The following is a 72,089-nucleotide window of genomic DNA, read 5'->3' as shown; positions in this document are numbered from 1 at the left end:
GTATGTCGAAAGGCATCCCACATTCAATTCCACCCCTCCTACCAACCCCCCCCCCCCCCCCCCCCCCCCCCCACCCACCCAACCAGTACTGTAATTGCAAATCTGGTATGTCAAAAAATGTAGATGTAGCAGTACTGTCTATCTGTATGTCATGTATGTCATACGACTGTTATGTAATGTTATGTTATGTTATGTAATTCAAGGTCTGTCTAAGAAGCTTGACAAAATTGCACAGGCGAAAGACTGCAAGGTCATAAAAAAGTGGCGCCTGCACATTTCAAACCACCTCTACTGGACAGCTGCCACGTCGAAGTCTGCCGATGAGAGGGTTGCTAGGTGGAAGTCATGTCTCAATCACATGATGAATGTACATGAACACGACGAAGAACCACTCTATCCGCGTTGTCTTCATGCTGACCGTGTATCAAGAGATAGTAGCAAGTGGGTTAAACCTGGTATGTCTGTCTGTCTTTCATCATGAATATATACTCAAAATATTTATTTATGTCCTCATTCTAGATTGGTGTGATTTTCAAATGTATACTTGCTTGAATAATTCTAATCTACTGTAATATACTCTAATGAAATATCTGAATGCAATTTCTTTTTTACTTTAGACTCAAAACCGGCCCACCAGCTCGAGAAGGTTTTGCTAAACACAAGGATCATCAAAGATGTCGCCAAATTGAGTCCACACCATCAAACGTCTTCATTGGAGTCCTATCACAGTGTGATTTTACGTTTTGCCCCAAAAAACGTGGTTTTTTCGTACATAGGAATGCTTTGCAGGTATTTTATATTGTGTACAAATGACTAATTATGGACTCCTGATTTGTCAAATAACTCATTATGTTGCATTAGATAACCTCAGATCAACTACAAATATATTGCTTGTGCTTATTGAAATTTTCCTTTCAGACTATACCTAGCTGCCATGCATTTCAATGAAAACTCAAATCGCCAGCAAGCCATAAACGCTTCTGGAGAGCCGGCGTACAAGATGAGTTTTCCAAAGGCCAAAAAAGGTGGACACACAATAAAACCAAGGAAAATCCCAGCGACATTCAGTAAGTAAAAATATCAACATTTATTATTGCACACACATGACCTATATAAATAGAAAAATATTTCCACTTACAGTGGAATACAATAAATTGAATAAATAATAACCTTTTTAACATGACAAAACAAATAACAATTTCTCATTTACAGACTATGTCAACCAGCTGATGGCGCTCCTGTTTGACTCCGTCGTTCGTGACCCCCAACAATATATCCAGGTGGTAGAGGCGATTGCCATCCCAGAACCTTTGTGCGCACAGTTCGACAGGCCTTCCATGGAAGAAGCGGTAGCCGGCTATGTGTCACGATTCAATCCTGTACCGGTCTGAAGCCAGTATAGACACCATCAACATCCGGAAATTCTGTGCGGATTCGAACCACGACACAGGATGGGATTACTACCCTCACTCTGTGGCCTAAGTAGCCGAAGCACCACGCGACAAAGCATCTGTACGCGATATATCTGAAACGGCTGAAGAAAATCAAGTATTATATTTATGCACAAATAAAATTAAAAAAAAAGCTGGGAAATAACCATTTGTCATGTCATGTCATTGGACAGTAGCAAGCATTGATTATATGTGATGTGCAATAAGGATTAGATTGTGTTTGCAAGAAAGATTAGTATAGTCTGAGAGATGCAAGATGGAGAAACACCTGTAAAAAAATATATAAATCTGTAATAAATATTATTTACTTATTGATTCCGCTTTCTGGTATCCGGCCAAAATCTGCCTTGTAGATATTAGTTGCCATTTGGATGGTATAGGGGTTGAAGCACACTGGATCCAATCCCGGATGATCAACCATGCACAGTAGTCCAGTTGGTTCCTGGTTAATTCGACGTCTGACCTATATATATAGAAAATTAAATCGTTAGCCATATGCATGGTTTTCAGTGCTACCAAGATGCAAGTTTGTGTTACTACTTTACCTGTGGAACTTCCATGCAGCATACATTCTCAGTCTCTGTTGGCATCCGTTCACAATTTCCGCACGTGCACCTAGTAGATTTGAGGGTGAATGAAATTATCAATCAATGGAGGCCAGAGAAAGACTTTCGTCTTGTTTACATCAGGGTCCCCCAATTTCAATCGTCAAGTACAGTTAGTGTCAGTCAGTACAATCAGTCACACTGTTCACAGAAGCAACAGTCAATCATCTTTATCTTTCAGTCACACTGTTCACAGAAGCAACAGTCAGTCATCTTTATCTTTCAGTCACACTGTTCACAGAAGCAACAGTCAATCATCTTTATCTTTCAGTCACACTGTTCACAGAAGCAACAGTCAATCATCTTTATCTTTCAGTCACACTGTTCACAGAAGCAACAGTCAGTCATCTTTATCTTTCAGTCACACTGTTCACAGAAGCAACAGTCAATCATCTTTATCTTTCAGTCACACTGTTCACAGAAGCAACAGTCTCCGAGCAGAGACTCTCATCGGGACAGAGTGTGTGTTTTCGACGGGCCGCGCGCGACAGAAGTACACAACTATTATATAACAGTAAGTAACTAATAGTGCAATTAATCAACTTACCAATCGGAAACGATGTAACGTAAGCCTCGATCGCTGTTGTTTGGGGGTTAGTGTCAGTACAATCTAACGTTAGTGAGTGTGTGTTTTCGACGGGCCGCGCGCGACAGAAGTACACAACTATTATATAACAGTAAGTAACTAATAGTGCAATTAATCAACTTACCAATCGGAAACGATGTAACGTAAGCCTCGATCGCTGTTGTTTGGGGGTTAGTGTCAGTACAATCTAACGTTAGTGAGTGTGTGTTTTCGACGGGCCGCGCGCGACAGAAGTACACAACTATTATATAACAGTAAGTAACTAATAGTGCAATTAATCAACTTACCAATCGGAAACGATGTAATGTAAGCCTCGCTGTAGCAAATCGCCTTCTTCTTCTTCTTCGGGATCAAACTGTGGGTCGCTCTCTGGATCCCAAACATAATGTACAGCCATGTTGTATTAGTTAGTAAAATCGGTATATGTTTTTGCGTGTCGAAATAAAAACCTGAAACCTAAGACCTCAGACCTCTACCTGGATGGAATGACGGGGAGATGGGCGGAGCTATTTGGTGGGTGGCTGTCACTCAAAGTGTGGGTGGAGCCAAGCCAAATAATAGCCTGATTTCATGAGGCTGAAAAATGCTGGTTTTGAGTACAAGATTAGAAATATAAAACAATGATTATTTTTGGAATAAAAATTACACATGTGTTACATAGACTCACAGGAAGTGTGTAAAGTTGCCCAAATAGTGCTAGGAATAGCACTGCATGACACCTTTAAGGTTGAATAAAAGTCTAGCCGCCGAAGCCGTACAGAGTGCGTCCCTGTCTCTTCAGAGCATAGACCACATCCATGGCGGTGACGGTCTTTCTCTTGGCGTGCTCGGTGTAGGTGACGGCATCACGGATCACATTCTCCAGGAAGACCTTGAGAACACCGCGAGTCTCCTCGTAGATTAGACCGGAGATACGCTTCACTCCGCCACGACGAGCCAGACGACGGATAGCGGGTTTGGTGATTCCCTGGATGTTATCACGAAGCACTTTGCGGTGACGCTTAGCGCCTCCTTTACCAAGTCCCTTACCTCCCTTTCCTCTTCCACTCATTGTAACGTATGTAAGAAAACAAACGAATGCAGCAACTGGCCAACCGCCTGCTTCTTTGAACCCTCTCTGAGGACGTGGTTGAGACCAAGAAGCGCGCATGGACAAATGTGGAGGGAGGGTTTGATTGATTGATTGAAAACTTTATTAACAGATTGCAGAATGGGTACAGTACAGCTCAATACATACAATTGTTAAGGGGATGCAGACCAGAGAAAGACTTTCGTCTTGTTTACATCAGGGTCCCCCATTTTCAATTAATCATAACATATGACATACAGATAGACAGTACTGTTACATCTATACATTTATGACATACCAGATTTGCAAATACAGTACTGTTTGTGATACAAAAATAGTCCAGAAAAGAGAGTATATACATTTGACGTAGAAACTGTACATTGGAGGAGGTTGGGTAGGTGGGGTTGGGTGGGTGGGGGACACAATGTTTTACTGTTTTTAGATTATCATTGTTAATTGTGATTGTCATATGTATCTCATGTTGTTATGTTTTGTGTTTTCTGTTGTCTTTCTATGTGGACCCGCATTGATGTGGCATAATTGCGAAACGTGTTTAGTCCCTTGTTTGAGCCGAATCTGATGATTTGTGGAGCTCCCTCTGGTGTTGTGAATGTGATCGTGGTATTCACTGACCTTTGGGAAGTATTTTGACATGTACATGGGTACCTTGGTCGTGTAGTGTATCTTGTAGGTTTACATCTGAAAATGTTTTGAGGAAGTGTTGTTTTTCCAATACAATACATCATCCTGAGACCCAGGGGAAATTTAACTATATATATTTATATATATACATTTTTTTTTTTTTTTTAAACTTAACTCTATTCATATTTTACAAAATGTGCATTGATCGTAAAACAATAAGAATCATACGAATATTTTGGAATTTTGAAAATTGCATCCACATTCACATTGTCTTTTCACTGGCCAAAAGTGTGTGTGACAACGAAGAAAAGAAAACTTCTAATTTGATTCTTCTGAATTGATCCTGTAGCAGGCAGGCCCCTTTTCTGAAGTATACCAGTGTTCCTCTGGGAACCGTGTCAGTCAAGTACATGACTGAATTACCAACTATTCCTATCTGTTCATCTGTGTCATTCTTCCATGTTTGCTCTGATTAAAAACCTCAGATCCCTACATTTGGTTTTGGCCCATGAAGCCGTCTTTATCAACTTCATGTGGCTCAGTGCATTGCTATACTGAGATATATTGTTTGTATGTGATATAAATGGATGCTTGTGCCTTGCTAGTGAAATATATTGTTTTTATGTGATATAAATGCATGCTTGTGCGTTGCTACACTGAGATAGTCTCATGTATCTGCCATGACCGACTACCTTGTTGTTGTTGTTGTTGTTGTTGTTGTAGTTGTTGTTGTTGTTGTTGTCCTTACAGTATGCTATGCTGTAATTTGCCAAGAACAACGCTTCTTTGTGGGAAGTGTACTAATATTTCATAACTGTCCTTTCAGAAAGCACTGAGCACACTACAGGTATAGTTCAGACCTCCTTCTTGAGTGTTATAGGGAGAAAATATATAAATAAGATGAAGAGGGTGGGGTATGCTATTGACCTAAATAATACATCTGTATTTTAGATTTGTTCACTGGAAGAAGACGTATCATCCCCCGTCATCTGCAGCTGGCTGTGCGTAATGAAGAGGAACTAAACTAACTCCGGCGTGTTGCCCAAGAAGACTAATGACTAATTACATGCGCAACATTGACAAGACAAATTAACCAAACCGGTCTGAATACATGCAATTGTACTTATGTACCGTTTCCATAAATGGGAAGAATGAATACTTAAGTATTTATGTTGACAAGGAAATGTGTTGTTTTGTAATCCATTGTAACTAATGCATCGTTCTGCCGTGGTTTGATTTGATAAGTCAGCTAGACTGAAAGTTTAGCAATATATTGTAACTATAACTATTATAATTATATACAATAATTGTGATTCAAATCATCCCGCCCTCCGGCTCATTGAAACAGTACCATAGCAGTCATTACGCGGTAACAAATGCACCATGATGGCAGCAATGTATGCATTTCCACATGTATGGATGTGATATGCAGTCTGATCTATATTTTAATTAATCATTAATTAGCTTATGCTTATATACAAATTGGCTTGGAAGGAGTGAGACTCGTTCCCCGTCTGGTTCAAATAACTACAGATCGAAACAATTAAATACATGTTTTGTATAATTAGAAGACCCCTTCCCCTCAATGTAGACTATTACATCGAATGCATTGTTCCTTCATGGGAAATGGTGGTTGGCTCTTAAAAGAGCCTTTTGATGTGAACAATGTTCTGCTTTGGACGCTTACTTCTTCTTGGGAGCTGCTTTCTTCGCTGCTTTGGGCTTGGCAGCCTTCTTCGCTGGAGCCTTCTTGGGAGTAACAGACTTTTTCGCCTTCTTTGGGCTCTTGGCTACTACCTTCTTGGGACTCTTGGCTGCGACATTCTTGGGACTCTTGGCTGCGACCTGCTTGGGACTCTTGGCTGCGACCTTCTTGGGACTCTTGGCTGCGACCTTCTTGACTTTCTTGGGAGACTTCTTGGCTGCAACAGCCTTCTTAGCTGCAACAGGCTTCTTGGGCTTTTTAGCGGTGACTGGTTTCTTTGCCGCTGGCTTCTTGGCTTTAACCTCAGCCTTCTTGTTGATCTTGAAAGAGCCGGAGGCTCCGGTACCTTTGACCTGGACCAGGGTTCCCTTCGTCAGCAAGACCGACGGCTTCTCAGTTACAGTGGGTGACAATATTGTCACAAGGAAAGATGAAATTACCTACCTGGGGTCCATCCTAGAGGCTAATCTCTCCTGTGACAAAATGGCATCCAATGTAATAAAAAAAGTCAACCAACGAACTCGATTCTTGTACCGGATCTCCTCTCTGGTAAACAAGAACACCCTGAAGACTCTGGCAGGAGCACTCATTCAGGGGTACTACGACTATGCTTGCACCTCATGGTACCAAAGCACCTCAAAGGCGCTAAAAACAAAATTACAAACATCTCAAAACAAACTGGTCAGACTACTGCTTGACCTTACTCCTAGAACCCACCTCACCCCTGCCCACTTCGACAACCTAGGATGGCTTAGAGTAGACGACAGAGTACAACAACTTGCAATGGGCCTGGTCTACAAGATACACTACACGACCAAGGTACCCATGTACATGTCAAAATACTTCCCAAAGGTCAGTGAATACCACGATCACAACACCAGAGGGAGCTCCACAAATCATGTCAAACCCAGATTCGGCTCAAATAAGGGACTAAACACGTTTCGCAATTATGCCACATCAATGTGGAACGCCCTACCCAAAGCTGTAAAGGAATGTGGATCACTACCCACTTTCAAAACCTCTCTCAAGGGACACCTACGGGAGACTGCAATTCAACACTGGCCCCTGTAAATATCCTAACCCAATCATTCCAACCCCCTCCAATGTACAGTCATTTACCTAGTATGGTTTTGTCAATAGTTCAATGTACAATTGTGTTTGTTTTGTACAGTGTCTCCTCCCCCCCCCCCCTCAATGTACAGTGTTACTTGTTTATACAGTGTGCCCCCCCCCCCCCCCCAACCACCTCCAATGTAAATTACCCAGTATGGTTGTCAATATCCCAATGTACCCAACCCCCCCCCACCCAACCTCCAATGTACAGTTTCTACGTCAAATGTATATACTCCCTTTTCTTGACTCCTTCTGTATCACAAACAGTACTGTATTTGCAAATCTGGTATGTCATAAATGTATAGATGTAGCAGTACTGACTATCTGTATGTCATGTATGTCATATATGTCTATATGAATTGAAAATGGGGGACCCTGATGGAAACAAGACAAACGTCTTTCTCAGGTCTGCATCCCCTTAACAATTGTATGTATTGAGCCGTACTGTATTGTACCCATTCTGCAATCTGTTAAATAAAGTTTTCATTCATTCATTCATTCATTCACCAGACTCTTGATGGCAGTCTTCACACGAGCCTTGTTCTTATCCACGTCGTAGCCACCGGCAGCCAGAGCCTTCTTTACGGCAGCAAGAGACACACCGCTCCTCTCTTTAGAAGCAGACACTGCCTCGACGACCAAGTCACTGACGCTGGGACCTGCTTTCTTGGGTCTGGGAGCTGCCTTCTTCTTGGCAGCCTTAGCCGGAGCGGCGGGAGCTGGAGCTGGGGCGACTTCTGCCATTATTCTCTCGTTCTCTGCTGCGAAACAAAAGCTGAAGTAACTAGGAGTGTCAATAGACTGATAGTGTGGCCGAGGCAGGGGGCTGGTCTTAAACACTCTGTGAGAGCCATGTAGACTCAACCAGCCCGGTCCTCCTCTGTACTGTCAAAATGCTCTGTCGCTTGTGTTTTCTCTTCGCATAAAATTGTTAAAATACACAACTATGAATATTGCAGAAATCTAACGCCAAGTGGCCCAGCTAGTAGACACATGTCCCGTCAGAATCAAACTATTTGGAGAAACGTGGTTAATTTGTGGACGCTCCAAAACAATAATGTGTGCCGTCACCACTGTTGTGCAGCTACTTTTTTCTTGTATTTATCTCTTACAATTATTTAGAGTAAATTAGAATCCGACAAAATCTCGTTTTCCAGCGAGCCGAGCTACCTGACAAGGGACTGAAAGAAAGATGAGTCATCTGGGGTGACGCGTTTTGTTTTAAATGGGTGACTTTTCGGGGTTGGTAAACACAGTCTTTTGTTGGTGGTGGCCTGTAGTGTGGGTGACCTCGACTTCGTTTGAGTAAGTGGAAGGTTTAATGTGGCCTATATATGGATTAAAAAAAACTGAAATTAGTCCTACCTTTATGAGTATGTACCGCATACAAGTAAAACATAACTACATTTAGCTTTTTGTTTACAATACAGGCTTTAAAAGACAACTGAAACAACATCTAACAGCCCTACGCCTACACATTATGTACATGTAGACTATAGACACACACACATAGTTACTTTTATTTTTACTTTATTGTATTTTTTGTGACAGGAATATTAGTAGCCTATACAAATAGGTGGTAAGAGTATATGGTTTCTCACAGCTTGTGAATTGAGTGCATATTAATATATACTGTTATGTAATTGTACTATATGATTCCATATGATTAGGAATGCGGTATGTATAGTAATATGTTTGATAGAAAGTATATAGTCACTTTCTGATTTTTAATACCACTTGGTTGCTTGTCTGAAAATGTCTTATCTGTAACATGTTTATGTGGACCCCATAGAGTATAGCTGATGTTTTGCATCAGCTAATGGGGATCCTAATAAAATCATACTGGAAGAAAGAGAAGTACACAAACATTCCATCCAAGGCCTCTATTGTTAGTGTCTATTGGTGTACATGTTGATATTCTGAAGAAATGGTTCAAGGAATGAAACATACTATGTTGTCAGAGTCATACATGTATTATTATCCTGTACCATAGTGAGGCATTGGTTTATACACATGGCCCATGGTGAGACCCAGTCCTGTGTAAATGTCATCTGTTTATGATCAGTAGTAACCCAAACAAGAGGAAACCATCTGCTCAACTCAGCGTCATCAGAAAACATCTCTACAAAAATGTATCCTGGCATTATATGATTAAAATTGGTTTTAAAATGGACTATACCATGTTATAACCATGTTATTAATGGTGCCATTACATTTACTATGGTTGTACCATGGTAAAACAGAAAAAAAAATTGTAAGGGCAGATTCAGAGCACCTCATGAAACATAAAAGCAACTATTGAGCTGATGATCAGTTTGATCAAAAGTGTCCGTTTTGGTAAATACTGCTCAGAGAAGTTATGCCCCAATCTGTGATTTTATGTTGTATGACAGAAACACATCTAGAGAAATTGTGACTAGATTTGAAGCATTAACATTACGAGTGGAAAGAGAGGAGAGAGCATGGTGTGGTGTATCAGTGCGTTTGTTGAAGTCCAAACCATAGGGGATGCCTGATGAGCAGAGTAACATTTCAGCTAGATGTGGAGGCTGCGTATCCTGCTAAACATGGAGGGAGAGGGGACCGGCGATGATCAGTAATGCTGAAGTCATATTTTAGACTTCCGATTGCTGGAGTTTGATGTCAACAATAATGTTATAAAAGCTTATTGTTGTTGTAATAATGTATTTAACATACAACGCAAGGTTGTAAATTGTACAGAAATATACAGAGCTCATATGATCAAATAATGAATACATCCTATAGGACGTGTGTTTGGCTATGGGGTAGTTCATCTTTTTCATTATAATTATATATGAGCCTGGAATGTATTATTTTTGGAATGGCATTTCCACTTTGAAAATGCTAAAATAAAGATTATCCATGTGTATTATAAAGACCAATAATGTATTATTGATCAGGGTTCTAATACGGCAGGTGATATATTAATTTACTGTATAAATGTGATGTACAAGCTAGAAGTCTATCCAATCTAGCTACTTGTCAACAAAATCTAAAATCACAGGTTGTTGACTAGTAAATATAATTTGCAACTTGTACCAATGACTCAACCTGCGAATACTTAATAACTATATGTTCTGATTCCCCATGGATGAAGTTGGTGATGTGTCATGTTCGCTTGACCATGCACCATCGTAGCTCATCACCAAGTAACCAGAATTATAAAAAAAAAATTCAATATATCTTTATTTGCATTATTCAATTTTACAAAGTTTATAATGCATAGCATTTTCCCCCATTTTCCCCCCTCCCTTGAGACAAGTCTATTCAAATATATGGCTTATAAACATTTGGCCTCTCCGAATTATTAAAGTTTCAATCATCCATAACTTTGCAAAACGTAATATTGAAGTCATATTATTCAGATTCAGATTCTCTCACATAGACAGCGAGAAGGGGGGCTATGTGACTGTTGTTCATTGACTATAGCTCAGCGTTCAACACCATAGTCCCCACCAGACTTGTGGACAAGCTGATCGAGCTGGGTCTGAGCTCCGCTCTGAGCGCCTGGATAATAGACTTTCTGAGTTTAAGGCCTCAGGCAGTCAGACCTCGAACACCATCACCCTGAGTATCGGGTTCCCGAGTTCAGCTCCAACTCCATAGTGAAGTTTGCTGACGACACAGTGGTGGTGGGGCTGATCTCTGACAACGACGAGAAGGCCTACCGGGAGGCCTGATTACTTTTACCAACAGATTTCCAGTTGCGCGTTCGCGTTCTCCGATCTGATTGGCCACTGACGTTTCTGGTCACGCCAATCGTGTGACGCCTGTTTCTATCACCGGTTAAGCTTAGGCACTCTTTCGAAGTTGGTTAAGGTTAGAGTTTGTCTTAGAGCAGGGCGATAGAACACCAGCCCTGATTCCAAACTCTACCCTTAACCAACTTCGAAAGAGTCGCCTAAGCTTAAGCAGTGATAAACTAGGCATTAGGTAGTTTGCAGGCTGTTAAGAGGCGGAAATGGGCGCGTCACGCGATTGGGCGCACATGTCACATGACCAGAAACGTCAGTGGCCAATCAGATCGCAACAGAAACGTCAGTGGCCAATCAGATCGCAGAACACGAACGCGGAACTGGAAATCCGTTGGTAAAAAACTAGACGCTACCGGGAGGAGGTTGATGCACTGGCACGCTGGTGTCAGGACAACAGCCTGCTCCTGAACATTGGTAAAACCAAGGAGCTGATCGTGGATTTTAGGAAAACACAGCAGGGGACACACACACCACTGTGGATAAACGGGGCTACCGTGGACAGGGTGAGTAGCTTTAAGTACCTGGGGGTCCACATCTCAGAAGACCTGACATGGACAACACATAGACTCGGTCGTAAAGAAGGCGAAGCAGCGCCTCTACCACGTGAGACAGTTAAGGAAGTTCAGAGTATCGGGGAAGATACTCCAGTCCTTCTACTCCGGAGCTGTAGAGAGCATCTTGACTGGAAACATCACTGCCTGGTATGGAAACAGCAAGGCACAGGACAAGAAGGCCCTACAGAGAGTGGTGCGCTCAGCTGAGCGTACTACGGGTATTGCACTACCACCCCTGCAGGTCTTATATAACAAGAGGTGCAAATCCAGAGCCTGCAGAATAATGAAAGACCCTCACCACCCCAACAACAGCCTGTTCAAGCTGCTGCGGTTAGGCAAACGCCTGCGCACACCAGCAACTAGGACAGAGAGACTTCGGCTCAGCTTCTTCCCCCAGGCCATCAGTCTTGAACACTGAACTCCACACAAGCACACACACAACACACTGTATACGCTCACACAGTCACTTTAGCATGAACACACACACACATGCTGCACACGCTCACTCTCAACGGTCACTTTACACAATGAAAAGGTCACTTTAAAAAAAAAAGAACAGGAGTGGTTCTTGTATAGTAAATAGATGGAAATAGCAAGATAGCATAAGGATATATAGTATAACTGTAGACGGTATAGTATAGTATTGTATAGTAGTGTACATAAGACCCAGTGCCTCATCCATAGCTAACATTGTATTGCACTATCACAGGACCTTAGCATGTCTTTACCATGCTTTTTGTAAACTTTATGTACATTATACCTGTTATGTCTTATTCTTATTACTTTTATTATTGCACAATCGCTGCGGGCATGACCTCCCGCATTTCACTGTATGCTTGTATGCCGTGACAAATAAAACTCTTGACTTGAGTTGGCATTTTCTCTGATCTATTACTTCCATCGATTACACTGCTGACAAGTAATATATATGACCCTGGTTAAAAATAAATACTATCCGAACTATCCCATTAGGTTCGCTCGAGCCTTGTCTGGAGTCCATTTTGGTTGAGCCTGCATGCTTTCCCCATTTCCAAAACGGTTTAGTCAGTGTGGTCCGGTACTGTCCATGGTTCTGAAATAGCGCTTTAAATGTCCAGTGCCTACAAGTAGCGAATCCTCACTTCCAAACAATATTGTATATCCCCCCTTCCATTCTTTTTAATGTTTCTATTCTGTAAAATGCCTTGCATGCGCAGTACGCGTAAATACTTTCGGCAGCCCACTTGTCCTTCCGCGTTGCTCTGATTGGCCGAGCGCGCGCATGCACATGAGCCGCGACAAGCTCCTCAGAAAGGCAGGAATAATAAGCTCCCCTTAACGCAATTTATACAAATGGAAGTATTGATTTCGCCGTAACGAATCATTAAAAAAATATACCGTTAACTGGAATATGTTGTGCCTTTACACATATGTTGGATTATGTAATTGGTTTGTCATGACAAACTAATAAAAAAAATCACGAATTAACCAGTGGCTACAACAACACAGTAACGGGAATATGTTGTGCCTTTACACATGTTGGATTATGTAATTGGTTTGTCATGACAAACCAATAAAAAATCGCAAATTAAACAGTAACTACATGCATTTTTCAAATTCGATTAGCCGACGACCAGATAACCAAATAATAACCGATTTCATTATGGAGGGAGTGATGAAAGCAGAACATTTCCTAGTCATAAAAGTTCCTCTTCCCATTTTAATGACTAGTTTAGACCAAGGTAAAGAGCTATCAATAGTAACTCTGAGAAGTTTTAGTGTTCACTTGTTCAATTTGTGTGGTGCCAATTCAGTTTTAAGATGTATAAGCAGAAGTAGGAATAGGTGAAATACCTTCTATATACCTGCATGTAACCAATATCATATAACTGATAGCGTGTACAATGATGTATATTTTCATTCTTACTATATATCCACATGAGTCAACATACCAGTATATAATAATTTTTTCATAAATGTAGATACTATATCTAGCTACATATGCCTTACCTCGTTAGGCTGAAGGTCAGTATGACTTACTACCAGTGTCTTCATACCTATATCGCTGTGTACATACATCTGATTAACACCATTACTCAGTATTCATTTATTTTATAGTATACCCAGTAGGGGTGCAACAGTACACAAAAACCACAGTATGGTACGTACCTCGGTTTTGAAGTCAAGGTTCGGTACAGGTTTTCGGTACAGTGGGGGAAAGTTTGGCTTTCCATGTTCCACTCAGGGGTGATGTAGTGTGCAGTAACTAATTGTACTTGTAGGGATGTCAACAAATATTCTATATTGAAATTAATAATTTACTTGTTAAAAAAAAATATATATATATATATTAGATTGTATATTTATTTATTTAAATAAATAAATAAATAAAAAAAGCCCACGGTGGGCGGTCGTTAGTGGTTAACACATACCGTTGTATTTGTTCGTTACAGTACGGATACGTGTACCTTTACACCCCTAATACAACGTATGTGATTAAACTGGGTAACTACTATTGCACTCTGGTTGGATGCCAAACCTCCTTTTGTTGTACTGTACTTTGTGCTGTGACAATACATTTTAATCTGATCTAAACCGTACAAACTGAACTCTATTGACTATACTCCAGCACCTGATCATATATTACTGTTTACATACCTGAATGAAAGATTGAGCTGTTGTACACACTTAAAATCTGGTAAATCAACACAATACATAGAACCAAAGTGTTTATTCCACCAGATTCACAAACTTCCATTCATCCCTTGAAGCCGCAAACAGTTCACAAGGCAACATAATCGGTTACAAACCAATGTTGTACACAACTCATTACAAATCGTACATTTCCATTTTTCTAAAAAATAATACTCTTTACAGTTCTCACTTTTGTTTTCAGAACAAGAAATAACCCATAAAATGATATTTAAAAAGACAAATCAACATCTCTCAAGCTCCCATTATAAAGACAGCTCCTTTTGACCCGTTGGCAGTGAAAACCACCACATTACAAACAGCGGACAGTGCGTTCCGGTTGGATCCAGAAACAGACACTCAATTCAGTCCCTCTCTCTCGTCAGATATAGATACATGAACAATAAGTAAGAGAACTAAAAACAAAATCTAATATGGTAGTCTTACGCCTCCTCCTCCTCCTTGACCTTCTTTTTCTTCTTCTTTTTCTTCTTCGTCGACTGGAGAAAAGGGAAAGTTACCACATCAATATAAAAACATAAAAAAAGTAGGGATGCACGATATTGATTGAGTATTTACAGAGGTGTCCCGAGATGGAACTTGACAAACCCTTAGTGGACTGTGTGTGATCAAATAGTTTCAAATGGCACCTCAAACTAATTTATAACAATGCCAAATGCAAAGAGTATTTCAATATTTTTTCTAATGCCAATTCAAATCTATGACAATGATGGGAGAACATGAACCAACAGTTAAAGCATGTGCAAGAAGCCATCTGCATACGCTGAGGTGAAGCAGACTCATTTGGCATTTTGCACTGAAAATGCATGTAAAACCTTCACAGTATTGATTCTAATGCTACCAAGAACACAATTACAGAGTCGCACAGGACTAATTATGAAACTGCATGTGTCGAAAAACAATAGGTAATTTGAGCTGTATTTTTTTTTTTACATTACACAAATTATGCACCTGGTAGATCACATTTGGATTAAGATCACAGTGGTCATTGCAGGGTAAACACAGGCGTAATTAATAACATTAATTATGGTCCTGCTGCATTTAGGTGCGTCACAGCTGTTCGAATGAGACCGCATGCACAACAGCAGGGCCCCGGCATGCCCGACAGTCGGGTATTTATATATATATCCATTAGAAAAACACCTTTTAGAAATTAAGACTTCCAACTTACTTCCTCTGTGGGCGAGACCAGCGCTTCCTGTTCCTCTTCTTTCATCTCCGCCTCCGCCTCCTCCGCCTTCTTTTTCTTCTTTTTCTTCTTGGGAGTCTCTGCTACGGCCGCCGTCTCTGGTTCTTCTTCAAGAAAGGAATGAGACCCATGGAGTTACTGACGGATCATCTAAACACCCAGAACCGCAAACAATACGGTGTGCAATATTACTGCTGCTGATGATAGAGGGTCGGCTGTATGACTAAACTATACAGTGTCCAGTATTAATGCTGCTGATGATAGAGGCTCGGCTGTATTAATGCTGCTGATAAGAGGCTCGGCTGTATTAATGCTGCTGATAAGAGGCTCGGCTGTATTAATGCTGCTGATAAGCGGCTCGGCTGTATTAATGCTGCTGATGATAGAGGCTCGGCTGTATTAATGCCTGCTGATGATAGAGGCTCGGCTGTATTAATGCCTGCTGATGATAGAGGCTTGTCTGTATTAATGCCTGCTGATAGAGGCTTGGCTGTATTAATGCTGCGGATGATAAGAGGCTCGTCTGTATTAATGCCTGCTGATGATAAGAGGCTCTGCTGTATTAATGCTGCTGATGATAGAGGCTCGTCTGTATTAATGCCTGCGGATGATAAAGGCTCTGCTGTATTAATGCTGCTGATGATAGAGGCTCGTCTGTATTCATGCCTGCTGATGATAAAGGCTCTGCTGTATGACTAAACTAAGACCAGCCATATCACTGAAGAAGGAACCATAGTTCCGAAACATGTCTGTTTCCAATTCAGGCTGCCATTAAAACTATTGAACCCGAGTGCTGGTCCGGCTATCCTGCTTTCGTTATAAACTAAGACCACAAATATCCAGTGTCTGGCTTAAAGGAACACAGCAACATTAAGGGGAAATGCGCTTAGTCTTCTAGAGAGTCGGACAAGAAGATGAATATCAATTTCCTCAGTAGAAAACGATCCCGACTGCAAACTAGCCTAGCACAAATGAAAGGAAACGGATACGGACCACTAGCCCAGGTTAAAACTCTGGGAGAGGCGTTTTTGGCCAACAGCTAGGCTAGTGATCCATATCCAGTAGTGTAGTCACATTATATTTTATATACATATCGATTCTGAATATTTAAAACCGTTTCAAAACTAATTTCCCGCAATATTGCTACTTTCTGCACTATCGATACCAGCTGGCTTTCTCCCTCCGTATTCTCTCCTACAGCAAGTTGTTGACACACACGCTGCTGCAGTGCACGCATTGCCCCTCCCCCTCCCAGACCAGTCTTATCAAAAAATCCTCTTTCACTCCGAAGATGGCAAGTGCAGAGCCTCCGCAACTTGTGGATAAAGAAAACGGCAGAAGTGCTGTTTGGAAGTACTTCAGGTTTAAAGTAAACAACAAAGGAAAAGCTAAAGATGCTACAAAGCCCATTTAGGGTCAGCTGTTCCACTTGTGTCGAGAGGCAGCCAGCGCTAGCCTGTGTAGACAACGCTAGCCTGTGTAGCCAGCTTTGCAAACCGCTCTGTGCACTGGGCCAGTGAGCTCTGAAACGAGGCAAAGTAGCAGCCTGGTAGAAAATGTACCGGTACATCGCCTCGCTATGATGAAGCCTTTTGTCACATTTAAATGGCTGCATTTATATAGGGCTTTTATCCAAAGCGCTTTACAATTTGTTCCTCACATTCACTCACACCGACGGCAGAGGCAACCATGCAAGGTGCCGACCTGCTCAACGTGAGCAGTTAGGGGTTAACTTAAATGTCTTGCTCAAGGACACTTTGACACGCTGCCCGGGAGGAGCAAGCATTTGTAATTTTTTTCACTTGCACCTTTTAATGTGATTAGTCTGAGGCTTTTGAATAAGTGCACTACCTCAAGAAGAATTTTACTTGAAAATGCATACAATATGCAGTTTTTTTACTTGCACTTTAGTACCTTTTGAATGTGTGCTTATTGTTTTCAATAATGCAAAAAAAGTTTTAATTATTGTTTAGTAGTGGCGGCTGGATGGCGCAGCAGACATTGCACTCGTCACCAACACAAGAGACACCGGGTTCGACTCCGGCTGTCGACGTTGCCTCCGGCTTGGGCCGGCCGTCATACTAACTCAAGTTAGCGGGTGGAAGTCGATGGGTGGTAATCTCGACATTGTAAACAGCGACTCCTACAGGTCGGTTGGGGGACACCTGCACAGCAGAGACAGGAAAATGGCGGGGGCAGTGTGACAGGCTGCCTCCACATGTATCGGAGCCGGAGGAGACATGTGATGCAAGGCTTCTATCCTCCCTACAACCGGCCAGTGGGTGGCACATGCGAGCAACGTTCAAGACAGGGGAAAATTGGCATGGCTAAAATTGGGATGGAGGAAAAATGGAATGAGAAAAAAGTGGATCAAAAAAATAATTATTGTTTAGTAGTCATTCTGCTGTTATAGCCCGGTTATCTTTAAATAAAAATCAAAACGTTTATGCCTTCAATGTTGTACATTTTTCCCTGTGGTATCGAATATGGTATCGAATATCGATACTTTTTTTCCCAAGGTATCGTATCGAAGTTAGAAATGCCAGTATCGTGACAACACTATTATCCACTTCCATTCATTTGTGCAAAGCTAGGCTAGCTTGCAGCCAGATTCTCCCATAATGTTGGCATGTTCCTTTAAGATTAATCTAGACTACAACTATCGCAGTAAGAAATAATTCTAAATAATCTACCAAAACAATAACAAGAAAGTTACTCTTTTGCACGAGGAAGACAGAACAGCAGTCTGCTTTTCCAGACTATTGCAATTCCTAAACACCAGGACGTTATTAAATCCCCGTTTCAGACGAGCGCAGGAGCCCTGCGTAATGAAAGTGAAGAGCTCCGCCCACCTTCTGCTACCGGCTCCTTCTTGGGCTTTTTTACTTTGACGGGCGGCGTCGCGGCCGGCTCCATCTCCTCAAACTTCCTCTTCTTCGACACGGACGGAAGCGTCGAGTCACCGGAAGGATCGTACATTTTTACGTCGCTGTTGAAACACAAGGTGAAAAACAATTAAAAAAAGTTTGATTCATCCTAGTGACATAAGATTAAGAGGCAGTTTAATATTAGTGACCATGAGCTACATCAGATTATAGTTAGCACAATTTTTTATTCAAAAATGATAAAATAATTGGGGGGGGGGGGGGATACTTTTATTCCAAGCCTTTCTAAAAGGTCTGGATGTATTTTTTGTTTTAACGTTACTCTAAATCGAGCTTAGTTGCTTAAGGAGACTTTCACAATACATGTACAGAAGAGCATGCAACTCACCTCTGGTGCTGGTATTTATCCGCCCTTGCCATAGCTTTGCCTGTTCCACTGATTCTTCTAATCTGAAAAGTAAGACAATTCAGACCACAAGGTCAACAGCTGCAGATTTATCAACAGAAAAGAGGCGGCTTCAAAGATATTCACAATTGTAGATCCCTGTTGACTTCCTAATTGATCAATCGCAAAATCCACCTTCTTTTCTCGATCCTCAAAAATCACAACCGATCGTAAAATGTATTAAATAAATATATATTATGTTTATTGTGTATATTTGTTGCATTGCCAATTAACAGTTTACACATAATTTCAGGACGCACTTCTAACTGTGGAAGAAAAGCTTGAGATCTAGGAATTCACTATGAAATGAAAGGTTTCAGTGTTTTGAATTTCTTTCCCCCCCTTTTCTGATCAAGATAGAGGTTTGTCGTGAAGACAGAAACCCTTACCCCCTTGTCCTCCAGATGGCGCAGTCTGGCCTCCAGCTTGGCGCGGTTCTCTACTCCCATTGTTGCGTTGGTGTCCTCTCCCAGGGCGTCGTAGCGGATGGCCAGGGAGGCCTTGGCTGCCAGCATCCTGGAGATCTAAACACCGGGTTCCCACAGATATTGCAAAATGTAATTCAAGGACTTTCAAGTACTTTTCCAAGCACTATTTTTCATTTTAAAAGGATAATTCACTTTTAAATGCCGTTTTTACCAACAATAAATTAACTGAACATAAAAATATGAGAAAATATGAGTCACACGTCGTAGAAGTCTACTTTGACATGTTGTCATTTTCTTACTGCGAGCTCAGATGAGGTAGTGACTTAAAGACCCTCAGGTAGTTTCAGGAAGAGTGACGCATAGCGTCGCCATCATCACCGCTCGCTTTGAAGCAAAAATAACATCTTTGTATACTTTCCAGGTCGGCTTAGCGGCGGTACAGAGTGACCAGTTACTCGTTAGTCGGTTACAATCACCCGTTGTTCGCCTACCAACATGCAGTGATGACAAGTCATTGAATACTATGAATATTCTCACCTTGCCCTTGTTCTTGGCTGTCGTCTGACCCACCAGGGAAGCGTGGTAGATGAGGCCGTACTTGGGGGTGTCTTTGTGGGTCTTCAGGGCTCTGAACAGGGCCTTCTCCGCTCCCAGGATCTGCACCGTGGAGGCCGGGTGCTTCGCCAGATTCAACAGGGAACCTTAGTGTGACAGCAACACAATCAGAGACGGGCTAACAAAATTATCAGATGTAAACTCATAGTTTGGTTGGGAATCAACAAATGTGTCCCACTAACATGTTCCCGCATTTAAGACCGTCCCATGTGCATCTAAATCTACGTGTTCGTAGGGCTGGGCGATATGACGATATTATATAAATATCGGGTACAGTTCATTAACGATACACTTTTTCAACGTATCGTGGATATCGTGATGTTTTGCCCAAGAGGATTATGTCGCGTCAATCTGTCCACACGTTACTCGTTCATATCTCAGCCCGTGCTGAGATATGCCCATTCCGCGGTCTGTTAATAAAGTTTTCAATCAGACAGATGTATGGAAAGGCTTTTATTATAACATTCGTTGTAGTAAAATCATTATGCCTCATTTAGTCATCCTGTGGAGCACTGGTCTCCTACTCGACGGCCGCGGGGAGCTAATGTAAGTAGCTTTGTTGATGTTCAGCACACAGGACATTCAGGAAGTCAAAAACTAATAGCGCTTGCCGATTGGTGCTAAGAACAGCAGGGCGGGGGCAAGCGGTGTGACGTAATTGGCAGACTCGACTGTCAATCAAAATGATTGTTTCCGTCAGAATGAATGAATGAAAACTTTATTAAAAGGTTGCAGAATGGGTACAATACAGTACAGGAGGATGAAGACCAGAAAAAGACTTTCGGCTTTTTTACATAAGGGTCCTCCATTTTCAATTCATCAAAACATTTAGAGACATACATATATACAGTAGTTTCATTAAAATGCTATTGATTGATTGATTGATTGATTGATTGATTGATTGATTGATTTAAAACTTTATTAACATATTGCAGAATGGGTACAGTACAGCTCAATACATACAATTGTTAAGGGGATGCAGACCAGAGAAAGACTTGTCTTGTTTACATCAGGGTCCCCCATTTTCAATTCATCATATTTCATATCTAAATCATATAATATCTCATTGCTAAATATATGCAATATATAATCTAATAATCTAAATCTAATATATAATATAAAAATGCTAAATGCATGGGTATTTTATTTTGTCTTTAATGTTAGCTTGCAAACTCAAATACTGTCTTGGTAAGCCTCATAATGAATTGTTTGGGGTAAAAAAGAAAAACATTGTGATGTGTATCGTGTATCGCCGAAAGGTCAGAAAATATCGTGATATCATATTTAGGCCATATCGCCCAGCCCTACGTGTTCGCCTCTTTCCTACTGCGAGCTCAGATGAGGTAGTGACTTAAAGACCCTCAGGTATTTTCAGGAAGAGTGACGCATAGCGTCGACATCATCACTGCTCGAGTAAAAGTTTACTTTCCGATCGGTGTGCAGCGGGTAACTTACCGGCGTGCGCGATGAGGCGGGCGCCGACCAGCTCTCCCACCATCACGGTCAGGTTGGGAGCGATGGCCATCATGCGGTTTTTCAGGTAGTCGTACAGCTGGGCGCGGTACTCTGTGATGTCAATTACCTGGACGACACATGGGACACGCAGGACGCTCGTCAGGTTAACTCGTCCAATAATAGAGTAATGTCGGCACTGCTTGTTATCATTCAATCTAGAGCAAGAGAATTGTGTACCACAATATCACACAAAAAAGACAATTAAATGTTAATATTGAACTATTGCCCTCGTTCCAAGCGTTTCCTGGTCATTTTTTTTTTTTTTCACTTTTTCTCCCATTTTTCTATATTTTCTCCCATCCCAATTTCGTATCATCCAATTCAACTGTTCCCTGTCACGAACGCTGTTTCTTGCCTCCCACAAGCCGGCTGCAATGTGGACTAAGTCATACATAGCACAAGTCCCCTCCGGTACTTGAGGTAACAGCAGTCGCATCTTTTCACCTGCGCAGCTCGATCTCTCAGTGTCGAGGAGTAACGCGTGGGAGGCTCACACTGCCCCCGACACTTCCTGATTCTACTGCGCAGGCGCACCAACCGACTTGTAGGAGTCGCTTGTTCACAACGCCCGATCCCCACCCTTCAGTTTCCCTCCCCGTAATACGGCCAATGTGTATTACTGCGGACGACCAGCTAAACTGAAAACAATGTGGAGAGCTGGATTCGAACACGCGAATCCTAGCGTCTCCACACTGGTGGCGAGTGCCTTGCCCACTACACCACCTAGCCGCCCGCGTTTCCTGGTCATTTCTTTAAGAAAACTTCATACCAAGTGACTGTTCAGATGAGGTAGTGACTGAAAAACCCACACGATTTGTTTCAGGGGAATGACAAGAGTCATCATCATCACCACTGCCACTTGGACTCCAACACTGCTACACTTAAGGAACAAGCCTAGGCATTGTCCAACTAACACCTCTCCCGAAGGCTAACTGGCCATGCCCGCTTCCATTCATTGTGCTAAGCTAGGCTAACGTACAGCCAGATAGCTTTCTACTGAACGAACAGAGAGCAAACTGGTATCTTATCTTCTGGTCTATCTGGAGAAGACGATAAGCTAATTTCCCAAAGTGTTGGTGTGTTCCTTTAACCTCAATGTTCAGAAACATGTAACTGGTCACACAGGTGCATGATGTTGCCATGGAAACACATACCTGGTCACACAGATGCATGATGTTGCCTATGTCCTCCTCCGAGACCTCCACTCCCATGGATATTTCGGCAGCCAGTTTGACCTCCGCCTCGATGTCCTCGGGTAGGATCTCAGACAGGTCCGTCGTGGCGACGTTGGTGCGGAAACCTGGCAAGCGCACAATGCGGTAAATTAAATAGATCGTTGTGGTTTTGATCATCTGAGATTATATATTTATTGCATTGTCTGCTTGTACCAAACCTATAGGAATCTGTGCTAGCAGCTGCTCCTTAATAGTTAGGATGGGTCAAATGCAGGACGAATTTCCCCAAGGGGATTAATAAAAGATTCCCTCCACTTTGCCTCCATGTAGACGTTTTAGTGGAACGTTTGATGTGTTGCTAGGAAACCACTAAAACCACAGTTGGGATTTCTTGTTGGTTTTGTTTGTAGCGACGGCTGACGGGAAATAAACTGCAGGCAGTTCTAGAAAGCTGGTTTGTATTTGTTAAGTTCAGTCTATACGTACCGATCTTGCGGATACCCTTGCAGTAGGCCAGGTTATCTGCGATGATTTTTCCCAGCTCGGGGAAGTGCCAGCCGTACCACTCTCTACATCGCATGATGTAGTTGTTCAGCTCTTTGTCCAGTTCGTCCAGGAGACCTGGGGAGACACCAGAAAGACCATTTGTTCAAGATTTCCCTTTCTTTTGCGGCAAAAGAAACACCTTTTCATATTACTCTGTAGATTTCTCATTAGGGTTGGGTACTGTTCACATTTGAACCGGTACCTTTTTTCTGTACTTTTCTCTAATAACAAATTGTATTTGTTGTTAAACTAAGTAAACTTAGTTCAAACTCAATTTCAACATAGTCATCACACCGCACAAAATAAAACCCCTCCCTACCTCCCAAAGCTTTCCTACAACAATTTTTTTTTTAAATGTTGCATGATCATGTATAAATTGATTACCGGTATGTATTATTCATTTTTATGTTTAAATCTCAACCTTATCTGGCCATCCTCAGTCAATATCATAGTCCTCTGAGGTAATCTGGTCTGTCTAAAGACCAGAGATGGGAGTCGTACACAGAAAGGGAGAATGGCTTATAGCAGACTTATTGATTTTGAATATTTCAGCTTATGAAGTTAAATGTTTATCATCAGCAACCATCCAGTTAGATTTATAGTATAAAGTTTGGCTACTTAAAAAATCATTCAACGTAGAGGGGGGGTACCCTCAAAAGTATCGTGTTCAGCACCCAACACCATTTCTCATTCAATATTGCTTTGTGGTTTTCTTGCGTCACAAGGGTCAAAACTTACAGATTGCTTGTACAATCATGGTGTCCACTTTGTCCGGACTGAACTTCAACTTGTAGCGGGATAAACTGAGAAACAGAAGGGATAAGAATGCGGATCAGTCGAGGAAGTTCACTTTCCGGATTGTTTCTACAAGAAGTTTCAGACAGCAAATGCAATCACAGGCAGTGGGAATAGCTTGTAGAACAGCGTGAGGTAAGTGTGGGTCAGTACCTATGTGCCAGACCCAGAGACATGGCGGCGATCTCCCTCGGGGGCAGGCCAGTGATGAGGCTCTCCATCTGGGTTCTTATGCCCCTCATCAGCTCCGCCACAGCGGGACTGTGGACGCAGCTCAAGTTCATCTTTTCCTGGAGAGCAGAACGAGGTCAGAGTCACAACACTCCAAATGACACCATTTGGGAAATTATGCCAAATGGGGACGGACCTTCTCAGCCAAGGATAGTGTCCTCAGTTGCTAGAGGGGGACTCGTTTAAATAGTGTGGACATAGCAGCCAAATAGCCCCAGCAAGCAAGTGCCCCAAAACCTCAAGTTGCCCCTGGTGCAGGGCTGTACAATAAGCTTTTATTATAATTATATTTGATGAAAGGTTTATTATTTTTATGGGTAATTACCCGCTTCATATTTGTGATGTTACTGGTTTAAGGGTGTGCCTAAAGTGATCAATGTGTTGGGCCGTTTATAGAGATCTATGCCAATTAATGTTTATGTATATCCGGGACTTTTTTTATAAGAATTGCGAGGCCTACTACGGTATGTGTATATGTGACCTTTATTTTGAAAACCGTGGTGCGACGCAACCTTGTTTAAGTTTACGCTTTTGACAGTGAAATGTTCAGTTCAACTTAGCTCGAAGGAAAGACTCTATGGACCTGTATGAGGCCATAGCTCTTACGGTGGGACTTTATAGAAGAGGAATGTAATACTATGCAAAACGAGAAATAAACAGTGATTTTACCAGCAGTAAGTTGCAAGCCACTTTCATACGGGGAACCGTGACAATTATTAGTATCATCTTATTTGCATATTGTCTCATTATTAGATAGATAGGTTGATACTTGGTTGATCCTTTATTGATCCCCGTATTGAAAATCGTCCTAATAGTGGGCTACTCACCCAATACATGGCTGAACGTTAGAAGTGTCAGTGTCCTCGTCAATCATCACTGCCAGATCCGACTTAATTTAATCGGCTATGGTCTCTTATCATCTCTCCACATCGGACGTGGCTGTCATAAGATGGACTGATACCCGCTCCGTTCTTCTTGCAGAGCAAAATTAGCGGCTTAAACGTATTGAAAGGAAGTTCTTCTTTGGCGATGCAACATTCAATTTCGATCCGATTGTTCGCTAGAAATTATGGGATTTGGTGTTGGTTGTATGGACTCTACGCAGACATGGTATTTAATCGCACGATAGACTACAACTACCAAGTTGCGTGACCCAGATTCACTTCACACGCAAATATTATTTTCACACAGGCTATCGCAGTAAGTTCATTCATTGCCGACAGATTTTTTCATAGCACCGCATTGAAAGCCCTGTACAGCCCTGGTTGTAGGCTAATGTTTTACTATTTTTTTTTAATCCAATTTGTATGGATTAATTTAGGAGTGAAATGCGAATGAAGGGTTGCCCCCAAATATTATTCCACTCGCACGGGCCAAATTAAGGGGCAATTTGCGATAACCTTGTCGCAGTGTACAGCCCTGCCCTTGTGGCAACACACTGGGCCATTAAGTGCTGTGATAATACTAATCTCTGATCCAAATAATTTATAAATCAGAACAACATTTATGCTTCATATGTTGCAAGGTGTGAAAACGTCTGATTTATGATTCAATATATAAACACCCGAAATCCAGATGCAGAGATGTGAAAAGTTAATAAAAAATGTAAACGTGTTTATCTAATTTATTTAAGATATTCCTTTATGGATCCCCTTGGGGAAATTCATAGTAATAATTATGTGAAGCACTTTAACATGTTGACTTATTTTCAAAAAAATCCACCTAAAAATGCATACCTAATTAAGTGGACGATTTCTCCACTTCTACAAGGGACATTGGCATGTTCTTAGTATCTAGGGACATCTATGGATATCAGGGCATGTATTCCCACTTACCAGTGTCGGAGATATTGTGTCTGTTACTAGGCTTGAGTAAATTGTGATGAAACAAGATAACATAAATTATGATTTCTTTTCATCTTTGACGGTGGATAACAGCGTGCTAAAAATGAGCTCATTCAGCACCTTCTTGAGAGCATGTGTTAAAAAAAAAAAAAAAAAAATCTAAGGGAAGATGATTAAACAGAAGGTTTTGTAGATAAGAGTACTGAATTCTGCCACCCGGATACATGCAATTTGAAATTTTATAGAATATCAGGCATATAAATTACATTATTATAGCCAACTAAATGCAGTCTTTTTATTATGAAGACCGGTCCACCATTTTGAATCGGTTTGCAAAGCGGCTTTTTGCTAAACGTTCACAGACAGACAAACAAACTGCGTTCTAATTTATGCCAACGTTCAGTTTTGTGGTAGATCATCTCGAAAAAGAGAAATAAATTCCCATTACGATGGGTAAGGGCGTTTTTCGAAATTTCAACACTCATTGAGAGCTCTGGATGTCCTCTCCTCATACGACTACAAACAAAATGGCGTTGCAGAGCTTTTACAGCTATATTCGCTCGTTTATGAATACATTGCCTGAAATGATATTTCGCTAATAACACTTTAACCTATTGGTTAAACAAACGTATTGCTGAAAATATACACCATGACCGCTGTTTTTAGAGGATTATGGTGTTTACTCTTGGCTACATTTGAGAGAAAAAATGCAACATTAATACAAATTCATTGGACTTATGACGTGATGTCATTTTGGGTCCGGTACCGGTTTCACTTCGATGTCTTCAGAGTTTGTCGGCCGAATCAGTACCATCGATCCGTGGGCAAAACGTGATGCATTGAATGTTTACTTAAATAACTGGTTGTTCACTACTAACCACAGGTACTTACTTTGATGACTCCACCCAGCTTGAGGTCACTGATGGCCAGCTGCTCATGAGCCTCCTTGGCCACCACCGTCTTGAGCACCTTCTTCAGACTCTTCCCGATCTTACCCTCCACCATGGCAGTGGCGGCTGAATGGAAGGGGTGGGGAACACTACGTCAGGTAACTGTAAAAGGGGCATTTTGCCCGTTTGTTCATATTTTACCTGAATCCCATAGCTCTGTTCTGACCCCCCCCCCCCCCGCTGAACAGGCGTCCCGACTGACCAGTAGGAGTCGCCTATAATAGCCCACCGGCTTCCCACCCGTGAACACTGCTAATTGCGTTCGTAGGGACGATTGACCATGCCAGAGGTTCCGCTGCAGAGAATCGAACCCTGAGCCGCCAGAGAAACTGCCAGATGATGTCAACTGGTGAAGAGCAGACCTCTAGTGAACTGCAAAAACACCATTCGCTCCGACTATTTCCTTGAGTTGGGCATATTGCAGTTGGAAGAAATAGTCTGCAGTTCAACAGAGGTCTGCCCTCTCCACCAGTTTCTCAGGCAGGCCGATGCAGCAGAGTTCTTGATACAAAGAACAAATTGGACCTTAGGTTTGTCTTGATTATGACTTGTCCTCTGTGCAACAGAACGATAGGATTCAGGTTAAAAAGCTGACAAGCACGTGATGAACAGAGGAATCAGAGGATTAATAAAATAACAAAAACACGCCTTGAAAATATATATTATAAGTTAAGTTGTAATGGCTGTGGTCTCAGTGGTAGTGACAGGTAATACTGCTGAATGACCTCATGCTTTTATATGGGACAGATACATCGTAGACCACAGCACTAGACATCTGTAGGATGAAAAGATAAAGACTGCATGCATAGGAAATAATGTGTTCCTTACCTGCCAAGGCCTCAGTAGTGTCCTGGAACTTCTCAAAGTGTTTCAATTTCACACTGAGAGGGGAAACAAACAGAATGTCATTAACCATATTATCACCAACTTTGAATTAGCCATGCTTGAGCTATCATAGCTGCTTCCAAAGCAAGGCAGTAACATTTGCCAAAGTGGCTAGTGGGTTTATTTATATATATATAAATAACAAGTTAGAGTAGTAACGTGTCTGGTAGTTACAAAGTTACTCACACTTTGTTAGCCTTTTCTGGTGTCTCGAACTCCTTCCATAGATTGTCGACTTCTTCAAGCTTAGACTCATCAAGTACCTGAAAGATAGAAATTGGAGGGTTTATTATCCATCGACACACAGGTATACTATACTGTAATCGAGTGCAGCACGACACGGGTCAGTGAGTGGTACTCAGCACGCTGCCTGCACCAACTCGTGGTATATATTCGGCCATAAACATGTTCCGAGTTTAACGGTCATTTGTAAATGCGACATTTACAGAATCAAGTTGTTCCGTTGTTAGACTTCATAACACAAAGTACTCAAAACAACTCGCGTGAATGATGTGCAAACGACGACAAGACCCAACCAGAAATGTAGTCACGCTGCACACGTGGTTGGTGCTGGGCCTACTTTTCATCCAGCAGCCAACGTTATTAACTTGTGCTTTGGCCATGAGCGCAACATCTTAAAAAGACATATTTAGTCAGTTAAACGCTCTATGACACAAAGAGTATGAATCAATAATTGGGTGAAGAATCATTCACTACTAAAAATGCTAACGTTACACCGGTGGAAAAAAGCAAAGTTACCGATGCTAACGTTATAGCCAACAAGCAAATACGAGAAATCTTACAAATTTATTATTTGCTTAACATTATTATACCAAAAACGAAATGCTTACTTTGAATATGGCAAAGCCGGCGGCCGTCTCGAATAACACGAGCATCTTCACGGATATTTAAGTAACTATTATTGTACTTTATGTCTAAGCTCTCGTAGAGAGAGAGCCCTTATCGCCACGCGACGCTCCAACTTCTGGTTGAGACCGACTACAGCACGCGGTGTGGGGAGGGGACCCGGAAATGACAGGGTTGCCAGACGCCTGTTACATAACCCCCTTAAAAATTTTGCTCACCTACTACTACTACTTTTCAGTACGGTATGCGGGCGGAATACAGCCTATATAATTTGAAGCATGATTTATATACATACTCACTTGATAATAATAAGTCGTTCAACTCCATATGAATTGACCTTCACAGAGACGTTGAATATTTAATTAGATTTATCATCGACCTGGCAACCCCACCACGGCTTTCGTCAGTAGGTGGCGGTATGCGCCTTTTGTGGTCGCGACCCGCCATTAAACCCATTGAAGAAGAAGAAGAAGTATTTGCATTGACGTCACGATTTGATACTTACGCCACTACATCGCACACATTTGTTAAAACGATTATTGTGCACAACAACGTTATTGCCAATCTTGTACAGTCAGTGAAGAGAAGACCCAATGGCGATTAACGATTTAAACACTGTGTTAATTGTGCTGCCGAATCCCTTTTTCCTTGCGGAAGTGACGTACTACACGCGGCGAGGGTGAAAACATCCACATGGGAGCACCGCAAGGCTGCAGTGCGAAGTCCGAATTGTGAGCGAATTAATTTGATCAACGCAACTTTTTACGGCGAAAAGAGTTGCTACTACGTGCACCATGGCCGCACCAGGATACTACCCGCCGCCGATTTTCAACTGTCCTTCTCAAAATCCAACTATTATTCAACCACAAACCTTCCAGCACCAGCAGCATGGCCAGAGTGGCTTCCACCCGAGCATGTGGGACTGGAACGAGACTCCCTCCAACCCGCCGTGGCCACAGCAGGGCCACAGCGGCCACGGGGGGGACTGGCAGCACAGTGGGCCGCCGACAGGCTATGGAGGATACCACCACGATGGAAGTCATCATGGGTGGCCAGCAGGACGTGGACACCATGGACCAAATCAGCCATATCATGGTGAGCGTCCAGTTAAGCCGTTGCCATACAAAAAGGGATTGATTAACTTTATTAACAGATTGCAGAATGGGTACAGTACAGCTCAATATATACAATTGTTAAGGGGATGCAGACCAGAGAAAGACTTTCGTCTTGTTTACATCAGGGTCCCCCATTTTCAATTCATCATAACATATATGACACACACGACATACAGATAGACAGTACTGCTACATCTATACATTTATGACATAACAGATTTGCAAATACAGTACTGTTTGTGATACAAAAAAGAGTCTAGAAAAGAGAGTTTATACATTTGACGTAGAAACTGTACATTGGAGGTTGGGTGGGGGGGACTGTACATTGGAGGTGGTTGGGTGGGGGGGGACTGTACATTGGAGGTGGTTGGGTGGGGGACACTGTAGTAGCAACTATTTTCGCCGTAAAAAGTTGCGTTGATCAAATTAATTCGCTTACAACTGTACTAAGCAAAACTACATTGGAATATTGACGAAAAAACCATACTTGGTAATTTACTGTACATTGGAGGGGGTTGGGTTAGGACATTTACAGGGGCCAGTTTCGAATTGCAGTCTCCCGTAGGTGTTCTTTGAGAGTGGTTTTGAAAGTGGGTAGTGATTCACACTCCTTTACAGCTTTGGGTAGGGTGTTCCACATTGTTGTGGCATAATTGCGAAACGTGTTTAGTCCCTTGTTTGACATTGTGTTGCTGTTGTTGGTAATCATTCAGCTAAGCACAAGTTGGCTAACTATAACCGAATGTACGGTGTGTGTGTGTGTACTGAGAGGCCACTGTCATTCACTAAAACATTGTTCTTGCCCTCCTCAGGTCAAAACTTTAATCGCGGAGGGCGAGGGCATCATCAAGGTGGGCACCGAGGAGGAAGACACAACAATTATGGACCTCCCAACAACAACGGAAAAAAGGTACGCTTAGCTAAACTGAACCTTGTTCACTCAGAGTTCTAATATTGATGTAATTATTGTGTGTTGGCAGCTATCGTCATTCATCAGTGAAAGACGTATGTTGAAGAACAGTGCTGTTGTTGCATTGATGATCCGCCTTGTCTGTCTTTACAGAAAAATAAGAAGGAACCTGAATTCTCTCATTTCTGTGACACCTGTGACCGGGGTTTCAAAACCCAAGAGAAACACGACGAGCATATGTCTCAGCATGTCAAGGTAATTTCAGTGGAAACTGAGTCAACACTGTTACTTTTGCCCCACTACATTGCTTTCAAAATCTGGTATACCAGACACCAAATCAGTACAACAAATGTAGTACAACAACTTGTGTGTAGCTTGGAATGCATCATATATGAAACGGATGGTGAGGCGCAGTCACAATGGACTTCAGATGTTGTGAAGTTACCGTGGCGAGTAGCAGTGCTATGGGTTAAACTCACTCGCACCCTTAAAAGACACATAGACACGTTGGAAAGCAGTGAGTTCACTTCTTGGTATAGCGGTCTGTGCTGTCGACCCGTGGTGCTGCAGACCATGGGTTCGAAACTCCCTCGGGGCATAGAAGTTTAAGGTGACGATATGACTACCGTTACATATAGATGATGATGTTCCCACATCATTTAGCCCAAATATGATAAAGTAGCACGCCACAATGTCGGAGATGAAATATTCCTCGTCCAGATGCAGAAGCATTTTCTGGAAAACGTACAAAGTGCAGCTTTAAGCTTCATCTTCAAGTTGGTGTTTCTAGTAAGTGGTATCAAGTAGAAAGTAGAAAGCTTTATTGTCATTGCACAATACAGTACAACAAAATTAGTTTGTGCAGCACCTAAAAGAACGATACCTACACAGGGGAGGAAATTAGGCCATTTTACTCGCCAAATGTGAGTATTTTCTATGTTTGGCGAGTGATTCATGAAGACCACTCGCTCGCCACACTGGCGAGTAAAGAAAACAAAACAAAAAAGGATCGGTTCATATTGCGATACTCTTATTTTGAAAATCCAGCGAGTCGTATCTGGCGGATACGAATAGTAGTGTGAAACGCCATGTAGCTCTGTACAGCACAGGGCTACAAAGCGCCTATTTTGCGACCCGATATATGTCTGTGCAGTGTTTTCCCGCAACTGGTCAAATGCATCTAACATGCTTTGCATCGTCGCCATTCCTTTATGCCCACGTTGCGATAAATATCTAAATTAAAGTTACGTTAGCTGCTTACGCTAACTAAGCTAAGCAGCTAACCCTGAGAGAGAACAGGAGACGGAGAGGGGAAGGAGGAGGGGGGGGGGGGCAGTCTACCTTTCTGTGTGGGGACTGGGGGAGGGGCATTCTGTGTGTGTGTGTGTGTGTTTGAAAACATCAGATGACGTCAGGAGTATTATATTGTATATTGATAGTATTTACTGAGGATGGACAGATAATGTTTAAATCGCTGCATGGTTTTAAATCCCTGCACAGCACAGAGTCGGCACTTTTAAGAGTTTTTAATGACATCTTTTTAGCTACTGATTCCAGTGACTGTGTTGTCCTGGTCCTTTTAGACCTGTCGGCCGCATTTGACACAGTGGACCATGACATTTTAATTGCCCGCCTTGAACAGTGGGTGGGCATCAGAGGCATAGCCCTTGAATGGTTCAAGTCCTACCTAGCAGATCGATCGTTTTGTGTCAAGCTCAAGGACTCCGTGTCCTCTACTGCCCCCCTATTGTACGGTGTACCCCAAGGCTCGATACTTGGCGCCGTCCTGTTCTCTATTTATTTATTGCCCCTTGGTTCCATCCTCAGAAAGCACGGCATTCCTTTTCACTGCTACGCTGATGACAGCCAGATCTATATGCCACTAAAAAAGTCTGGCTCCTTTTCCATAGAGCCGCTGACCAAATGTCTCTAACATTAAAACCTGGATGGCATTGAATTTTTGAAATTTTAATGACAAAAAGACGGATGTCATGGTTTTTGGTGGCCCTTCTGTGACCTCACTGCTAGATCTGGGTTCGCTGGCACAACATGTCAAACTGTTAGTGAAGAACCTAGGTGTAAAAATCGACCCAGACCTTAAATTTGATAGCCAGATCAAGGCCGTGGTCAAATCAAGTTTCTTCCAGTTGAGGCAGCTGGCCAAAATTAAGCCCATCCTACAGGCACAGCATTTTGAAGCAGTAATCCATGCATTTGTGACTACTAGGCTGGATTACTGCAATGCACTTTATATAGGGGTGAGTGGATCCTCAGTGGCTCGCCTTCAGATGGTGCAGAACGCCGCTGCACGTCTTTTAACTGGCACTCGTAAATATGACCACATCTCACCGATTTTATCCTCACTCCACTGGCTCCCCGTGCACTTTAGGATTCATTTTAAAATTCTTTTATTTGCTTTTAAAGCTCTTCATGACCTTGCCCCACCCTACCTCTCTGAGCTGTTGCAGGTCTATACACCTTCTCGCTCTCTCAGGTCAGCTGACCAGCTGCTCCTAGTAGTGCCTACAACTAGGCGTAAGCTCAGGGGGGACCAAGCTTTCTCCGTTGTCACCCCCAAAATGTGGAATGAGCTGCCACTGCAGATTAGGCAGGCCTCATCACTGCCCCGTTTCAAAGGCCTCCTTAAGACCCACCTTTTCTCTCTGGCTTTCGACACCATGTAGCTTGTTGATTTTATGATCTTATTGTCTTACTGTGTTGTTGTTTTATCGTTCTGTTACTGTGTCCTTTGCTTTTAAATATATATATATATATTTTTAAGTACTCTGATCTATTTAAATTTGTATTGCTGCCTATGTTTACCTATTTTTTTTCTTCTCTGTTTTGCTACTCTTGTTTTTTTTATCTATTTTTAGTGCTGCTTATAGTTTTTAATATGCTCCCTCTGTACAGCACTTTGTGCCCCTGTGGCTGTTAAAGCGCTTTATAAATAAAGTTGGATTGGATTGGAATGTTGATATTTAAACATAAAAAATACAATACATAATATTCATGATCATCATGCAACATAAAACAATTGTAGGGACAGTTTGGGAGAGGAAGGGGGGAAATGAACATTCACCATGCCCCGCTCAATCCCGTATTTAGTCCAGTCCATTCCAGCATCTCTTGTCCAGTGCAACCCAGCACAGCCTAACCCAGTCCAGCCCAGCATCTTTCACTGCCCAACCCAGTCCAACCTAGACCAGTCCAACTTTCCCTGCCCAACCCAGTCCAGCCCAGCATCTTTCACTGCCCAGTTCAGCCCAACCCAGTCCAGAATAGTTCCCTCTTTCATGTTAATGTTTTATGCTAATATTGTTAAGAGTGGAGACACTGTTATTAATGTTTTATGCTAATAAATATTTGAAAGAGTAGAGACACGGTGTGATTATTACTATGATTGAAAATCTATTTAGACGAAGACATACAAAGAAGTAATTATCACAATTAGCGTTTTATTTTTGGCTGGTAAAAAATCAGTTTGGCTGGTAAAAAAAATCATCTACTCACCAGTTGGCTGGTAAGCCAAAAAGTGAGTTTCCTCCCTTGTACCTACATACACACTATACCACACAACACATCCATGATGTACCCATAGACGCACTACCATACATGCATTAGTTGTACTTGTACCCAGGTCCCATACTCACTATCACACCACACATTCATGTACCCACACATACCCTCTGCTACATATGCACTTATTCACAAGAACATTAAACGTTTTTTTAAAGCATTGCAAAACATCACAGTAGAAAAGAAATATTGCACATTGGTGGAAAATATTGCACATTAGAGAATACTATTATTGCACATGTCCCAACATCTTTCATATTGGGACATCAACACAAGCGACTGACTTTTCCTAAATTTTCAAATGTCGTTTCTTAGTGTTCAGTTGCAGACTGTAACTTCACCGCTCACGAGAAGATCGTCAGCTTCCACTGGAAGAATGTAAGTGAACCTGCACCTCTAGCCTCAAAACAATAAACCTTGTTTCCTATTAACTGTATGTTCTTGTTTGGTAAATCATGTATACGTGGACCAAAACAATGACTTAAAAAGCAACCACAATTCCACCTCTTTACAGAACCACGCCCCAGGAGCCAAAAGAATCAAGCTGGAGACCACGGATGAGATTGAAAGATGGAGAGCGGCGAGGCGCAAGTCAGTATCCACAAAATCCTCTTTTAGAGACTCTTTCTGACATACTGGTCTGCATTTGGTTCTGGGTATATCTCGCCCTGATGAAATGATCCGGTTTCAATTTATGTGAAGGAAGAGAGAATTTTTACATTCCCTTGATCCCTTGTTCCCTTGTTTTTCCTCCCTTAACAGTTTGAGTGCCAGCCATTTAACATTGGAAAACCTGTTGAATGCCAGCACCCACTTCAATGATAGCGTTGTGAACGCATAATCTCTCTCCTAAATTATGGCTACCGGTATGTGTCTAATCTGCCTGTCGTTTATCAATGACTTGTTTGCAGTCAACATTGTCGAAACGGATCGTTTTTTTATCGGTTCATTTTCGTTTTATAGCATTTTGAAAAGCCCTGGTTTTCAAGGAAAATATATAGATTCCGTGATAAACGGCATTTACTGGAATATTCTAGCATACACAAACGTTGTCATTTTTCGGCCTATTTATGAATCGTTTTCAAATAAACGCTAGATTATCGATAGTATATGTGTACTTATGCACGCTATAGAGGCGGGCTGAAAAATCGATTCTCTCATTTCCTCATCAGGAATCACACGCACACGCATAGGGCAAAAGCTTATATCTCCGTGAAAACAGGTCTGATTATCCTAAGACTTGTAAAATAAATTCCTTACCTGAGATCAGATGTTATCCAAAAAGATTATTCCAATTCCTGATCGCCATTCCAAATATCGATCACGCTTATTGATTACAGCGTTGGTACTGTAAATACATAATCCACGCTGTTCTGAGGGCCGGCGATCACTTGGTTCAGTTGGCCTTGACGGAAAAGTAAAATGAGGAAACTGGTCACTCCCCCTGCGTCAGTGTAAAGTAATGGGGTGCAGTACCACAGGGAGAGACGATAGTGGGCGGTATCTTCCCAATTGAGCTCAGAGAGACTCTGCAGCACTAACCAGAGGCTCGATTGATGAAATGTGAATTCAAATCGCCAATAAAAAAAAACTGCAAACAGACGCGCACTCAAAGGTCGGCATGAACTAACGACAAAAAGCGTCCGTGGCATCCAATGTGTTAAAAGGAACACACCAACAGTATGAGAAATGCGCTTACTGTCTCTCTCCAGAGTCAGACAAGAAGATACCAACTTCCTCTCTGTGCGTTTAGTAGAAGGCTATCCGGCTGCACGCTAGCCTAGCTTAGCACAAATTAATGGAAGTGCATACGGACCATTAGCCTAGGGCGTAATTTTGTTTTCAATGGTGGAGGGGACACATTTGGGGGCGTGGTGCGTTGGTGATTTCATACTAGTTGCACTGTTTTAACACTATGGCTGCTAAGGACGCCTTACCTCGTCATTCCCCGCCATGCTAATTCTGCCAATGACGCTGTAACACGTCATTGAGATCAATATTTCAAAAATCTGTGATCGCAATCATATTTCTCCCCCGGAGACTTGAGATCTACTGTTGATCCCCTCTCAACTCTCCAACGGTTCAAGAGCGCCATCTGGTGGCCGATCGGCGGATCGCCCAAACCGGAAACGGAAACTGGTGCTCATCCAAATTCGGTCCGATCACTCGCTATAGGTCCCGGGACTCGAGCGCGACACAATGGATAGTGATCCGTTACCAATAACTCGACAAACAACATGATTTGGACGTACCGTACTTTTCGCACTATAAGCCGCACCTGACTATAAGCCGCAGCAGCTAAATTGAATGATGTGTACATATATAAGCCGCACTGGACTATAAGCCGCAGGTGTTTTAAAACTTTGACCAGTCAGCTGGTTCTTTTTAGCGTTTATCGCTTTTTCTTCGCATTCATACTTGGTCAAGTTCGACCGACAGAAGCAGGCTGAAAGGGTTCAGATGGGGGGAAAGACACTCTGGGAAAGGCACGGCTGCCGTCCGGGATTCGAACGCGCTCAGCCCCAGATCCGCGCGAGCGCGGTTGTCCACGGCGCTGAAATAGCACTCGCGGTACGTGGTGAGCTACTGGAGCTCCCCCCGCAGGTGTTTTAATGTTTAATTACCATAATGAATTAGCATTGGGACACAATACTGTCGGACAAATAACAAGAATTAACTCATTTACAAGTTGTATTAAGTTTAGCAAATAAGGGAACAGATAAATAACATTTCAATGCAGTCAAAAAAGCAATATTTAGATTTTTACATTTTCTGGTTTGGTCACGTCGAGTCACATATAAGCCGCACCGTTATATAAGCCGCAGGGTCGAAAAATGGGGGGAAAAGCCGCGGCTTATAGTCCGAAAAGTACGGTATATACTATTATACAACCTGGAGATGGATCGCATATTTCAACATCCCATAATAGGAATATTTTTGCTCATCGCCCAACGCTACGAGGAAGCTGCGGTGAGTTTCAGCGTTTTTTTTTTACCGTGTTCGATACAAACTGCTCTAATGATCATATCACCCACACTAGATGAATCATCTAACGTTGGCCACGGAATTATAAACGCCCCCCCTCCATCCGGTCAACATCAGATGATAAGTAGTAACTTCTAGAAGCACGTCCATTTGAAATTTGAAACTTTGAGGGGAGGGGGCAGGGAGCAGGGAGCTCTGTGTGTTCCGTCCTATGTATTTGAGCACACCTGACGACCTGGGCTGTTGTTATACAAAGACAGATGGCCATGTCTGTACTCACTTGGGTACTTGTCTTTGCATGAAAATGGCTCAGGTCATCAGAGACCTGAGCTCAGAGGGAAGAGGGAACAAGCAGCCGTCTTCCGTGTGGTCCTAGTGCCGCATCGCGTCACCGTTTATTATCGTGTAACATTGTTTTGGACGGTAATAAAGTGCAGGGGACAATAACTGCCTTCTGAAAACATGCAGGGGACATGTGTGTCGTCTCCCCCCCCCCCCCCCCCCCCCGTTAATTACGCCACTGGCCCAGGGCTGTACACTGCGATGAGATTATCGCGAATTGCCCCTTTAATTAGCCGTTGCGATTAGTAAATAATATTTGGGGGCGGGCTTGCGAGTAGTGATTTCAAGCCTTGCATTCGCATTTCACTCCTAAATTATCCAAGGCTGAGCACTCACTCTGATAGACTGGCTGACTGTCTGATTTAGCTATGACGAAAAGTAAAGTTTCTTCATAGCTCATTTCTTCATAGAAAGTCACAGGCACCTGGAATCGCGTGCCTGTGACTTTCAATTCCCTTATCGCTGCCAGGTTTTCCCGACCGTTCTAACGTTAGCATGTTAGCATGTAGCTAATGGCAGACTATTTGATTCCTTAAGGCAAGCCAAGGGCTCGAAATTGCCTGGGTTTTGGTTATATACTCCCGAAATGCTCCCGCTGTTTGGCTACTTCTATGTGCAGTGAAAACTACTCGAAATGCTTTAGAACCTAGTCATTGATTTAGTTCAGGGTTAGCCGTGGAGCTAACGCTAGCTAACGCTAGCTAATCAAGCTCACAGAGAGATATAAACAGCTGACAGCAGGTAGTACAGGTACAAATACAATAAAACAAGGGGTGGGGGCTGTTGTGTAAACCTTGTACTCTTTAGTTCACATATAATGAGAGACGTGAGTGCTTGTTTACTAGTCTCTGTAAGCCAGGAAGAGTGGTGCAACATACAAATGTGTCCGTGTAGCAACACAAGCCAATACTTTAAAGGACAGGGGCCCGGGGAGGGAGCTCTCTCTCTCTCTGTGTGTGTGTGTGTGTGTGTGTGTGTGTGAGAGAGTGTGAGTGAGAGACAGAAGTCAGAGGAATAACAACCTGTTATTCAATAGATTAAATTCGTAATAATAATAATAATAATAATAATAATAATAATAATAATAATAATAATAATAATAATAATAATAATAATAATAATAAAAAAATAAAAACATTTTAAGAGAATCTCAAATACATTATTTTATTTAAGTGTAGGCTATAGTTAATGTTTTATTTTTTACAGTTTTTGTATTTTTCTGACATGGGGGCTCAACAATAAATGACAATCAGAAATGTCAAGTTGCATGTTGTTATTCTAACCAGCTTAGACCCCGACGCTCTGCATCTTCTGGCCGCCTCAGACCTACTCCTATCCGAGCTCCGGGAGGGTCATCAAAGAGAAGTCGCCTATTCTCAGTCCTTGCCCCACAATGGTGGAATGAACTACCCACCCCAGTTAGGACAGCCGAATCACGTCCAATCTTTCGCCGTCGACTAAAGACGCACTTCTTCAACCATTATCTGAATAAAAAAATATATATCTAACCGTACTGTCATGCACTTGTCCTAATAAACTAACCTACACTGTAGCACTCAACACTTTGATGAACATTGTTGCTCAGCTGATAGAGTTGTGCCCTTCCTGATGGCTTGTCGTACAGAACTTGTAAGTCGCTTTGGATAAAAGCGTCAGCTAAATGACTAAATGTAGTTCTGTTGCATTTCCAATTTATTTATTTAAATTATAAATTGATCAGGTATCGATAAGGGAATCGATAAAGAATCGAATCGATAAGCAGAATCGATAATGGAATCGTATCGATAAAATCCTATCAATTCCCATCCCTAGTGGTAATATGAAGTTCAGTTGGTTCATTATAAAAGATACAAACCTGACAACAAAAGCACTTAAATGTTAAATAAAAGGACCACAGTAATGAGGCAGGAGGAACATATTTTTTTTCACTATAATGGTAAAATTGTTATTAAAAAATGTGCCCCTAAAAAATATTTTTTGCCCCTAAATTTCTCATTTAGGGGCAAGTGTGCCCCTAGTGAAAAAGCTTAGCGTACAGCCCTGCACTGGCCTAGCTTAAAATTCTGAGGTGTTTTTGGTCAAATGCTAGGCTAGGTGGTCCATATCCGCTTCCATTCATTTGTCTAACTCTGGAGAAGATGGTAAGTCCATTTCTCATAATGCTGGCATGTCTCACAATCCCACAGTCCAATGCTCTATAAGATCACTGAATCAAACAGTATGATGGCTAACAACAGGGGTTGAAATTCCTTTTTTATCTCCACAAGGCTTTTTTGCCCTGCATTGAAATGTTATGATAAAGTGCTATTAAACATCCTTATAATAAAAAATGCCCCATGCATTTTCGTAATCGCAAGCAATCTCAAAACAATTACTGTCATCGGGTTCGATAGTTATATAATTGCATGTTGTCTCTGAACAGCACGCATCAGAGAGAGAAGGAACGAGTGTGAGAGAGGGAGAACGAAAGAGCGAGTGCTACTGGAACAATTATGAATGCATTTATTTTTTAAATGCATCAATCTGGTGCACTTTGAGGGTGCTTTTAAATACAACAAGGTCATAGACGGATGTTTCACAGACACCAAGCAAAGCTGTTGCATTTCATGACAATCACACAGACCATCGTTCACACCAAACTTTGAGGGGAGGGGGCAGGGAGCTCTGTGTTCCGTCCTATGTATTTGAGCACACCTGACGACCTGGGCTGTTGTTATGCAAAGACAGATGGCCATGTCTGTACTCACTTGGGTACTTGTCTTTGCATGACAATGGCTCAGGTCATCAGAGACCTGAGCTCAGAGGGAAGAGGGAACAAGCAGCCGTCTTCCGTGTGGTCCTAGTGCCGCATCGCGTCACCGTTTATTATCGTGTAACATTGTTTTGGACTGTAACAAAGTGCAGGGGACAATAACTCCCTTCTGAAAACATGCAGGGGACATGTGTGTCGTCGTCCCCCCCCCCCCCCCCCCCCGTTAATTACACAACTGGCCTAGCTTAAAATTCTGAGGTGTTTTTGGTCAAAGGCTAGGCTAGGTGGTCCATATCGGCTTCCATTCATTTGTCTAACTCTGGAGAAGATGGTAAGTCCATTTCTCATAATGCTGGCATGTCTCACAATCCCACAGTCCAATGCTCTATAAGATCACTGAATCAAACAGTATGATGGCTAACAACAGGGGTTGAAATTCCTTTTTTATCTCCACAAGGCTTTTTTGCCCTGCATTGAAATGTTATGATAAAGTGCTATTAAACATCCTTATAATAAAAAATGCCCCATGCATTTTCATAATTGCAAGCAATCCCAAAACAATTACTGTCATCGGGTTGGATAGTTATATAATTGCATGTTGTCTCTGAACAGCACGCATCAGAGAGAGAAGGAACGAGTGTGAGCGAGGGAGAACGAAAGAGCGAGTGCTACTGGAACAATTATGAATGCATTTATTTTTACTATACACTGTTTATGGAACACACACATTTCTTGCAAACAATTGATAAGATGACAGACATCCTTTTTATTTGTAATGGTGTATATAGAGCTCCTGTAGAGAGTTTTGTGCACATATTGATTTGTTCAGTTTGGCTGAGCCTCGTTCAGCCTCAATCCGCAGTTCCTGCCTCCGAGCACAGTGCTCAAGGCGAGACAGAGCGGAGAGACGGAGAAACGGAGAGCTCACAGGGAGCAAGGCGCCTGAATATTAATAATTTTTATATCCATTTTGAAAACTCATCCTAAATTCATCCGAAAATCAATTTACATCTTCCCCAATCCAATTTGTATCACCCCGGGGATGATGGAAGGTCCTTAACGGTTGCTAAAAATAAATTGCACATAATCCCACACACATCCACAAATATATATGGTTTTGTACATGCTCATTTACTCTCAATAACTGTTGAAACTAAATTAATGTGTGCATAAATCTGCATTGTTTTTTGGCGAAGTGCCCCTTTAAGCTCAAGCCTTAGGAAGGATCACACAGGATTAATAAACCACATTTTTCATTTATCAGTTCAATTAATTGTAGTATTCAATTTTTAGTTTTTGTTTGATGATTTAATGTTATTGCCTCCAGATATTTCCGTGACATGAAAAGAGAAATTAAATTAAACTTAAATTAACTGATTTTCGAGGGCATTTTTGCCCCAAGCCCACGTTCATTTCTAACCCTGGCTAACAACCGTGCATGTTAATGAGTAGCCTATTGGCAACTTTCAGTTTTGATACTTTTAGTTTATTTATTTAACGTGAATTCCTTGTCTGTTCATACGCTGCACCATTTAAAGGCGATATGGTAGTAAAAAAAAACGTATTTAAAATACTTATTTAAATGTATTATTGCAAGTATTTGAATGCAATCTAATGGCCTGATTTCTACAGGTGGTGTCCCTTGTCCCTCTTCCCTAGCAGAGAACCTAAATGCTTTGCTCGTTATGTCAGCATTTTGGTCAGCAGAGGGCTCACTAGACTGCAGCCCTGTGTCTTTGGGAGTGGAGTCATCATGGGACTCCTGTTCCCAATGACTTCATTACACTATTACACCACTAGATGGTGCCAAGTCTCCAGATTATTTTTCTTCCAGTGAGTCTCCTTTGCTAAACTGGGGGGTTCTTAACTGTCTTTCAGGAACTACCCAACACTCGAGAACCTGGAGAAGAAGAGAAAGGTGACGGCAGCCAGGGAGGTGAGAGGAGATGTCCTGGAGACGGCTGAGTTTGGGTATGTAATGTTCATCTATGTATGCAAGTAAAAAAACATAAAGTATAAAAACGTAAATTGTGAGATTGTCTCTTGCTCTCCTCATATGGCAAGCCAGGGATCACGAATTGACCTGTCTCAAGCCCCGCCCTCTTTTCCTCCATCTTCCAATGACAACTCCAATCGCTTCCCTCAGACAAACTTTAGGGGGATTAAGAAAACGGGGCGGGGCTTGAGACGTCAATTCAGTTGTACCTTTTTGATTTCAAGTTTCTTTAATAGTTGTCATACAGAAGTACAGAATACTTTCATACAAAATGCTTCTTACTGTTACGCTCCAGAGACTGTGCTAGACAAGATAGTATCAAATAACATAGTATAGCATGTAATTTAGAAGTAGAAAATGAGGTCACAGTGTTCAGTATAGACATATGTACAATGTTCGATGCAGAATAGACGTAACTGAGTTACGATATAATATACAATACTATGCAGTGTACTAATGTACAGTACTATATAGTGCAAAGCAGAAATGGGATGAGGTACAATTTAGGTACAATTTACAGTAAGGTGTACGAGTTGTAGTGCAATCCTTCATCAATAAATATAAAGTGTGGGGAGTGGGTGCTACAGTGTGTTTGTTTAAAGTGGGTGTGTGCTATAAAGTGTGTGGAGTGGGTGCTACAGTGTGTTTGTTTAAAGTGAGTGTGTGCGTGTGGATGTGTGTGCTATGTGCGTTTGGTGGTTGTTGTTGTGTAGTGTTCATTGTTCGTTTAGCAGCCTGATGGCCTGGGGATAGAAGCTTCTTCTGAGTCTTTCTGTGCTCGCCTTGAGACTCCGGTATCGCTTGCCTGACCGCAGCAGTTCAAAGAGGCAGTTGTTCGGGTGACTGGAGTCTTTAATGATTCTCTTAGCCTTCCCCTTGCAACGCTTGTTGTAAATGTTCTGGAGGGTGGGGAGCCCCCCTCCAATTGTGCGTTCGGCTGAACGTGTCACTCTTTGTAGTCTGCTTCGGTCTTGTGCAGTGCTATTCCCAAACCAGGAGGTGATGTTGCCAGTCAAGATGCTCTCTATTGTACATGAGTAAAAGTTCTTAAGGATCTTCTGACTGACTTGGAACTTCCTTAGGCGCCTGAGGAAGTAGAGGCGTTGTCGTGCCTTCTTCACAACACTGTCAATGTGTGTGGTCCATGTCAAGTCCTCGGATATGTAGGCTCCGAGGTACTTAAAGCTGTTGACTCTCTCAACCGGTGCCCCGTCGATGCTGATTTGATATGCTTTTAGGATTAGGGTTGAACTGATGCTGGTGTCTGTGCTCAGGTCAATACCGGGCTAAACCAGGATCATCACTATTGTAGGATTTGCAAAAAATTTGATGAAAAGCCTAACCTGTTAGAAATCAAAGCTACTCCCATTATCTGCCATGTTAGATCTCTCCAGTGGAGATACATGGGGGTTATATCTCAATCATTTTTGTACACAGACCCCCCAAACCAACAGTCTTAAGTCTATAGTGTTCAGTTAAAGTATCGGATCAGATTGCTACTCTAGGTTTTGTCGATATTGAAAGCTTAGGACTCAGAATTGGTATCTGGAAATGTGACTTTGCTGCGGCTCTACACCAATGGTCTCTTTTCAAACTAATCAAATCGTGGAATATTGTGTTGCCAGGCGAATGAGAGGCAGAGGTCGTGGGCGCGGCAACAGAAGGTTCCAGGGCGGTGCCCCGCCAGGCACCCAGAGCCCGGCTACTAGCTGTGCTCCAGAGCGGCCCCAACCTCTCGCCCAGCCCCCCAGGAATGGGGACCCACTGGGGGCCCTGGTTGACAGCGACCCTGTTGGTGAGTGAGTTAGCTAGCTGTGTTTTGTCTGATGGCAGCGCATGTTCAAACAAGACCGTCAATGTGCCAAGAGTTTTTTTTTTTTTTATTTTTTTAACCTTCTCTTTCTCCTATTTTTCTCTGATTTTCTCCCCGTCCCAATTTAGTCGTTGTGCCAATTCCCCCTTTCCCCTACCTGGTTGCTGTACGCATGTTCTCCCACGAGTCGGTACAAGGGTGTCCTGATGTCGAACGCACGCTTCCTCCGAGACGTGCGCCGTCAAGCCAGTGACGCTCTTTTCACTTGGCAGCGAGGACTCCCATTGGTGGAGTGTAACGCGTGGGAGGGCACGCTATCTCCACAAAGTCCTGCCCCGCTTAGCAAGCGCCGAGACCTGACCTGTAGGCGTCGCTGTCCACAATGCCAGATTCCCACCCGCCAGCTTTCCCACCCCCTAATACTGCCAATTGTATTAGTATGAACGGCCAGCCAAGCTGGTAGCAACGCCGAGAGCTGGGCTCGAACCCAGCGTCTCCTGTGTTGGTGACGAGTGCAATCTCCGCTACGCCACCTGACCGCCCCCAATGTGCCAGAGTTTGACACAAAGGCCCGCTTGACATCGGATGCGTTGAATATTAAATAATTAGGTGAGTGTTGATGGATCATTTGAATAATAAATAATTAGGTGAGTGTTAACGGATCATTTGAATAATAAATAATTAGGTGAGTGTTAACGGATCATTTATTAATAATAAACCATATTATTTTTATAGCACCTTTCATACAAGAATTGCAGCCTAAAGTGCTTTACAGCTGTACAAATAGACATCAAATTATAATAGGTTAGATGGAATAAAAGCAATGCAGACGATAACAATACAACATAATCATCAAAAATGGCAGCATGAACAACAATAAAATAGCTCTCATCTACAATACAGTAATTAGTGTGGTTGTAGTGATCAGTGTGGATGTAGTGATCACAGTGTGGACCAGGGTTTCCGTTAGAAAAAATTGTTGCCGGTCTCCGTGACCTGCAAGATTTCAATCTACCGGACAAATGAGATTAATTCCGGTCATAGTTTATTGAGCTTTAAAACAATTGATAGGCAGGCAATATAAAGAATGTCATCCTCAAGGCATGTAGATTTATAATATTATTACTTAAAACTAGGCTACTTTTGCGTATAGTCATTAATTAATATATTCCAAATAAAATAAGTCCCTCGATACGCCGTGCTGCTGCTGACTTGAACTAAAATAGACCGCGTATGTGGGCAGTCGGTCCGACACTAAACAGCAGTCTGTTATAATCACATTTTTATGAGCTAACGAATTCCGTTATATTGGACATTTGTATTAATTATATCAAGCGAAGAACTGAGAAAGCAGAGAGACGGCAACATTATTGTGGTTTGCGTGACGACTCTCTCCACCTCGCAACGACTTATTTGCAAAGAGTATGGCGCTGCAGAGAAGCTGATTTAGCTGTTATTGGCTCTTTTCTGGGAACCGCACAGCAGCGCCCCCCACCCAACATTGGCTGAAAATGGCCAAATTGGAGTACTGCTGGAATACTGCATTGTGCCGTTGCCTCTCTGGCTCTGCAGCTTCACACAAAAGTCCGCACACCAGCACTAAGCTCTCGCCGACAACGTCGTTGTCATTATTAGAAGCAACGAGGAAACAAATGTAATGATCGTTTCGTTCATCGCATAGGCTATTTAATTTTACCCTATTTTAATACAATTCAAATAATCAAATTGTGCTTAGACTCAGGGAATTATTTTCACCGGACATTAAGACCGGAGATATTAAATAAGTCGGACTTCAACAGATTTTGCCGGTCAAAAACCGGTAATTACCGGCTAACGGAAACGCTGGTGTGGACACAGCGTGGATGTAGTGATCAGTGTGGATGTAGTGATCACAGTGTGGACACAGTGTGGATGTAGTGATCACAGTGTGGATGTAGTGAGTGCCAAGTGGCAGAATGCACCGAAAGGCTAATCATTTGAATAATAAATACTTAGGCAAGTCGAGTGTTATTGGATCATTTTAATAATAAACCTGATTAGGTGATCTGTGCACATCGCTACAACAGCTGGAGAGCAAGAAAGCGCTCTTGTCTTCTGCTGTGACTTCACCTCACTGACTGATTGAACTGTGAAGCTCAAACGGGTCCACTGACGACGCAGTCTCCCAGGTACTGCACAACAACACCCTTTCTCACGTTGACAGTCAGAAGGGGGGCTATGTGAGATTGCTGTTCATTGACTATAGTTCAGCTTTCAACACCATAGTCCCCACCAGACTGGTTGACAAGTTGATCGATCTGGGTCTGAACTCCGCCCTGAGCGCCTGGATCCTGGACTTTCTGAGTGACGGGCCCCAGGCGGTCAGGGTGGCGGGACATACCTCCAACCCAATCACCCTGAGCATCGGGTCCCCCCAGGGCTGTGTTCTCAGCCCCCTGCTGTATTCACTGTACACACATGACTGTGTGGCCAGGTTCAGCTCCAACTCCATAGTGAAGTTTCCGGACGACACAGTGGTGGTGGGGCTGATCTCTGACAACGACGAGAAGGCCTACCGGGAGGAGGTTGATGTACTGGCACGCTGGTGCCGGGATAACAGCCTACTCCTGAACATTGGTAAAACCAAAGAGCTGATCGTGGATTTTAGGAGAACACAGCAGGGGACACAAAAGCCACTGTGGATAAATGGGGCTGTGGTGGACAGGGTGAGCAGTACCTGGGAGTCTGCATCACAGAGGACCTGACATGGACAACTCGCATAGACACTGGTGAAAAAAAGGCGAAACAGCGCCTCTACCACAAGATACTCCACTCCTTCTATTCCGGCCGGGGCTGTAGAGAGCATTCTGACTGGGCACATCACTGCCTGGTTTGGAAACAGCACGGCCCAGGACAGGAAGGCCCTACAGAGAGTGGTGCGCTCAGCAGAGCGTACTACGGGTATTGCACTACCACCCCTGCAGGACTTATACAACAGGTGCAAATCCAGAGCCTGCAGAATAATGAAAGACCCTCACCACCCCAACAACAGCCTGTTCAAGCTGCTGCGGTCAGGCAAGCACCTCCGCATATACGCAGCAAGAACAGAGAGACTAAGGGCTAGATCCACAAAGAATAGATTGCACGGAGCAAGTTGCACCCTTACTTACAATTCATTATGAATTGAAAATGGGGGACCCTGATGTAAACAAGACGAAAGTCTTTCTCTGGTCTGCATCCCCTTAACAATTGTGTGTATTGAGCCGTACTGTATTGTACCCATTCTGCAATCTGTTGATAAGATTTCCATTCAATCAATCACCATGCAGATTGATTGATTGAAAAGTTTTATCAACACATTGCAGAATGGGTACAATACAGTACGGCTCAATACACACAATTGTTAAGGGGATACAGACCAGAGAAGACTTTCGTCTTGTTTACATCAGGGTCCCCCATTTTCAATTCATAATGAATTGTAAGTAAGGGTGCAACTTGCTCCGTGCAATCTATTCTTTGTGGATCTAGCCCTAAGGCTCAGCTTCTTCCCTCAGGCCACCCGAACACTGAACACTGATCTCTCCACACACAAGCACACATGAACAATCATACACATACACACACACAACACACATTCTGCACTCGCTCACACACAAACGCACCATAGGTCACTTTAAACGCACAAGAAAATCAGAAATAATCGGTATCGGTTTCCAAAGAACTTTTTTTTTTAACATTTATTTAACCTTTATTTACCCAAGCAAGTAAGAACAAATTCTGATTTTATTTATTGTCAAAAGTATGCATAATGTTGTGTTAATTCCACAACAAGAGATATGTAATGTTAATTACCTGAAATTATTTTTATACTATTTAGTAGGGATGTCCCGATCACATTTTTTTGCTCCCGATCATGTGATTTTGAGTATCTACCGATACCGATCTTTCCCGATCCGATCAAAATCTTTTTTGTATTATAATTTTTTTTCATCCCAATTTCTCACATTACATTCACCCTGAATGTTGACGTTATCCAGGTGAAAAGTTAACTTCATTCAAGCGAGGCATTGCAATCCTTGACATAAATCATTTGATGTATAATTAATTAAATCAAAGGAAATGCGTTTGTTTTGGCAAAATTCTTCTGCTCTGTGACAATAAATAAATTAATGAAGATATGCAATTTAAACCCAAAACTAACGCCTCAGTATGAGTTTAAGACGTGAACATGGTCAATTTCTTTTGCCGATCCCGATCTTCGATCTATTTCGCTACTTTATCAAATTTTTGTTTAAGTCTATATTTTGTGAATATGAAGGGGGGACTAGCAAAGTAAGATTTTCATTGTATGGTTTAACCGTCTGTGTAACTGTCTGTTTAACTGCATATGACAAATAGCTTGAATATTTAATGTCATCATTCACTGTCATGAAACATTCTGAGCATTACAGCCTTTGATCAGGAATTCTTCTCGGAATCTTAATCCTCTATGCATGTATATAATTCTTCACAATAACGTAACGTAGACATCACAAACGCAGGCGTGGGAGCTCACAGAGAGGGAGGAATAAATGGACAAAGAGAGGCATGAAAATGTACTTAATCCTTTAGTCTGTGTGCTTCCAGACTCTGACCGGGAGGAGACGCCGGGCGGGCTGGTGGTGGTCCCCAGACAGATGAGCTCGGGGCTGGGGGCCCTGGTGGCCAGCTACGGCTCCCTGACAGAGAGCGAGAGCGACGAGGAGCCAGTGGGTGAGTTCATCACCGCCTCGATTACTTCCAATATGTTAAAAAATAATCACAGCCATTAAACCAGAGGTAGCAACACAAACATGGTCCCTTTTTAGATTTAAACTTATTTCATACGGCCAACAGACCTTCCTTTGTTCAGCTGCAGTACTGTGGAACAGCCTGCCCAGCAGCATTAAACAGGCCCCTAGGTTAACTGGCTTCAAAATGTCTGTACGAACATGGCTATCGGTATAGGAAAGAGAGGGTAGCATATTTGTTTTTATTTCATCTTCTATATATGCATATAGTCTCAATGTTTTATGATGATGTTCAATGTTTTATGTTGTATGTCCTGTCTCTTAACACTTTGACTGCCCAAGTGTAATTCCTTATTAGTCCCTTGAATGCCCAAGGCCACTTCAATGTTAACGTTAATATCGCCTAATCTATGTTTTAAATTATGGCTATGTGTCTAATCTGCCCGTCGCTTATCAAAGGCTCGTTTTCCAGTCAACATTGTCAAATCAGATTGTTTTTTTATCGCTTCATTTCCGTGTTCTACCATTCTGAAAAGCACTCTGTTTCACTGAAAAAATAAGAGATTCCCTGATAATCGCCTTTTCCTGGAATATTCTAGAACGTTGTCATTTGTCGGCCTATTTATGAATCGTTTTCAAATAAACGCTAGATGATCGATAGTATATGTGTATGCATGCACGCTCGTGCCGCGCGCTGAAAATCGCTTCTCCTATTTCCTGACGGCGCACAGTGAAACAGCAATATCACATAATCACATAAAAGCTTATATATCTGTGAAAATGAGTCTGATTATCCTTAGACTTGTAACATAGATTCCTTACCTGAGATCAGATGGTATCCAAATGGATTATTCCAATTCCTGATCGCCATTCGAAAAAATCGCTCATTTGATTGATCCATCGTGTATACAGTAAAACACATATGTGACCACGACCAGTGCTTTAGCCCACATGTCTCCATTTTCATTTTCCAGATTTTTCCAGATTGTGAAAGTACAGAATGTAAGCTTTCAAATGATGTGTCATACTTTGAAATATGAGAATGTTTTGAATATCATATATTCATTTAAATCTTGTAACTCAGTCTGTTGTCTAAAACACTCAAGGGGAGAAAACGTCTCTCAAAGATGTTCACACTTCAGCTAGTTTGGGGGGGGGGGGGGGGCGTGGACAACTACCCTCACCTGAATGTGTCCATCGTTAACGTTAATGACTCTCTCTGTGTGAATGCCTTTACCTGGCTCAGTGAATCTGAATCCCAACACGCAGCTCTATTCAGATGCAAAAATAAACCCAGCCCCCACCTCTCTTCTGTGGAGAGCACAAACTGTGTTTCAAAATGGCCTTTTTTAAACACAGAATTCTTACAATTAGAGTTATTATATCTGTTCGCTGTTGTACTAAATATGTTCTTCAACTCTCGAACTGTAGTTATATATAAAAAAAAAAAAAAATCTTTTTTTATTGTGTCTATCTGTCATTTCACCCTGGCGACTTGTAGGCTACATCACCAGACTGGGTCACATATTCTCCGAGGCTCCACAGTGAACTCTGGTAGACCCCGGTTACATGAGTGAGAAGTAAAATGTGGAGTGCAGGGTTTTTTTTCTCATTAATTTGCATTTGAGTTCAATCCAAAAGGGTGAATTACCACCTGGGAGACGATAGGGGGCGCTTTTTTTTTTTTTTTTTTTTCATTCACATCTGAGCGCCTGAGGTAGCTGAATTTCCAACGGTCGGCTCGGTTGATGAAATATGATTTCAGAATTCAGATCGCTAAAAAAAACGAATATTCTCGTGAGTGGGCATTCAACCCGGGGGGTAATAACACGAGAACTTGTGGGTGGCATTCAAAGTGTTAATACCAGGGACCATGGTGGAAATAAGTGCTTGCATTTGATCATGTTTTTATCCCTTGGATGATGTCTCTAATCCACAATAAAATCAATCAATCAATCTGCAATGAGCGGCGCTAGGGTGTGACAGTGTGGGTGTGGGTGTGTATCGTTAGAAAACATTCTTCTGAGCGGCACATCGGGAGGTGTTTGAGCAGCCTGGCTGGGAGACCTATCCACCTATTCAAACAGGCTCGTTATCTAACGTCACCATATACACACACCCAACATGCGTGAGGAGGGGAACACGTGTGCTGGGACATGAGTAACACCACCAGCATAGGTGTGGAGATGGAAGTGTTGTTCACATGGTGATGTGTGAGGGTAGTCCCTGGCACCACACACACACACACACCAACTAGGGATGGGTACCGAATCCGGTACTTTTAACGGTATTGTAGGATATATCATTAGATGGGAATAAACATACTCAGTCTGTGGATTCGGTTAACAAGGTTTATTAGCCAGACAGATCAATTCATTACAAGGTAGTTAGAGAAAATGGCTGAGGCTTCCGCCTGGGTGATCAGCTACATGACCCAAGACCAGAAGAAAGAATCTCGTGGGGAGGGGCCCTTCATAGTGAGGGGGACCCCATGAGAGGGGAGGGGTAGGGATTAGAAGAGGGGGATGTCTTTATGAAAGTTAGGGGCCCCTCTCAATATATATATATATATATATCGACAGAATCACGTCGGTACTACCAACTCGCACGCACACCGCTTCAATCGCTGCCGTGGTGATTTATGTCAAAATCACTATTCCAATGCTTGGTATCTACATCAGCATAAGAAATGGCTTAAAAACATAATTATCCCAACATACATTTTTGAAAAGCATCTTGAAAAGTTCTTCACACAAGGACTTCATGAGAACTTTCTTAGCCCTTGTGTGGTGTTTGAGTTTTTGTTACTCACACAATGTCTGGTGACCCACAACATTATTGGGAATTTATGTAGAACTATACACAATCTATCTTTTCAACTTTTAAATGGTACATTACATTGCATTACATTACAAATCCACACAAAATACACACAATCTAGATGGAATATATGGTCAACGTTTCCCATGTGGCAAGACATGAATGGAGATATATACTGTACCGGTGTATATATAAATGAAATAAGGTGGAGACAGACGGTGAAGGTAAATAGTGAACCTTTTTGTAAAATGTCTACCATGTTTACTTGTTTTCACCTACAATTTCCACACTTTCAAGTAATATACATGTGTAGGTTTTTTTTTTAATCGGGTCACAGACCCGAACACCACAAGGGTTAACGCATTTTACCCACCGCATTGAAACCCACTTGCACTCGCAGGGCTCTACGCTAACTTTCCCCCCAAGGAGCACATGTGCTCCTAAATGAGAAAATGTAGGAGCACACAAAGTAATTTAGGGGCACACAAAGAAATGTAGGAGCACAGTGAAAAAATTTCAAGTAACAGTTTATTAACAAAATTTATTACATGCATATTATACTGTGTGCGCATACTAAAGTGGTCTGCACACGGCGGGCGACCGACGTCGCCTGGCGATGCGATTGTCTGTCGCTCAACGACAATCGCCTCGCCCCCCACACCAGACCCGACCGTTCACAGGTATAATAATGTGTCGCTCTGTGTAGCTGGGGGGTGTGGTTACTTGTTTCCCCCCGGAGGGAGATATAGGAGGACGGACCGGACGTTAGGTTGTTGTGAAGCGAGCGTATTAGCAGGTAGCTGTGTTGTGCATTACGAGGGAAGTATTAACCTGTAAAACCCATATTGAGCTGGAATTAAACCACCATATGCGAATACAACCTCTCCTCATTCTTCCTGACATTACTGCATGACTGATCGCTACAATACGTTTACTAGGCACCGGTGTACAACTGATACACCAGTAGAAGTCATGTTATTTCCTCATTGTCCTTTCTGTGTCGCCTCAAAAAATAGGATCGAGGCGATTTTTAGCCAGGCGACAGAAATAGTTGCGCGATCGTCGCTTCAAAATCTCCTGCCGTGTGCGTTGTCTCATTCATAACAAAGGAGGCGATACAATTCTGTCGGTCGGCTCGCAAAAAAAGTCGGTCGCTTGGCTAAAATCGCCCGCCGTGTGCGGAGCCCTTAACACTTTGACTGCCGGGACACGTCTTTTCACGTCTTTGCTGGCCATGCTAAAGTTATATCAATATTTCAAAAATCTGCGATCGGATTCATATTCCCCCTCCGCTGGCCTGAGATCCACCAGCAGGACCCACTGAGCTCTCTGGCGGTTCAGGAGCGCCATCTGGTGGCCGATCGGCGCAATCGCCACACAGGATATTGAATAGAGGTTGTCATGACGACCGTAGTACTTCCGGGCGCTCGCTATGGTTCATGGGACTCTGGCTCGTCACGCTACACGGTGATCGATTGGCAATAACTCTATAAACAACATGATTTGGACGTATATACCATTATACAAGCTGGAGATGGACCGGGTAAAAATATATCCCATAATGATAAAATTTCTACTCGACGATGATCGCCCAACGGCGCGCGGAGACTGGGGTGAGTTTTAGCGTGTAACGTTACCGTCTTAGATACTAACTGCTATTATCAACATTTGACCCACATTAGATGATTGGTATAACGCTGCCCACGGAATTATAAACGCCCCCTCGCCCCTAATAGGGCTGTCAATCGATTAAAATATTTAATGATTGTCCATAGTTAATCGCAAATGAATCTCATATTTTGTATCTGTTCTAAGTCTACCATAACTCATTCAGCGCCAAGCACGGAAAAAGTCGGGTTAACTCGCCATGCGTTGAGCGCCAATCACGAGTAATCTCGGGTTTTAATCGTAATTTTTTTTTATTGGCTATATCCATTAATTTTTCCGCCTATGCCTTCCAGCCGGTATTGCACATCATTGAAATCCCTCCCCATTGGGCTGTGCAGTGATCTAAGAAGTCCGGTCCAGGTTTTCCTACTCCGGCATGACTAACGTTATAACACAGAGTTTGGGGAGACTCAGAGCAGCGTGGATTATGCCTTTTGGACATATAACGTTCAATCAATAAACGGGATCAATATTTGGAATGGCAATCAGGAATTGGATTCATCTTTTTGCATTACATCAGAGATGAGGTAGAACACTATATATCCAATCTTGCGTTGATCTGATTTTTTTTTCTCACGCGATCGCAGCTGTCTGTGTATGTGCTGTTTACCGTTGGTGGCAGGAGGGGGGGGGGGGTGCGCCGGTCCAAGCCCCATTTCATGGGTGCATGAGGAAGGATAACTATAATCTAGCATTGATTTCAGGAAGATTCGATAACCAGGCGAAAAATGACTAGTGATTTCACTAAAGGGCTATTATTGCGTCTTTTCCTGGGATTACGAAGAATATACTCATATTCAAAATGGTATAAAACGGAAATGTACATGAAAGAACAATCTGTTTTTTGCATGTTGACCAGAAGCAACTCACTGACAATCGACTTATTAGATCCATAGCTATAATATTTCATATATTTTAACACTTTGATCGCCGGGGGTTAAATTCATAATTTACCATCCCTCGCCAGCCCTATTTAACATGGAGAAGTTCCCCTTCTTTGCAGGGCTATAACTTTTTAAATGTTATTGCTAAATTGACATTACTATGGCCCATTCAACGTCCTATATCTATTGTTCAGGGTGTAGCAACATTATACTTTTTCATTCACATATTCATACTAAAATACGGTCTAAAGTATAAGTATGTTTTATCGTTTTCTGCAGGTTTCTCCAGAACTTGATTTATAGCCCTAAATGCATTATATTGATGATCAAATACAGTTTGGTAGGAATCTGTGCGAGATAAAAAATGTCAAATGGACGTACTTCTAGAAGTTACTACGTATGATCTGATGATGACTGGATGGGGGGGGGGGGTCGTTTATAATTCCGTGGGCAACGTTATATCATTCATCTAGTGTGGGTGATATGATCATTAGAGCAGTTAGTATAGAAGACATTAAAAAATAATGCTGAAACTCACCGTAGCTTCCTCTCGCCGTTGGGAGATGAGCGTGGAACAGAATTTTTTCTATTATGGGATGTTGAAATATCCGATCCATTTCCAGGTTGTATAATAGTATATACGTCCAAATCATGTTGTTTATCGAGTTATTGGTAACGGATCACTATCCGTTGTGATCAGCTCGAGTCCTGGGACTATTAGCGAGTGATCGGACCGAATTGAAATGAGCACCAGCTTTCACTTCCTGTTTATGCCCTGGGCGATCGGCCACCAGATGGCGCTCTTGAACCGTTGTAGAGTTAAGAGGGGCTCACCAGTACATCTCATGTCTCCGGGGGAGAAATATGATTTCGATCACAGATTTTTGAAATATTGATATCAAAGACGCTGTCCAGCGTCTTCGGCAGAATGAGCATGGCGGGGAAAGACGTGTTTCAGCGTCAACAGCGATTAAAGTGTTAAGCACTCGCAAGTTTTGCAGTCTCCCCATTGACTTACAGCGATGGCGTTCTACCCAGAAGGTAAACGGCGACCCCTGGCGCTGAATGAGTTAAACGGATCTTTTTCAAGTTTGAATACTCTTATCAACATGAGTCGACAAATGCTTGATTTATGCAAAAAATGCATGATTATTTATTGCCACAATGAGAAATACTGTCCAGAATCTTCAAGTAACTAAGATGTGCAAACTGCATTGTAAAAAAAATTATAATAATAATAAAAAAAAGAATTATGATAATGAAAAGCCCAACAAAAAAATAACAGATTGGCATACCAATTTACTAACACATAGTAATGATTACTAACACAGTAGTGTGTTGAACTTTACATTGCACTGTTGAACTATTCATCCCCATTTTTTTGTTTAAGCAGCCATGTAACACAAAAGGATGACCCTCATTTGCAAATTTGCATCAAATTAAAAAGAAACAGTGATGCACAAAATAACTTAAAAGAAAATAATAATTTAAAACAATGAATAAAGTGTGCATGAAATAATAGGGAAAGACAAAGTTAGGAACATGTTACATTCACCCACAAGTGCTGAGGACTCGCACCCCTCTCTCTCACACACACACACTCTCACATCTCTTTCTCTCTTGCCTTTTCCTCATCTCTCTCACCCCCCCTCTCTCTCTCTCTCCCACACACTGAGTCAGAAACAAACATAGTATCAATGAGTGTATCAATAATACACCTGATGGAGACTCAGTGTTCAGGGTAACAGAGCATGAGGTGAGACGGATCTTTAAGAAAGTGAATATCAGGAAGGCAGCAGGACCGGACGGCATCCCCGGCCGCGTCCTAAAAGTCTGTGCCGACCAACTGGCCCCGGTATTCACTGACATCTTCAACCTGTCCTTGGAACAGGCTGTCATCCCCACCTGTCTGAAGAAGTCCACCATCATCCCTGTACCCAAAAAATCTACGCCCGCTTGCCTCAACGACTACCGCCCTGTAGCCCTCACCTCCATAGCCATGAAGTGCTTTGAGAAGCTAGTGAAGGGCTACATCTGTTCCTCCCTCCCCATCAACCTGGACCCTCTGCAATTTGCATATCGCCCCAACAGGTCCACGGAGGACGCCATAGCCCATGTGCTGCAGACAGCAGCATCACACCTGGACAAGAGGCAGGGGAACTATGTGAGAATGCTGTTCATCGACTACAGCTCAGCATTCAATACCATAGTCCCCTCCAAACTCATAGCCAAGCTCAGGGACCTGGGCTTGAACTATGACCTCTGCCAGTGGGTCTTGGACTTCCTGACGGGCAGACCCCAGGTGGTAAGAGCCGGCAACTGCACCTCCTCATCCATCACGCTCAACATAGGGGCCCCCCAGGGCTGTGTTCTGAGCCCCCTCCTCTACTCCCTGTACACACATGACTGCGTAGCACAGCGGAACAACAACACCATCATCAAATTTGCTGATGACACAGTAGTGGTGGGCCTGATCTCTGCCAACAACGAAAGGGCCTACCTGGAAGAGGTAGAGAACCTGTCACAGTGGTGTCAGGAGAACTGCCTCTCCCTGAACGTCAGCAAAACAAAAGAGATGATTGTGGACTTCAGGAGGTCGGGGGTCAAGGACTACAGCCCCCTCAGCATCGACGGGGCACCGGTTGAGAGAGTGAACAGTTTCAAGTACCTCGGAGCCCACATATCCGAGGACTTGACATGGACCACACACATTGACAGTGTTGTGAAGAAGGCACGACAACGCCTCTACTTCCTCAGGCGCCTAAGGAAGTTCCAAGTCAGTCAGAAGATCCTTAGGAACTTCTACTCATGTACAATAGAGAGCATCCTGACCGGCAACATCACCTCCTGGTTTGGGAATAGCACTGCACAAGACCGTAGCAGACTACAAAGAGTGACACGTTCAGCCGAACGCACAATTGGAGGGGGGCTTCCCACCCTCCAGAACATTTACAACAAGCGGTGCAAGGGGAAGGCTCAGAGAATTATTAAGGACTCGAGCCACCCGAACAACTGCCTCTTTGAACTGCTGCGGTCAGGCAAGCGATACCGGAGTCTTAAGGCGAGCACAGAAAGACTCAGAAGAAGCTTCTATCCCCAGGCCATCAGGCTGCTAAACGAACAATAATCACTATGCAACAACCATCAAATGCACACAGCACACACACCCACACGCACACACTCACTCAAACAAACAACACACTGCAGCACCCACTCTCCACACTTTAGATCACACAAACACACTTACACTTTATATTTATTGATAAAGGATTTGCACTACAACTCGTACACCTACTGTGAATTGTACCTAAATTGCACCTCGTCCCATTTCTCCATTTCTGCCTTGCACTATATAGTATTGTATATTAGTACACTGCACAGTATTGTATATTGTATGGTAACTACGTCTATTCTGCATCGAACATTGTACATATGTCTAAACTGAACACTGTGACCTCATTTTTTTTTACTTCTAATTTTACTATGTTATTTTATTTCATACTTATCTTGTCTTGCACAGTCTCTGGAGCGCAACAGTAAGAAGCATTTTGTATAAAAGTATTCTGTACTTCTGTATGACAACTATTAAAGAAACTTGAAACTTAAACTTGAAACTTGAAGTCTAGTAAAAAAAACATTAATCTCGCGATAAAGAAAATAGTGGCGTTAAAATAATTTTGTGTTAACTTTGACCGCCTTAACACTTTGAGTGCCACAAGGTGGCGCCAGAGTTGGCGATTCAATGCCACCATCGGCGCCAATGTTGCGCTTAATATCGCCTAATCTATGTTTTAAATTATGGCTATGTGTCTAATCTGCCCGTCGCTTATCAAAGAATCCTTTTCCAGTCAGTGCTGTCAAGGCAGATTGGTTTTTTATCGCTTCATTTCCGTTTGAGAGCATTTTGAAAAGCACCCGTTTTGAGGTAAAAAAAAACAGTTAATTCTAGACCATTCTATGATAATCGTCTTTTACTGGAATATTCCAGAACGTTGATATTTGTCGGCCTTTATGAATCGTTTTCAAATAAACGCTAGATGATCAATATTATACGTGCACGCAAGCACATTCGAGCCACGCACGGATAATCGCTGTGTTCATTTCTTCTTGGACTTTTACAGTGAAACCGAAAGAGCCCATTTCACAAAACAGCTTATATCTTCATCAAAATTAGTCTGATTATCCTAACACTGATAACATAGATTCCTTACCTGACATCAGATGGTATCCAACTGGTATATTCCAATTCCTGATCACCATTCGAAAAAATCGATAAGTGTATGGATCCAACGTGTGTACAGTGCAGTACATGATTCCGCTGGTCTCAGAGGCTCCAGAATGAACTGTGATAACCCCGGCTGCATCAGTGGACTGGAAAATGTGGAGTACAGGATTTTTTTCCCCATCCATTTTCATTGAGTCCATTCCAAAATCCCTTATGTCATCTGGGAGACGATAGGGGGCGCTTTTTTCCACATCTGATTGCCGGCGGCGCTCGGGTATACTAGGGTAGGCTCGCGTGATGCAATATGATTTCAGATCGCTAAAAAAAAAAAGAGAGAGAGAAATCTCGTGAGTGGCTTTCAACATAACTATCGGAAACCCGAGATATCTCGTGAGTGGCAGTGAAAGTGTTAATTGGTAAACAAACGTATTGCTGAAAATATACACTATGACTGCTGTTGTGACATTGTTAGGGTGTTAACTCTTGGATACATTTGAAAAAACGCTAGTTTGATCTGTAGAGATAGATTTATGAGTAATATGTCGTATATGAATTTCCCCCAAGGGGATCGATAAAGGAATATCTTATCTTATGTAGTGACACTTCAGTTGGACAGGGTGTTCTTCCATCCTAAATATTAAATTTTGAACAGTAGCCAGACTGAAAGGAAAGTGTATAGAGTCTTCTAGAAAACGAAAGAGCAGGATACATCCGTCCTTTGGATGAGACGCCAAACCGAGGTCCTGACTGAATTCGGTCATTAAAGAACCCAGGACGCCTATCGCAAATAGTAGGGGGTTCCCTGACGTTCCTGGCCAAATTCCAAATCAGGTCTCTGACATCAAGGCCACCTTAGTTTAGTTTAATTATTTAGCTCATTATTTAAAAAAAAACTGTGCTAGGAGGGAACGAAGCCCAAAGGGCTTGTACAAAGTTCCACTCCCATCCTATTGTCCATAAACATGAACAAAATACATGTAAACATGGTCTAGAAAATAAACTCAAAACAAGATCAGAGACATAAAGTAGACACTATAGCGAAAACATGGAAGATTGACCAGTCAATAACGAGAACAATTCTTATTTTTTTTTGTACAAGAAGGCAAAGGAGATATGGACAGTATATAATGAAGAAAAAGAACAAGCAGCCATACAGTAACACTGATGCACAGGAGGAACTTAATGTGTTGATGATTTATGATGAGATTCAATTAGATTTGAATTGTTTTTTAAATATAGATGAGGTTGTTGACCTCAATGATTAACTTAGTGTTCCAGAGTTTAGGACCTCTAAAGCTAATGTTGTATTGATGGCTAGATGTCAGACAGAAAGGTAAGTGGAGTTTATTACTATGGTACATCCCTTCCCCTTAATTGACTGATATCAATCCCCGTCTCCTGAGCCGTTCAGCCATTGTGTAGTGGGATGTGTGCCTGGTGCCAGTGTATGGCAGCCATTGAGCCTGCATAGCCCAAGGTTGGGTGCTACCAGTGGTGGTGAAGGAGGCAATTTCCACCCTACATTGTGGGGAGCGCTTTGAGTGTCTAGAAAAGCGCTATATAAATGTAATTAATTATTATTACATCAGTGCGCTGTAGAACCAACGAACATGGCTGCGCCATTGAACCCGCGACATGCATACCCACCCCTGTCTGCTCACAATGATATGTATGTTTCAAATACATTTGCTCGATTCCAATTAATCAAGTCCCGTTTTAAACTGGATACCAAACAGAGAAGGTAAAGACTACCTTTAAACTGTAATCCAGAACTATTTTTTTCCACTGTAAAAAATTTGCGCGGCTGGGTAGCGCTAAGCACTCGCCTACCACCGCAGTGACTCTGGGATCGAATCCCAGCTGTCAGCGGTATCCCCGGCTTGGTCAGTCGTCCCTACTAACACAATTGGCAGTGTTAGCCGATGGAAAGCCGGTGGGGTAAGTGTCCTGGTCGTTGTAAACTGCGACTCCTACTGGTCGGTCGGGGCGCCTGTTCAGCAGGGAGGGCATCTGGGGGAAATGGCATGAACCTCTGCACGTGTTACGTTCCCTCATTGAAACTCTACACCCTCCCCAGGCCGACAGTGGGGCAATGCGCGCAACGACCAGGAAGGGAATTGGCATAACGACTAAATTGGGATGGGTGAAAAAATACAGAAAAAGCCCAAAGATTAATAGAATAAAATCAAAACTGTTTAACAGTAATCCAGACCTATTTTATTGCACTGTAAAAATAATTATTTTATGTCTGCACTGTAAACATTTTATGTCTATTCTATTCTATTTTATTGCACTGTACTATTTTACTGTCTTACTCTTTTTATTATTCTTGTCTATTTTTAAAACTGAATCAAACCATAAACAAGGTGGCCTATTGGGATGTTGGATCCTAATGTGAGAAACTGATTTTATATATTTGCACTTATGTGCTTATTTTATGCCTGGCTTTTTCTGTTGTGAAGCACTTTGACCTTCAATTTTTTGTATGAAAGGTGCTCAGCGTTTCCCACAGGATTTTCAGAGACTGGGGGGTGAACCTCCGACCCTCTAGGGGGGTCCAGGGGCATGCCCCCTGGAATTTTTATTTTTTTGTAAATTTTAAAGTTAAATGCATCAATCTGGTGCACTTTGAGAGCAAAATAAAGAGGCTAGATCTATGATGAACTTTGTGCTCAAAACACAAAATCGACTAGACTAGTGCTTCCCAATCCTCTCCTCAAAGCACCCCAGCCGTTCAATGTATTTGTTAAATTCCACCACCAGCACACCTGATTCAACTTAACTAGCCCTTTATTAGTTGAATCAAGGTGTGCTGGTGGTGGAATTTAACAAATACATGGAACGGCTGGGGTGTCTCAAGGAGAGGTTTGGGAACCACTGGACTAGAGCATACATTTGAGCCATCAAAGAAATGAAGCAAACGTGGTTACTAGGGCTGACCTTCGAATTTTTTTTGGCAATCGAAGCTTCGGGGCCGAGCTTCGATTTTAATTCGAAGCTTCTAATTTAAAAAAAAAATTATAATTTTTTTTTTATATATATATATATATATATTTTTTTTTGTATCTTATGTTGTGGGACTTGTACAGCACTTTGGTAAACTTTGTTGTTTTTAAATGTGCTCTATAAATAAAGTGGATTGGATTAATGAATTAAGTAGCCCCTTTCGTGACTGTGACGCAGCCAACACGGCTGTGTGATTTAATTCAAGGTGGATCGCTTTTGTCGTTTGAACAACTACAGATTTCATGGGAACTACCAATCCCCCAAATCAAGAATGTTTAAGATGAATGAAGTAAGATTTTGATTATTTGAAATATGGCCTGTGTAGACTAAATTATGCACAGAATTATGTCAGTCTACAAGGTCCGGATTCTACATGGTCCGGCAATGTAGACCTTGTAGACTCCACTACAGACCAATTATCAGTGAATGTTCATGCATTTTTAAGAAGGGCTACTTCCACAAAAAAACAAAGAACTCACCAAAACATCTCAGTAGCACCTTATCTAAATGTTCTATTTCATATATGGAGATTCATATTTATTTATGTATTGCATGCATTTCTACATTTTATTTCCTATTTTGTTTATTCATCCCAGTATCTTTCTTTCTTATGTGTGGAATTCTACAAGGCATTTACATTCACATTTACATTTAGTCATTTAGCTGACGCTTTTATCCAAAGCGACTTACAAGTTCTGTACGACAGGTCATCAGGAAGGATACAACTCTATCAGCTGAGTAACAATATTCATCAAAGTGTTGCGTGTTACAGTGTAGGTTAGTTTATTAGGACAAGTGCATGACAGTAAGGTTAGTTGGGGTTAGATTTCTTTTATTTTATTTTTTAAATTTTATTTCAGATAATGGTTGAAGAAGTGCGTCTTTAGTCGACAGCGAAAGATTGGACGGGATTCGGCTGTCCTAACTGGGGTGGGTAGTTCATTCCACCATTGTGGGGCAAGGACTGAGAATAGGCGTGTAGGTGGTGTATATGTGTTTGAGGATGATATCCTTCAAACAGGCAATAGTGATGATATAATTTGGGCAGTGCTAAGCTGGGTTACTTTCCTCCAGTGTATTTGTCCCCCGGCCCCACCCAATGGCCCCATGCACACACACACACGCGCACACACACACACACACACACACACACCGAAGTAAAAAAAAAAAAATTGATTTTTTTTTTTTTTTTTTTTTTTTTTTTTACTTGGATTTTTTTTTTATGTTCGAAGCTTGTGCCATCGAACGAAGCTTCGAAGTATTTAAGACAGCCCTAGTGGTTACCTGTGTTGAACTGGTTTATTTTTTTTAGAAAATAAAAGAATATACTGGATACATCACTGATACATCCCTATTGGCAAACTTTATATTAAAAAAAAATACTAAAGAGAAAAAAATTATTCACTTTTTTTTTGGGTTCATTATACAACTGTGGCGGGACTAATTAGACAGGCCGCCACAGTCTAGGTAATTAATGGAAAACCCTGGTGCTATACAAATAAAATTAATGAGTTATTTCCTCTTGAGCTATTTAGTTATTGAAATATTTTTTTAATTATATCTCTGGTAAGCACTAGATTTTAAAGAGGTCCTTCTGGACGACTGCGGGAGACGCAATGTTATGAATGTGTGGATTTTAAATCAATATATCAATTAGTTGACCCATTAGTCCCATCTACAACTAGTCGACTAAGAATTTCTTTAGTGGAGGACGGGCCTACTTAAATGACATATTGCTCAGTGCACTGCCAGTACACCACGAGGCATTTCGTCGCACACTTCATTTCATGCCGTATATTTTGAGAACCTATTTCTTACAGATTTTCTTTTTGTCATTAACTACTTACGGACGTAGAAGGGATCCGTGCTAACTCCTAACAGGACAGCGTCTCGTGTCCGTCCTCCGCTTGACGAGCCGCAGTGCTGATGTGGGCCTTAAATGTCAGCCGTCTGTTTGCACAATAAGCAAAACCTGTTTATGTGAAAATGCCATCGCAATACGGTCATCGCTAGTTAATTATATGTACTATGAAGCGTGAACTTTAAACAAAATACCCCCCCCCCCCCCTGCTTGTGTTTCAGCCATTCCCATCAAGAGAGCCAGTGAGCTGGTGCAGGAGAACCAGGCCCCCCTGAAGACGTTACCCCCGCGACCCCAGGAGAACCCCCCCCTCGCCACTGACCCCCACACTCCTGGCAGAGGAAGAGGAAGGGGTAGAGGAGGAGGAGGAGGAAAACGACGAGGCAGGGGAGGTAGAGGAGGATGGCACGATGCTGCCCAAAAACGACGTGCCACCCTGCTGGAGATGGTATGGTTATCGGATTCAAATTCAGATTTTTTTTTTATTTATTTAATTTTATTTGCCATTATGCAACGAGTACAATGGAATTCTTACTCCACAGCATAAAGTAATAAAAAAGTTATTAACAGAATATAAAAAGCAGGTATGTATAATATACAATACAATGTGCCATAACATAAGTACAACTAAGTACAAGTAAATAAAAATAGAAATCAGTACACATTTTACAAGTTAAAAATGGTAAATGGCTGCTTTTTTATATAGCGCTTTTATCCAAAGCGCTTTACAATTTGTTATTCACATTTTACCCATTCACGCACACATTCACACACCGACGGTGGAGACAACCATGCAAGGTGCCAACCTGCTCATCAGGAGCAATTAGGGGTTAGTCTTGCTCAAGGACACATTGACACGCTGCCCGGGAGAAGTGGGAATCGAACCGGGAACCCCCGGATTGCCAGACGACTGCTCTACCTCCTGAGCCACTGCCGCATTATATTGCACATTATATTGATGCACGAGGGTGCAGTAAAGTGGCTATCAGGGAGCGTGCAGCCATTGACTATAGTATTTATTTATCTAGACCATTTCTATGCAAAGTACCTCATAGACTGACTGTCACTAACTCTCATGGTTAGCCACTCTGCCCCTAGTGGTGGTTCACAGGCATGGCACTTTGTATGAGACCAGTTTAATCTGTGTGAATGCTTCCCGTCTAAGACGCTATGTGTCCTTGTTTAGAGATCATTTGAATATTGTAAATGATGGTAAAGTTCAGTGCAGTCATAGTCCAGACTTGCAGTAGAACCTCCTTGGTTGGCACTACTGCCTCACAGCAAGAACGTCTGTGTGGAGTTTGCATTTTCTCCACCGTCTTTGTGTGGGTTTCCTCCTGGTACTCCAGTTTCCACCCACACCATAAAAAATACGTGCTTGCTAGGTACATGCTCCTGCCAACCATTACCCTTGGCCAAGACACTGGCATTAGAACTAGAGTTGGTCCCTAGGTGCTGGATTATGGACTCCCACTGTTCCTAAATTGTTAGGATGGGTTAAATGCAGAGGACAAATTCCTGGTATATGCAAAAATACACTCGTCAGACTCTTAATTCGAATTTACCTATCTCAAACCCTGCCCTCTTTTCTTGATCCTCCAATCACAACAACAACCGAGGAAAGCAACAGTTATGATTGGAGGATCAAGAAATAGAGCAGGGTTTGAGATGGGTCAATTGTAAGTGAACTTCATTCCTTGAATGTGCCTGCCGTCAACGCTCCAGTTTCTGACCTGAACCTCACAGGAATGAAGATATTCAGCTAAACCATCTTCGTTCCTGACCGGTTCACCGTAAAATGTTTTAGAATCCTGGCCTGAAGCTATTCCAAAATAGAAATTCATGCACGCACATTCTGAAATCCTTTTGAACTGCCTAATTTGCAATGTAATAGTTTTTACATATTTGAGTACAAGCGATAGAATATATTTTCTTATTACTGTAGAGAGACTGGTCAGAATATAAGTCCATGGTTCACATAACCATGGCTCTACTGTATTTCCTTTCAATCTCCTCAGTTGCTGGCCACAGATGTCCGCCAGGAGAGGAACGTGCTCCTGCAGTGTGTCCGGTACATCGTCAGAAACGACTTCTTCGGACTGGAGGGCAAACCCCAGGGCCCGGTCGGGGCTGAGGCCGCGCTGGGCGGAGAGCGCCGCACGTCACGGGAAATTACATCAGAGGAGGCGAAGGATTTGACGGGAAGCGCAGCCGTGCCGTCGCAAGACGCCACCCGCGAAGAGCCACACGTGGTCCAGCGGCGGTCTCCTGAAACCAAAGTGTCGGCCGGCGATGTGCACCACGAGTCGAGACCTAGTGAAGCGATGGTAGATGGCAATGCCACAGGCGGCGTAGTTGACCGGCACGTGCCGAGTGGAAACCAGCATGTAACTGACACTTTAGAGAATGAGCGTGACCAGAGCGGCTCGTGGGGTGAGCGAGGCTGCCCCGAGCGACCGCAAGGGACTTGGGCGATTGCGGCAGACGACGAGACGACGCGTGCTTCCGGACGAGTTCTCGTCCTGGCCGCCGAGGAGGCCGCAACCCCAAAACCTAACGAGCTTGATGAAGCTTCCCGTATCCCCCGTATCTATGACGATGAGATATGGGAGATCCCAGGTGGTAACATATAAGATCCACGTGAGATTTTAATCCGATCGTGGATCAGATTTGATCTCGTTTTGTAAGATCTAAAAATATAAAGGTTTGACACTTTCAATCTTTCGATATATATATAATTTACCTTTTGACCTGTTTCTGTTTACGGATGTAATTGAGTTATTTTTCTTGACATAATGTTCATGTTAGTGTTACTAACGACGACACATAAAAAAAATTCATGTACCATACGTTTCTGTCGATTTTCTAAATAAATGACGTGTTGGATCATTGACAAGTAATATACTTTTGAACGTTTTCATGTGTGCTGAAAACGTGTTCTGGCTGAGAGAACAAGCTATTATTCACCACCTCTGGCTTGATCTAGATAAGGGTTAGCTTGATTCCCCCCCCAGCACCATATAAACACTGCATCTCTCTCTCCCTTTCAGCTGAAAGTGCCGTGTCGGCCTAGTTCCCTCCAGAGTATAAAGGAACGGTCTTGAAGTTCAGGTTGAACGTTTACAGAAAGCCTGTCTTGCATATCTCTGTTTACCCGCTGCAGTTTCAGCGCATTGCGCAACCTTTGGAGTCATACTTGCATAGTGGAACTTTCCCATAAGCCACGCACTCCGCCTCTCGGGTGCAATGTGACATGTTTACAATAGGCAGCAATGCTGACATGCTGGAAGACCAAGTCTTTACTCCCAGACCCCCCCCCCCTATAGGTAAACATGCCCTTCATGGTTTGTACTGTGTGCGTTTATGGTCAGAGGTGGGAAACGCACAGTCTCCAAACGATGTGCGTTGGCGCTACAAAGCCGCAAAACGCAAAGCTTTTTTGGCAATTTTTTCTTAAATTGTGCCAAAGCGCTTTACAATTTTGTTCCTCGCATTCACCCATTCACTAACCGACAGCGGAGGCAGCCATGCGAGGTGCCAACCTGCTCATCGGGACACTTTGACTCGCTGCCCGGGAGGAACGGTAATCGAACCGGGAACCTTCCAATTACCAGACGACTGTTCTACCTCCTGAAGATCCACTGTCGTCATTCATCTTGCATGAACTATAACTTGCAAAGACAGTTGGCTAATATACTTACAAATGTACTCTTTAAAACAGCTAATAACAATATTAATGTTTATACTATTTAAGTGGCCATGTTCAAATGAGGCTTGGAACTAGGAGTTGAGAAATCATACCTCTTGAGTTGATGCACTGTTTTTTTTCTTTTTTAATTAAATTTTTATTAACAATTTAAATCATACAACATTGAAACAAGAAACAAACAAAATACAGTGACATGGTGACGTGAGCTTTTCTTCCATTTATACATGTGACTTCATATTCTGGTTACCAGTCCGGGTGTCGTTCCCATTTATTTTATATTCCTCCCATTTTTACCCAAATTTCTCCTCCTGTACCGTCAATATGTGTGTAAATCGTTCCATGTAATATATTTCCTCTACTACACCCAGCCACTGTTCTTTTGTAGGTGGATCCACTTTGTACCATGCTCTTGTTATTGTTTTCTTACTGGCTACCAGTAGTGTCCTTAGTATCCTTACCAGGTATTTGTCCTCTCCTTGTATGTTTTCCTGTGTCAGATTCCCTAGATATAGGAGATTCATCTAGCTGCAGAACGACAGCCACCCACCCGTCCAGGACCCTCGCTTCCATTGGCTGATTTGGGTCACGTGACCGTCCCACCCAATGGCTGAATTGGAGTATTGCACTGCGGGCATTGGCTGATTTGGGTCACGTGACCATCCCACCCAATGGCTGAATTGGAGTATTGCACTGCGGGATTGATTGATTGAAAACTTTATTAACAGATTGCAGAATGGGTATACATGACCGTCACAGGCCCGGATTTGGGTCACGTGACCGTCCCACCCAATGGCTGAATTGGAGTATTGCACTGCGGGATTGATTGATTGATTGATTGATTGATTGATTGATTGATTGATTGAAAACTTTATTAACCGATTGCAGAATGGGTACAGTGACCGTCACAGGCCCGGATTGATTGATTGATTGAAAACTTTATTAACAGATTGCAGAATGGGTACAGTGACCGTCACAGGCCCGGATTGATTGATTGATTGAAAACTTTATTAACAGATTGCAGAATGGGTACAGTGACCGTCACAGGCCCGGATTGATTGATTGATTGATTGAAAACTTTATTAACAGATTGTATAATGTGTACAGTGACCGTCACAGGCCCGGATTGATTGATTGATTGAAAACTTTATTAACAGATTGCAGAATGGGTACACGTGACCGCCACAGGCCCGGATTGATTGATTGAAAACTTTATTAACATTGCAGAATGCAGTACAGCTCAATACACACAATTGTTAAGGGGATGCAGACCATGCAGTACTGTTACATTTGTGACATACAGTAAATATATACAAGGGGGAGGGAACTGTACATTTATGATGAATTGAAAATGGGGGACCCTGATGTAAACAAGACGAAAGTCTTTCTCTGGTCTGCATCCCCTTAACAATTGTATGTATTGAGCTGTACTGTACCCATTCTGCAATCTGTTAATAAAGTTTTCAATCAATCAAAACCAGGCGGAACAGTTTCCCCCCATGCTGCAGTTGCCTAGCAACAACAGACAGGAACAAATAAGTCAATAGAATTGACTATCTATTCTAACCAACTGAAATATACAGTATCACAGTATTCACATAAGGTGCAGTATGCATAAGGTGGTGTTATTGTCCTTTTTGGGACACCAGCGTGGATAGATTATTTAACATTACGAGAAAAGAAAAAAAAAGTAAGCAAGAGATTCGATCCGGGGCATGGCACTTACCAGTTGAGCTATACAATCTTTCATGAATTGTTACTGACTAATCCATCATTTACACTTTTCAAGTGCCAATTTATAATATTATACATGAACTGCTTTTTTTTATCTGTTTATTACTTGTTTTTTATTATTTATTTTCAATTTATGTTCGAAATAAATAAACTCATTCAAGATATAGTTACTGTCTGTACAATAATGCTGTAGGCCTATAATACTTATGTAAATAAGTAAGGCAATTGAAATATATCTGCAGTACAGCTCAATACACACAATTGTTAAGGGGATGCAGACCAGAGAAAGACTTCCGTCTTGTTTACATCAGGGTCCCCCATTTTCAATTCATCATAAATGTACAGTTCCCTCCCCCTTGTATATTTACTGTACGTCACAAATGTAACAGTACTGCATGGTCTGCATCCCCTTAACAATTGTGTGTATTGAGCTGTACTGTATTCTGCAATCTGTTAATAAAGTTTTCACTCAATCAATCCGGGCCTGTGGCGGTCACGTGTACCCATTCTGCAATCTGTTAATAAAGTTTTCAATCAATCAATCCCGCAGTGCAATACTCCAATTCAGCCATTGGGTGGGACGGTCACGTGACCCAAATCAGCCAATGGAAGCGAGGGTCCTGGACGGGTGGGTCCTCAGCGGGTGGGTGGCTGTCGTTCTGCAGCTAGATACTATTGAGATATAGCACCAAGCCAGTCATGGGAACTTCATAACCCAATATTTCCTTTAATGTCTCCCATATTCCTTCCCAATACTCTTATCTTTTGACACTTCCAAAATGTGTGATTCGCCCCCTCCTGACCGCATAGCCTCCAACATACTTTCTGTGTTGGTGTGTATCTCCCCTTCATCTCTGGTGTTATATTTTTCCATCCAAACTCCTTCCATACCCTTGAACCAGTGGCTGAGTGTTGTACCTTACATACATTGTACCATTCAATCCTTATACCTTTCCTGCTGGGTCCCTCCTCCACCAGGCTCCCCACTCCTCTCTTTCTATCTCTATCCTTAAACCGGTATACCCAATCAAAACTAGAATATCTTGTTACGCTCCGCTTTACCCAAATCCTTGTGCGATAAACCATGCCAACTTAATTGCGATTAAACCTACCCGCATGGCTGAAAATCACGCTGTTAAGTATACAGTGTGTGAAGGTTGGCCTTATCAACATCCGCTCTCTGCCAACCAAAGCTCTTTTGGTAAATGAACTGATAACAGACCATAGTCTCGACCTATTGGGCCTCACTGAGACATGGCTTAAACCTAATGACTTTCTGCCCTTAAACGAGGCCTCACCCCCTAATTTTAGTAGCTCCCATATCGCACGCACCTCCAAGAAAGGAGGCGGAGTTGCTCTAATTTACGACTCTAAGCACAACTTTACATCGACGCAAACTGTACGTTTTCCTCGTTTGAGGTGCTCCCGTCCCTCTCCACCCAACAGAAAGTGTGGCGGTCTGATTCCTACCTCCACTGCATCCTTTGTAATGGCTGTCCTATACCGCCCCCCAGGCCCTTACACCCTCTTCCTAGATGAATTTTCAACTTTCATCTCTGAGCTTGTTACGCGCTCAGATAACATTTTAATTGTTGGTGATTTTAACATTCATTCCAACAAAACTTTAGATCCCCTAAATAAGGCTTTTACCGACATCATTGACTCTGTCAGTCTCATTCAAATCGTTGACCAACCCACTCACAGTGGTGGGAACACCCTTGACCTAGTCCTAGCCAGCGGTCTCACTGTGTCAAATTTGACCGTTTCCCCCTATGTTCCTGCTCTCTCAGACCACTACCTCATCAAATTTCAAATTGATCTGACGGTTTCTCGCCCACACAGTGTAGAATCCTACATGAGCCGTCGTATTAACGCCTCAACTGTCCCAACTTTAGTTAACTGCCTACCAGACACCCTCTCTCCCTTCCTCTCTTACTCTGGCCCCCTTGATCTCTTTACAGACAAACTTAATGCCGCCCTTCGTAGCACGCTCGACATTGTCGCTCCCCTTAAGCCTAAAATTAAACGTGCTCCGCAAAAACTAACTTTCTGGTTTACGGAGGAAACGCGCTCCTTTAAAAAGGCTTTTCGCAAACTTGAACATAAATGGCGTTCGACCAAACTCGAAGTATTCCGCCTTGCCTGGAATGATAGTTTACGTAACTACAAAAAGGCACTCTCACTTGCCAAAACCTCATATTTTTCCAGGCTCATAAATGAAAACAAAAACAACTAAAAGTTTCTGTTTGACACAGTTGCAAAACGTACGCAGAAACAACCAAGTGCCCTAAACCATGCGTTCTCGGCTAACGAATTCATGAAATTCTTTACCAAGAAAATTGACCTCATTAGAGATGAAATTGTTGCTTTACTCAACAATCAGAGCCCCTCCCAACCTCTGATGGGCCTTCCCCCTGACTTTGATTCCAGCCATACTGTAGCTGAGGGGTACAATTCCCTGACTGTATTGTTAGATATGATATTTAATACCACTACCTCATGTACTTTAACTTCTGGCCACCCAGTACAAGATATAAGTATGATGAACACTTTCCCACCTGATGAAACGAACCAACACAAATGGACCAAATCGAATATTTAATACAGCAAAGGGTGTATACAACATTCACTTAATTACATTTATGATTTGAAATGTTGAGTATGCACTTTTATGGCAAATGAGTATTCGTAGGTAAATCAACATTGAATGTCCAATCTCTGGTTGCGCAGGGAGTAAGTATACAACCTGGAATATTTAGGAAACGATAGCGATGGTACTTAAATGATTATAGCTGGATACACTAAGGGGGGGGGGGGTCCCGCTGGTTGTAAGACAGTAGGAGGGGGGGGTTAGAGAAGCCGCTGGCGGTATCCCATCTGGCCGACGGTGTCTTGGGAGAATCCAAAGTCTTAGACACAGTGCCCACAGAACCTCGGGCCGCAGACGAATACAGCTGGACCCTCTGTGGAACGGTATCTGCCGGTCCACAACGGAGAGACGTGGTGCGACCTCACGTGTAGAGCGCCGCCTCACCTGTAGTCCTCTCCGGGGGGTAATTCCAACACTCGACAGTGTTGGCCTTTATCCATGGAATAACCAAAGCACACAAAGCATAATCCAAGAGCCGTGGAAGGCTCGCCGTCGTCGGGTAGAGTAATCCAATATACAGGTCCAGTCGCTCTTGACCCGGAGCTCCTCGGATGCAATCACCACTAGGGGTCTGACCAGCCTGGATAAGCGTCCAGATAACGTCAGGAACGATGGGGGTACTGATAACTGTAGAACTCGAACCGAACGATGCACCATACATAAATAGACTATTATTAGCTTAATAGAATACGTCCAACTCGACGGTATGGTGCCAAACTATGACCATTCAACT

At 42.5% G+C, this 72,089-nt stretch overlaps 4 protein-coding genes across 6 annotated transcripts; 1 reads left to right on the top strand and 3 right to left on the bottom strand.

Moving 5' to 3' along the window:
• Window positions 1-3,381: 3,381 nt before the first annotated feature.
• On the bottom strand, window positions 3,382-3,693 carry LOC311240232 (histone H4; the record flags this gene model as incomplete). Its single annotated transcript, XM_084328780.1, has 1 exon — window positions 3,382-3,693. One exon carries the CDS (start codon window positions 3,691-3,693, stop codon window positions 3,382-3,384), a length of 312 nt encoding a protein of 103 aa, XP_084184906.1.
• A 2,343-nt stretch (window positions 3,694-6,036) lies between these two features.
• LOC311232219 (histone H1-like) lies at window positions 6,037-7,915 on the bottom strand (the record flags this gene model as incomplete). The annotated part of the gene is made up of 2 exons (XM_084318947.1): window positions 6,037-6,435; window positions 7,679-7,915. The coding sequence occupies 2 exons, from the start codon at window positions 7,913-7,915 to the stop codon at window positions 6,037-6,039; spliced, it is 636 nt and encodes a 211-aa protein (XP_084175073.1).
• A 6,281-nt stretch (window positions 7,916-14,196) lies between these two features.
• On the bottom strand, window positions 14,197-28,684 carry nop58 (NOP58 ribonucleoprotein homolog (yeast)). 3 transcript variants are annotated; one of them, XM_084317267.1, is made up of 15 exons: window positions 28,547-28,684; window positions 27,882-27,958; window positions 27,639-27,691; window positions 26,752-26,876; window positions 23,939-24,075; window positions 23,729-23,793; window positions 22,931-23,065; window positions 22,424-22,569; window positions 21,210-21,336; window positions 19,677-19,840; window positions 19,101-19,235; window positions 18,655-18,716; window positions 18,234-18,370; window positions 15,364-15,488; window positions 14,197-14,671 (listed from the first exon to the last, which is right to left on the bottom strand). In XM_084317267.1, the coding sequence occupies exons 1-15, from the start codon at window positions 28,589-28,591 to the stop codon at window positions 14,615-14,617; spliced, it is 1,590 nt and encodes a 529-aa protein (XP_084173393.1). In that variant the 5' UTR covers window positions 28,592-28,684; the 3' UTR covers window positions 14,197-14,614. The 3 variants fall into 3 exon arrangements, with proteins under 3 accessions (XP_084173393.1, XP_084173394.1, XP_084173392.1); XM_084317268.1 differs by having other exon boundaries at window positions 15,364-15,485; XM_084317266.1 differs by having other exon boundaries at window positions 15,364-15,492; window positions 18,235-18,370.
• A 586-nt stretch (window positions 28,685-29,270) lies between these two features.
• Window positions 29,271-66,110, top strand: nufip1 (nuclear FMR1 interacting protein 1). Its single transcript, XM_084336019.1, has 10 exons — window positions 29,271-29,657; window positions 30,490-30,587; window positions 30,741-30,842; window positions 34,482-34,544; window positions 34,681-34,757; window positions 42,124-42,216; window positions 43,867-44,036; window positions 48,660-48,785; window positions 63,488-63,714; window positions 65,285-66,110. Exons 1-10 carry the CDS (start codon window positions 29,357-29,359, stop codon window positions 65,897-65,899), a joined length of 1,872 nt encoding a protein of 623 aa, XP_084192145.1. The 5' UTR covers window positions 29,271-29,356; the 3' UTR covers window positions 65,900-66,110.
• Window positions 66,111-72,089: the final 5,979 nt, after the last annotated feature.

The sequence above is a fragment of the Notolepis coatsorum genome, assembly GCF_963971535.1.
Source record: "Notolepis coatsorum genome assembly, chromosome: 1".
Lineage (NCBI taxonomy): Eukaryota > Metazoa > Chordata > Actinopteri > Aulopiformes > Paralepididae > Notolepis > Notolepis coatsorum.
The sequence above is the reverse complement of the archived record's forward strand: the minus strand, read 5'-3'. Positions and strand labels throughout refer to the sequence as shown.

Excerpts from the sequence above, each read along its gene's own strand:
- nop58 (XM_084317266.1), bottom strand. The coding sequence starts at position 28,591 with ATGCTCGTGTTATTCGAGACGGCCGCCGGCTTTGCCATATTCAAA. Across the intron at positions 22,570-22,930 it reads CAAGGGTATCCGCAAGATCG|GTTTCCGCACCAACGTCGCC; the intron begins GTACGTATAGAC and ends TGCGCTTGCCAG. Across the intron at positions 18,371-18,654 it reads GATAAATACCAGCACCAGAG|CGACGTAAAAATGTACGATC; the intron begins GTGAGTTGCATG and ends GTGTTTCAACAG.
- nufip1 (XM_084336019.1), top strand. The coding sequence starts at position 29,357 with ATGGCCGCACCAGGATACTACCCGCCGCCGATTTTCAACTGTCCTTCT. Across the intron at positions 42,217-43,866 it reads CTGGAGACGGCTGAGTTTGG|GCGAATGAGAGGCAGAGGTC; the intron begins GTATGTAATGTT and ends TTGTGTTGCCAG. Across the intron at positions 44,037-48,659 it reads GGTTGACAGCGACCCTGTTG|ACTCTGACCGGGAGGAGACG; the intron begins GTGAGTGAGTTA and ends GTGTGCTTCCAG.